This window comes from Rattus norvegicus, chromosome 2 (assembly GCF_036323735.1).
Source record: "Rattus norvegicus strain BN/NHsdMcwi chromosome 2, GRCr8, whole genome shotgun sequence".
NCBI classification, from domain to species: domain Eukaryota; kingdom Metazoa; phylum Chordata; class Mammalia; order Rodentia; family Muridae; genus Rattus; species Rattus norvegicus.
In genome coordinates this window covers 211,904,542-211,976,457 of record NC_086020.1, presented here as the reverse complement: position 1 = coordinate 211,976,457, position 71,916 = coordinate 211,904,542, and the positions used below count along the sequence as shown (strand labels likewise).

Sequence of the window (71,916 nt, the reverse complement as noted above, 5' to 3'; positions counted from 1 at the left end):
GGAGCATCTGTAATGGCGTGTTTGTGATCCTTTCACCCGTTATGAATGGGTTGTTCCCATATTGTTGAGTTTTAAGTATTTTATTTTTTAAAGATCTGTGTTAAAGATTGTTTTATATAAGTGCACTGTCACTGTCTTCAGACACACCAGAAGAGAGTATCAGATTCTTCTATTCAACTATGTGGTTGCTAAGAGTTGAACTCAGGACCTCTGGAAGAGCAGTCTGTGCTCTTAACCACTGAGCCATCTCTGCAGCCCTCCAGTATTATTTTAGATATAGTGTTTTGGCACACATTAATGTTGTATTTTCTGTGCAGTTGTCTTTTTTATTCTCTTTCAATGTGAAAATTTTATTTGTTTGTTGTCTGTTTTTGACACATGGTTTCTTGTGAAGCTCTGGCTGTCCTGGCATTTGCTAAGTTGACCAGACTGGCCTGGAACTCGAGATCTGCCTACCTTTGCCTCCTGTGTGCTGGGATTGAAAGTTCATGCCACCATGCCTGGCCTCAAAGTACAAAATTTTAATTCTAGCAAAGTCCAGATTACCAATTTACTAGTCATGTCCACCTCCCACAACCCCCATGGCTTGCACTTCAGTGTTATAGCTAAAAACTTTCATCAAACTTTTCCTGGATTTTTTATACTTTTGCATTTTACATATAGGTTTTTAATCTACTTTGAGATAATTTCTCTGCCAACAACCCATGGATCTTTGCACAGTGGGGAAAAGGCATACTTTTTCTATTGAGCTGTCCAATGTCAGAGTCAGAAGTCACTTGAGTCTATTTGTATTATCTATCTCTGAGGTTTCTGTGACACTGGTTTCTCTCACTGCCATGTGTCTTGAGTGTAGCTTTACTGTGATTTCCCAGAAGTAGGTATCATGGCTCCTCCAGCTGTTCTTTTATAGTGTGCTGACTTCAAGGCACTTTGCCTCTTCATTTAACTCATCCAGTGGGTGTGGTCATGCACACACATGGATATAAATTGTCTTATGGGTGTGGTCAGGAGCACACATTGACACAGTTGACATCCAGATGTTTTCATCAGCTGCTTCTCCATCTTATCTTTTTAGACAGTTCCTCACTGAACATGGTGTTTGCCATTTCAGCGAGTTGAGCTGGCCAGGAAGTTCCCAGGATCTGCCTGCTTTGAGCTCCCCTCTCCCAGCACTAGTGTTACTAGGGTGTTTTCACACCAACATTTTTTTTTTGAGTGCCAGGGATCAGAATTCAAGTTTCCATGCTTGCATAGAAAACACTTCATCCACAGAGTCATCTCCGCAGCCCTCCATATAAGTTGTTATATGGTCCTTGAATAATTCTTCCTTCGGTCTAAAGCATGAGAGTAGGGGCAGATTCTCAAGCTGTGGAATGAGTGTGATGATGTCTTTACTTCTCTTATCAGATGGTTCTTTGAAGTCCTGAAGTACCCCAAGTTTTCCAAAGTCAATGTCATCAATGGAATTCTTATGACCGTGGTCTTTTTCATCGTGCGGATCATCGCGATACCTCCAATGTACTTCTACGTTTACTCCGTGTACGGAACAGAACCCTACATAAGGCTTGGATCTGTAGTCCATTTTGTCTGGATCTCTTCTTGTATTGTTTTAGATGTGATGAACATCATGTGGATGATCAAAATCACAAAAGGATGCATGAAAGTCATCTCTCTCATCAGACAAGAGAAAGCCAAGGACAGCCTTCAGAATGGAAAACTCGATTAAAGGCGGCTTCATCAGACAGCTGTGTCCACAGACCATCTTCATTCCGCTGTCTTGTCTGATAGGACGAGTTCTGTGCCGGCCGCTGTCAGGCAGTGTTGTTACTGTGGCGCTCTCAGTGTTTTCGTTTCTCCTTTCTTTCCTCTTTAGACAGGAGAAAATGCAATTTAGTTCTCATTTCAGGATTTCTTCTTTGCTTCTATATTTTTAGGCATGGATGGAAATCGAAAGGTTTAAATAAAAGTTGTAAGTAGAGTGGTAAAACTTTTCTGAACTCTCAGTGTACGTGAAGGGTAGAAATGGTTTGGTGATTTGGTGGCCTCTGTCCACCACCCATTTTGCTGAAGGAATGAGACCGTGTGTGAGCAGCTGTCCGTTGTGTTCTTTGCTAATGTCAGTGCCTGTGCAAGGCCTCATGTCTAAGTTGCCAAGATGCCCAGGCCACCGGAAATGACACAGTGTCATTGGAATATGCAGTCATCTGTTATGATGGAGTATTTCTCATGTTGATAATATCCTATTTGAAAATACTTTATGCATTTTAAGATTTCAGATGCTGCTTTATTTCTGTCTTTAGTGCTTTATCCAATTATATTTTTAAAATGTTATAGTGAGGCAAGGTTTAAGACCCATCTTGTGGCCCATTTGGTCGAATGTCTTCTGAAAGTGAATACCAGTAGATGACTACTACTTGGGCTGATAGGAGGACCCCTAAGAACAGGTCCTGAACACTGCGGCCCTCCCCTCTGGTGCCTTGTACTTTCTCCAATGAGGATTATATTCTTGCAGAATCTTCCCAACTTCCAAGTCTGACACCAGAACATCTGGAACGCTTCTGAAATCAGCCTTGTGTTGTTGCTGAGACTAAAACTGCAGATAAGGCAGAGTTTGTGCTTTACTCATAGATTTTACTCAGGCTTGCTCAGTTTATCTTTGCTGTTTTTTTTTTTTTTTTCTTAAAGGGAAGGAAGGAAGGAAGGAAGGAAGGTGACTTAACCCAAGTATTCTGATTATCAAAACTGTCATTCTATGAGAAAAAAGTAAATGTGTGCGTGCGTGTGTGTGGGGGTGTTTTTCTTTTTACTTTGATTCTTGTAATCCAAATATAGAATTATAGCTATTATTGCTATTACTTAGCTATTATTGCCTTTATTTATTTTGTCTTCTGAAGCACTTGACTTTAATGATTGTTCTTAAGAAACAGACTTAATCCAATTAGTGGTGAATACTTGAATTTAACTGAACCTAAACCAAAAGATCTAATCCATTTAGAGTCTCAGACTGAAGGAGAGCGTTTGACTCTCTCATTATTCATCTTATGACGACGAAAGGAGACTAGTGGAATGTAATCAAAACATTTAATGTAATGTAGTGTAATTTAATTGTCCAGTACAGATAGAGTCTGGCAAGTTCTGGTATGTTTAAAGATGGGAATTGAAATTCCAGTCAATCAAATGATAAAAATCAAGTTGATTGTCTTGTGCTTGGTGTGTTTACTTTGAAAGATAAAGTCACATAAAAGACAGGCCTTTGTCTTCAAAGCAGCTGATGTCGCACTGGTAATGGCTGGCTAAGTTTATTGCTGTCTCCATCCTAGACTTGCAAGTGTGTATTGGTTGTGTAGGAATGCAAATGAGTTTATCGCTTGTGGCTCTTTTACAAGAAAATGGGCTTTTTTTTTTTTAAAGAGAGAAGACACTTAAAAAACTATTTTGGAAATTCACTAAGAAAGGGATAAACCTCGAGGTAAATATTTTTGGCTTTTTGGATATTGCTACAATTCTGAACACAGATTTTAAACTTGCCATCAAAATGATGGTAGCATGTAGTTCTGAGTCTTCATGGAGGCAATGAGTGTTTCCTGCTTAAAAGGTCATATGTATCATTGATCATTGCTGTTATCATCGATTGATTATCATTGATCAATAGAACCGGTTAGTCTGTTCAGAATACCAAACATTGAACCAAGATTTGCCATTGCCTTTGTTAGCAATCCTTATTAGCTGCAGCATCTGGAGTTCCAACTCTCCACATCCTTTATAGAAGGACAAGCATTGGAAATATCCTGCATACTGCCACTGCAGGCAGCGCCCACCGGGGCTATATCTTGCTGTTCTGTGATCGTATTTATTAAAACAATGACATTTTCATTTATTGAATGACAAATTTTTGCTAGATATTTTAGATATAAGTATTTTGGCTACGTGGATTAATTTAAATGAGTCTATTAGGCATTCTGATATTTAACAAGTCTTAAAATATTTATAGAAAATAAAAGCAAATTGGTATAAATTTTTAAGCAACTCTATTTTTCTAGAGAAGATTAGTGACAATCTGAATATGTAGTATTCTAGAAAACAAACTTTAAAAAAGGAGCAAAAATAAACTGATAACATGCAAGATCGGGGATCCTGCATTCGATATTTTATGTGTGAGACTTAAAATTTTTCGAGCTTGGGTTCATAGAATTCGCATTCTGTGTCTAAAATCACTTGAGGGATTGTTTGCATTTATTTGAAATTCAAAATGGAGTTATGCATGCATGCAAAGAAATTAACTCAAAGTACTCTAGTACGTTGGCTTTTTAAAATAGAAGTGGGTTTTTTTCTGTTTTGTTTCGCTTGTTTTCTGTTATTTCATGGACCCGTCATGTGTTAAGAGGAATAATGGTAGATTTTACCATCTCTGAGAGTTGCCCTGCTGTACTTTGGATAAACTGGGTCCTTAAGGTTTGGAAAATTGCCTCTTTACAGGTATTTGGATGGAATTCTATCATAAATTTTAATAATTTGCTTAACACAAAGTTTTGTTCAAGTGTTGGATTTTTTTAATTGCTTCCTCTCAGGCCTTGGGCATTTGGAGACAAGTTCTTTGTGAGGTTTCAGCTTAACTCCTGGTGGCATTTCTCAGGCACTTGCAAATGCCTTTGTCACGAATGCACAAAGGGAAAAGTCTCATCCTAACACGTTTCCTTCCTTTCATTTTTAAGAAAAACCAACATGTCCCACAGGACCCCATTAACATACCTGCGTATGTTTATTCCTGCACTGCTGTTAGCTCCAATCTGCAAACAAGCGCTTAACGATTGGTTCCTATGCGTTGCCTGGCTTCCAGTGCTTCCGCCGTCTGTGCGGTGGAAAAGCCCACTCGGTTACGGGCACCGGTAATGTTTCCTGGAAGGTTATGCATCTTGCGCTTTGGATTTCATCAAAAGGAAACATTTTACTCGGTTAGAGTAAACATTTTACTCGGGCAGAGTGTTTCTCAGCAGGTGTGACCCAGCGCACCAGCGGCAATCTTCCGGTGTGAACAGTCTGGTGTGAATGCGCGCGCACATTTCCCAGCCCTACCCGCAGCTGGCTCACCGTAAAGCTACTGAAAGCTAACTCTGGTGCAAAACTCGGATGATGTGTGCGGAAATGAGCAAATCCCACAGGGCCCGGAGTGGGGGGGAGACAGCAAGACTGGTTTTCCTTCCAGAGATGTTAGCTCTTCCTCTATTGGTGGTTTCCTGGCTGAGCTCTCCGGCTCGCTCATCTCCAATGCCCCGCAGACCTCAGCATCCCCTTTCCATATGCCAGGGCCTCCCCATGTCTCCTCCTGAGACACCCCACTCATCTGGATGCTTCTCAGTCTCTTGTGGCGGGTTTCAGAGTTTACAAACAGGTTTCCTCATGGACACAAGCATTGTAGGAGGTGTAAATAAAGATCTGACAAACCACACTTTATTAAGAGGCGACAGGAAGCCAGTCAGCGTATAATAATACCTGTTTACAACATGAAACAAAGGCGATTATGGTTTTATTAAGAAACATCTGTAAGCTCTTTCTTAAACTGGTTTAGCAATAAGAGTTTTATAAAGTGTTTCAGCTGGGGATTTATTGTAGGTGTGTTTAATTATATAAATGTTCTTTATAGACCCCATGGCAGTACTGAGGTTGCAAAACAGAGCTGTTCTGATGAAGGTAAGGTCTGGCATTGTTATAGAGTTTTCTTCAACATAAAAGACTTCTGTGGTACTGTTTATTTAAGACTTCCCAGCTAATGAGTTATTTAGTGTTTTCTCGAGTACAACACCCAGGGACTTGAACCCTGGTACCTTTGTGATCCGAACTTCAACTCCCACCTACTGGATAGTGTGTCACACTTTGTTTTTTTATTGCAGTAGACAGCCTCGAAAGACGGGTTTGTTTGCATGGAAAGCATTCACATGTATCCATTCTGAACAGCAGTCTTGATATTTATTAGGTCCTACACATAAGACCAAACCCAGTTAAAACCGTTTCTGAATCTCAGTTTATTTGCTCCATACCTCTCGCTGGAAATTTCAGTTTTTTTCTTTGCATTTTTATGTAATTCTGCCATTGGTGTGTGTTAGAATCATTTGCTCCTTTTTTGGTTAATGGAACCTTAAAAATATGGCTGTAAATAAAAATGTGCCCTGTAGTTTTGTTTGTTGCCTGAATAGTTTCTGCGGATTGTGTCTGCTTTTTCCTTAAGGAATTTTTTGTGTAGATTATACTCTTACAAGTAGGATAAATTATGAAGTTTTTGAGTTGTTTGGGTTTGTAATAACATTTCAACGTAGATCTTATTTGCCGACGCTACTTTCGAACCGCAGGACATGCACTCGCTATAGTGATATGTACGTTTTTTTCTGATGCTATAATATATGATATTGTCAAGATATGCTTAATAATTTCCATAAGACTGAGTTTTATTTACAAAACATAAGACCAGATAATTTGTAAACCAGTGTTACTAAGATGTATCAGTAATTAAAATACAACCTAGGAGCTTTGGTTTGGTGTCTGGTTGTGCTTTGTTTGAAGGGATAGAAAGTGTCTTTTCGGTACTTTCATTAAACTTTTGAAATGTTTGTATACTTCGTGTGTGAGCCATTTTGAAGTTTATGCAAGTTCTAAGCAATAACCTGCATGTTCTACCTGGACAGCACCCTTCGTCAGTCTCCTTCAGTATTCAGAGTGACACAAATGACTATTGTGTAACTCCCCTCTCCCAGTGGACACCTTGGGAGTCTCCCTGTTAAAACACTACTGTAATGTGGTGCAAAACTTTGTATTTTGTGAAAGAAAAATAAAGCCACACTTATTTAGTGCAAATGTCTGTCTACACGGTGTATGCTTCCATAGTATTTAGTGAGCTGAGACCAAATTCTTCCAATTTCGTAATCCTACGACCTGCATCCCGAAGGTGGGTTTTCATACCTCAGAGTGCCCTCCCTGCCCCCTCTTTCCCATGTGAGATTCCGGCCTCAGAGAAAACCTGAAGCTGCAGACATTTAGTTTATGCTTAACAGGACGGAGCTATCCAGCCATTAGGCTCTGGTGGATTAAGTGAAGCTTTGACAGATCCCTCCCTCCCTCTCTCCCTCCTTCCTTCCTTCCTTCCTTCTTCCTTCCTCCCTCCCTCCCTCCCTCCCTCCCTCCCTCCCTCCCTTCCTTCCTTCCTTCTTCCCTCCCTCCCTCCCTCCCTCCCTTCCTTCCTTCCTTCCTTGCCCCGCTGGCCTCTCCTGAGCTTCAGTGCTTTTTGCCTAGTGTCTTGGCTGAAATTCTGGGCCTCTCAAATTGCAAGTGGTCTGAGCCTTGCATCTGGGTCTGGAGTATCAGCAGATCAGGAAGCCGAGCACTGAGTGAATAGAGGCTGAAGTGGTTTTGCCTTCAGAGAGGACCATGAGTCATGCTCCTGAATGTGCCTAAAATGTGGAGTCAAAACCGCAGTAGGAGCCCTGAGCCTCTAAACGGGGACAGCAACCCCAGCTGAGAGATCTGAGGCGGAGCTGACAGGATCAAAACCACTCGCAGGAAATAAAATGTCTCCCACACCCTGGACTGTCTCGGATGTAATTCATTAGTTCCCCTAATGGCCAGTCTTAACCAAAGTTTATTTACATTTTCTTCCCCTGGATGGTCCCTAAGCATCCCTAGAAGAATGCTGTCCCAAATGTGTCACTTTCCCTCATGCAAGTGACTAAAATCCCTCCATACTTATGGAGGTTCTTCATGGAGCGCAGCTCGAGGGACTGGTGTATATTGCCTTTAGGGCACAGTGCTCCCAACTCCTTGCCCATCGCAGGCAGCCCCTCCCCTTGTCCCCTACCTCCAGCTAACCACCCTGGCCACATCTCTTGTCATTTTACCACATCTCTGATTATACCTAGGAGTAGTGAAACGTACCATGGACGGTGGACATTTCTATTGTGGCTAAAGGTCAAAGTTAAATGGGAATTTGGAAGAAAACCCAAAAGGAAATGATGTCAAGAACTAGGACAACTTGAATGTAATGCTTATATTAAATTTTAATTAACAGAAATCTGTCAGTGTTCTGAGTCCCACAGGATGGTCAAAGAAAGAGGGTCACTCAGGGATGAATTAAGGCCTTGCTGGCAGCAGGGAGACCCAGCCTTAGTGGACTGAATGTCCAAGAGCTACACAAAAGCATATGTATTGATTGATACACAAAAGTTGTTTGGGGGGTAAAACAAGTTCCTCACACCCAAGTCCCTAATCTAATCTCTACGTTTCCTGAAGGAAAACATCACAGCCCTGCGACGTTGGTCCTTCCTGTGTACTGTTCTCAGTACTCAATGATGCAACACATTCCAGGTGTGCCGGGACTGTCCTGTGACCAAAGTCATGCAAAGGCTGTACGGCTCCTAATGAAAAACAACTCTGGAGATAAGAGAAAATGGTCACTGTTTCCTACAATGGTTTCTTCAAGGTCAAAGTACTTCTAGAAAACAACTATTTCCTTCTCACGTTTACCTTAGAGAGAATGACTCTAGATTTCCTGCTACAGAAATTAAGGTAAATAAAGTTCTTATGGTTATTATAGTATAAGGGGCTTCGTGGCTTCAATATTAAAATGCAATATATATAGCTATGTACTTCTACCTAGGGCATGATCTTACCTGAAGTTTCAAAATCATTTATCCTAAGAGCAAATATTTTCAATATTCCCACCTACTGCCAATGAGCAAAGGTCTCCAAGCAGAGGGATCATCTCAGTGAGCCATGCGCCTGGTGGATTGCCCTATCAAAGACCCTAAGTCTGGATCTGTCCCTGTAGGTAGCAAAATGCCCAACAATTAAATTTCCTGGCTAGGTCTGTGCTGCCAGGCAGGCTCGCCATGGCAGGATCTGGACGGTGAAGTGAGCAGTGTTTTAAAGCTGTGTTTTGGGCAGAAAGGATATATAAATGGATGCCACACCTTGGGGAAGGACTGAGTTGAGAATTGGAGATGAGGGATTTGGCAAATGTAAGGTGTCTGAATTGTAGTAATCATGGCTCAGAGTCTTGGGTTTATCAACATTAGAATAATGTTTGAAGTGTCTCTGACAGCCTTTCTAGCTCCCCTGTGCTCTTAGGAAGAGCTTTAATTTGCAACAAGGCAATTAGGAAGGAGAAAGCAAAGCTTTGAGAGTCGCTTTAGGAAATCTGACTTAAATGGTATCTGAGGGATATTCTCAGCATCAGATTAGATGAGTGAAGAACAGAGATAGGTTGAGTGACAGAAACGGCTAAACAAATTGCTAAACAACAGCCGGACCGTGGTGGTGCACGCCTTTGATCCCGGCACTCTGGAGGCAGCGGCAGCAGCAGCGGCAGGCAGATCTCTGAGTTAGAGGCCAGCTTAGTCCACAGAGTGTGCACCTAGACAAGCACGACTAGAGGGGGCAGAAGAGAGGAGACGGGGTAAATTCATGACTAAGGCTGTGGAACTGAGTTGAGACAGCCATTGAGCTACTGAGCCACAGACTCCAGGGTGTGTGTTGGGGGGGCGGGGAGCTGGGTCTCGTGCTGGCAGCAGCTCTTCAGGAGACCCTCTACCCACCTCAAAGGGAAAGGAACAAAGTCAATCTTTTGCTTCGAACACGGTGAAGGTGGTGGAACAGAGTGATTTCCACAGAGCAGCAAGGAGAAGCAAATTTGGAGGAAGTTCCTTCTGTGAGCCCTCCAAGTTCCACTTGATGTTTGGACGGCCTTTCTGACCAGTCACTATCTTCTCCTCAGACGTCTTGAGTACGTCATGTTCTTGGCCAGCCATTCACACCATTTGCTCACAACCCTCAGAAGTTCCTTGCTGTGCTGGCTCCCGGTGGGGTCAGCCCCGCCCATCAAGCCTTAGCTCTTTAGAAAAGGCTGGTCAGGCTCCGGAGTTTAAACAGAAGGTCTTTTAGATGGGACAGCAGTGGCTCAAGGAGACCCTAGCCTTGCTGTGATTAAGTCCCAAAGGTGTCCTGAGCAGGCATTTGTGACCTTGGTAGATCACCACTTCAGTTTGTGAGTTGATCAGAGGTGAGACAGGAGGCACTTTCCTCCTGTCTATGTTTCCTCATGGGACACCGCCAGTCCCTACCCCTGAGTTCCCCAAATCCATCTGCTTAATCTTATCTACCTGTAAATTCTACCGCAGGGTGGGGTGGGGGGGACCCACTGCTTACCTGTTCTGACTCTTTAGCCTGCAGCCCCTTCCTCCCTTCCTGGTCTGTGTCCTTCTTTTTTTTTGGTTCTTTTTTTCGGAGCTGGGGACCGAACCCAGGGCCTTGCGCTTCCTAGGCAAGCGCTCTACCACTGAGCTAAATCCCCAGCCCCGGTCTGTGTCCTTCTTAACACCACATACGAGGGGGTTTGGTTCTCTTTCCCCTACTATAAAAATAAAACAGAAATGTAAGTTTATCAGACTGGCAGGATGGTCCTGATCCTCCTCTATGTCCTCTATTCACCATGTGCTTGTCATGGTGTGCGTGCCCTCTCCCAGTAACTACATCTTGTGTGTGTTCAAATGGAACTGTTAGGAACAGCTCATTTGTTTTAACCTCTGTGCGGTACATGCTGGCCATCGAGTGAGTCACTAGAACAACCAGAGAACTCCATCACCCGCTTGGAGTGTGGGATGGTGCGGGTCAGCTGTGGGAGCACAGACGAAGATCGGAAGGGACAGATGAGAAGCTGCTTCATCTGGGGATCTAGATACTAGTGCTCCTTTCTGCCTCTCCAGCACACAGCTGTCCTTAGACTGGTGACAGGTGACCTTTGTTAGACAGAGGACCTGATGACCTTAGACAGGTGACAGATGACCTTTGTTAGGTGATCTTAGGCAGGTGACAGGTGACCTTAGACATGTGACCTGATGACCTTAGACAGGTGACAGGTGACCTTTGTTAGGTGTCCTTAGGCAGGTGACAGGTGACCTTAGACAGGTGACCTGATGACCTTAGACAGGTGTTTCTGCCTCTTAGCAGATGCTTTTACCTTGCTGGTGTTTGCCTTTTCATCTGTAAACTGGGAGTTTGAACTGTCCACTTTCTCTCTCTCTCTCTCTCTCTCTCTCTCTCTCTCTCTCTCTCTCTTAATAAAGCGCGGTGCTTCAGTGTAATAACACCTGTGTACTGCAGACCTGCCGCCATCACTGGGTCAAACGGGGTACGGAAGCATTTCCTTTTTCTTTTTAAGATTTATTTATTTATTTATTTATTGTATATGACTACACTGTAGCTGTCCTCAGACCACCAGAAGAGGGCACCGGATCACATTACAGATGGTTGTGAGCCACCATGTGGTTGCTGGGATTTGAACTCAGGACCTCTGGAAGAGCAGTCAGTGCTCTTCACCGCTGAGCCATCTCTCCAGCCCACTTTCTCTTTCAAAGTCTATTACTTGCACACTACAGTAATTAGAATTGAGGTGAAGTGTTACTCAAGGCACGGCAGACTCTGAGTATGAATCCTGTCAGAGATTTCACAGTACTGTTTTTACTCATATACGTTTCTGGAGTTAGCCTAAATTCTATTTTAAAAAAATTGTATGTGTGCATGTGTACACAGCACTTTGTGTGTGTGAATGAGGGTGTGCATGTGTGGAGCTCAGAAGACTACCTTATGCCTCCGTCATTGTCTTCTGCCTTGACTGTGATGGAGTCTCCTGGTTGCTGCTGCTGTGGGTAGAAGATTACCGACCCTTAAACTTTCATGGCTCCTCCTGTCTGTGCCTCTGATCTTGCTGTAGGAACACTGGGATTATAGAGGTGTGCTACTATAGTTGTCTACAAGGGCTCTCGGGATTTGAACTTCAGTCCTCATGCCTGCTTTGCAAGCTCTTTATTCGCTGAGCTGTAATCTCTCCAGCCCTACATTCTAATTTTGATTGTGACTCTATGTCCTTGAGTGAAGCTACTTGTGAGGGTTGGGGATTTAGCCCAGTGGTAGAGCGCTTGCCTACAAGCGCAAGGCCCTGGGTTCGGTCCCCAGCTCCGGGGGAAAAAAAAAAAAAAGAAGCTACTTGTGATGATTCTATGTCCAGCCCTAGTAGGAAGAGATGATATGACTTGTAATTGGTGAACTGAGCCAAAAAAAAGCCTAAATGCTTCAACATTCTTAGAAGCAGATAAAGTTTTAATGGTGTGCTTTTCCTGTATGCTTAAAAACCACTTGATTTAAAAAAAAATGAATCTTAGTGTTAACCTTTGGAAAATATAAACATCTTTTTCCGTGTTATCCAAATACAGCACCCATTTTCTTTGTTTACAGTAGTAAAATGTCATCAAGATGGAGAACGGATGACTAATAAGAACATAAATACTTAGTTATTTATTCTTCTCTCATTAAAACAATCTGGAACTTCTGTCATTCTGAAAGGTCAATCCGTCATTAATGGGTTAGTTATCTTGACTGACCCACTTTTGGGTAATCAGGGCTGTTGATAAGACTTCCTTGTTCTTTTTGGTGTGTGCTTGTGAGAAAGGTAGAGGTAGGGAGAGGGAGACAGAGACAGAGATGCAGACAGACAGACAGACAGACAGACAGAGGCTCTGTAGGATGCTAAAACCACTTGGTGGACTTTGTAGAGAGTCAAAGCCTGGACAAATTGGTTGGGGAAGTAATTTGATCAGAGTTTATCATTGCTTATAGTAGATTTATGTGTTTGCTCCTTGCAATATTCTTTGTATGCTTGGCGATGGCATCCTCTGCAGTGCACTCCTCATTCTAACCTTCTACAGTCAGTAGATAGACTGTCTAACAGAGACGTTTCATAAAGAAGGAAAGTAACAAATGGAAAACATTGGTACTATTTTAGAAAAATAAAAATAATACTGTATTGAGTATAAATGGGCTGGGCTGAAGGACTGACTAGCCCCAGAAATCCACTGATCTCTTTTTCCCTGGCACTGCAATTACAAGCATGTGCCACCAAGCCCAGTCTTTTACATTGGTGCTGGGGATCAAACTCAGGTCCTATGCTTGTGCAGCAAGAACTCTAACGACTGAGTTATCTCTGCAGTCCTGGCATAGGATTTGCACTGAGTAAACCAGTAAATCAAAAATATCTATCCACTATATGTTATATAGTGTATGTATGCATTTTAGGTTCTGCAACACATCAGCAAAGGAGGCAGACAAGGCTCTGTTCTCTTGGGACTCGATTCGAGCAAACACAGATGTGGTAAACAAGTCTGAAAACAGAAATGAACCGAGTAGTTTCAGAGAGGAGTCAGCACAGGAGACAGACAAGGCTCTGTCCTCTTGGGACTCCATTCCGGCAAACACAGAGATGATAAACAAGCCTGAAGACCAGAAATAAATCAGGTAGTTTCAGAGAGGTGTACGTGCTATGGGAGAAACAGATAAACACAGAGATGAGGGGGACATTAGAAAGGGTTTGTGGAAGTGACGTTTGCCTTAAGATCAGGAGGAAGCTGGTACAGAGTCCCTAAGGTGAGGATACTCGGGTGTATGTTCAGTGGCAGGAAGACTGGAGCGTGGGATGTGCTAGCCATGAGAGATACAGAATGTAATAAGAGAGATGTGATAAGACAGCTACCACATTCTAAGCTCTGTGAATTATTATTATTATTATTGTTATTGTTATTATTATTATTATTATTATTATTATTATTATTAGCTGCAAGTGATATATTTCATGAGTGACCCAATACATAAATACATACTCATAAAGAAAAATTCCACGGCATGGTACCCTAAGCATGAGGGATTCACCCTAAGGTTTTGTATGCCCTTTCTCTGCAGAAGAAGATGTGCGGGTTGTCAGCTACTAGACTGAGTCCATCATTCACCACTGGGCTGCAGTAACAACTCTGTAAAACGTGGGTTCAGACAAAAGTGTTGGCAATAGAGGTGAAGAGAAATGGAGATGCTCGGATTGGATTGTGGAGGGAAAGCTGACAGGGGCTCTCGGCAGACTGCTTGTGGGGCTAGGTGAGGGGAAAGCCAGACAAATGATGGCTTCTATGATTTGGTTTGAACAAATGGGAGGAAGGTGCTCCTATAGCCTTAGAAGAGGGAGACAGGAAGGAATGGTACAGGGGGAGCAGTGGGGACAAGATTTTAACTCTAAATATTTAGAGGTTCTGATTAAAATATGTCAGGGTGCTTAGATTTGTGATGCTCATTATTAAATTATAGACCAATTATAAAATATATTGGGGACGGAGTGCTGGAGTGGTGGCTTAATGATTAAGAGTGTACATGGCCCTAAGAGATTTGGTTCCAAGAATCCATGTCTAGTGCTTCATAACGGGCTGTAACTCCAGATTCATGGAATCCAGCTCCCCCCTTTGGCTTCTGAACGGACTGACCATACACACACACACACAAACACACACACACACACACACACACACACACACACGCACACACACACACACACACACTTAAAAATAATTTATAAAACATTATGTGGACTCTAGAACTACTTTTTTGGTTGGGGGAGGACAAACTTTCAAAGGATCTTGTGTAGCCTCAGTTGACCTGGTATTTACTTGCTGAGGATGACCTTGAACACCTGATCCCGCCTTCCCCTGCAGATGCTAGGATTATAGCTGTGCCCAGTTTATGTAGTTCTAGGAATCAAATGCAGGCCTTTCTCATGCTATGCAAGTGCTCCCCCAACTGGGCTACATCCTCAGACCCAAAACTACTTAAAAAAAAAAAAGTTACTCTTATTGTGTGGAGTAGGGAGAGGGAAAGAGGGGGAGACAGGAAGAAGGGAGGGAAGAGGGAAACAGAGAGAAGGAAAAGAGGGGGTTAGGGTAGGGGAGGAAGGAGGGAGGAGGGACAGAGACAGACACAGAGAACGTGTGTTTGTGACTGGGTTCTGGGTGTCAAACTCAGGATATCAGACTTTCATAGCAAGCAGTTTTACCCACGGAGCCATCTTGCTGTCCCCTGAAGCTATTTTTTGCAGGTTACTTTAATTCTAATCATAGAAATAAAACCTGCTTGCCAAAATAAAACGAGGAAAATTGGCCTGTAATCCAGTTATACAGAAATGCCATTTAGGACTGGAATTATGTAAGCAGCGACTCAGTCTGGTCAGAGCACTTTAGATCAGACAGTTGATAAACAACACAAATTTCTCAAGAAATTTCTAGAGATTAGAAAGCCCAAGACAACAACACTGGCAGATTTGGTGTTTGGCGAAGGCTTCTGATTTCCACTTCCTGGTTCATAAGCATCTTCTCATTGTATCCTCATGCGGCGGAAGGGACCAGTGAGCTCTTTTGCACTTATAGGGTTCTAACCGTCTTCTTCAGGACTCCTCAATCGACCAAGGACCCTGTCTTCTAACACCATCACTCTGAGAGCTAGCAATTCCATATGTAGATTTACAGGGGACATAAACAGAACATTGCAAGCAGTTTAGAGATGACCACTGGATCTGCAGGTGGTGTGCACTGATCACTGATCAGTTCCATTTTCCTAATGACAAAGTAGAAACCCAATAATTTAGCTCAAAGGTTCTAGAAAGTTAAAAATTCATATACATATCACCCTATAGTTTCCAGCCAGTTTGGATACATCACTTATTTGGATATAAATACTAGAGAGTACTTACTTTAAACCTAACCTTACTGCAATCGCTATATAGATGTTTTTCTTCCATTTTTCAAATATAAAATCATAAATACAGTTTCTCAAGGTTGTAGCCCTGTGGTAAAATACATGCCTGCCCTATGCAAGACCCTGGTTTGAACCTCAGCATTGTGAAAACAAATAAGCTTGTCCTTCTGATGCTGTTTTAAAGGGCTGCACAACTACCAGCCTTTTCCATGATCCCCTCCCCAGATTAGCTCTTTTTTTTTTTAAAGATTTATTTATTTATATAAGTACATTGTAGCTGTCTTCAGACACACCAGAAGAGGGCATCAGATCTCATTATAGATGGTTGTGAGCCACCATGTGGTTGCTGGGATTCGAACTCAGGACCTCCGGAAGAGCAGTCAGTGCTCTTAACCACTGAGCCATCTCTCCAGCCCCCCCCAGATTAGCTCTTATTTCAAGCCCAGTTGGTGTTACATTAGCCAAAGCTTAGCTCACAGTGCTAATAGAATCATTAGATGTTAAACTAACACGACGTTTCTCAACAGGCTGAATCAGGAGGACCAGGGCTTTGAGGCTGACTTGGACTACACAGTGAGGCTGTTTCTAACACACACACACACACACACACACACACATACACACACACACACACACACACCACAAAATAAATAAGCAAACAAATAAATAAACAATAAAAGTTATATATATATATATATATATATGTATGTATGTCTCAACCTGTCTATAGCAATCTGAAGTCTCTCTCATCTTGTAGTTCAACACTTATCAGGCACTCTGTGAGAGCTATTTTTCAAGGCTCCGTGTAAATAAGTATGAGGAAACATGTTATTTTCTTATAATCTGGCCTTGTCAAGCAACTTTCAAAAAGCAAGCTCTTTCATTAAATGTGCTTTCCCCTTCAAAAATCAAACAACAAAAATGTGACAGTTATGCAGGATGCTGCACATGCCTGACTCAGTTTCCCCTTTAATTAGCATCTTATACTGACAGGGTACGTGGCTTCCTATTAATTTAAATCATGCTATCTAAAGACCAGAGTCTTGAATACATATTATTTCCACTTGAAACGAGTATTGCTGTCCGGATTGCCTTTCTCCATGCTCAGCTTTTTAGATGAGGAAACAAATGCAGGAAGATCTTAAGTGTTTTGGCTAAGATTGGAATTCAGAACAGAAACATCCATGCCAGCCATAACTGAGGGCACTGAGTGGCACAAGACAACTTTTCATCTCCCAGAATGCTTTGGGGTGCAGAAAATGATGATAGCTTCATTAAGCAACCACGAATGCCCATGGAGTAGGGCTCACTGCCAGACTCCACCTCAGATTTACTCTGTTGATATTGGTGAAAGGTGGAGGTCATAGGATAAAAAGACACTGAGCTCTGTCTTACTCTGCTGAGAGTAAGTGTACTGGAAAACAGGAGACAAATCATTTCTGAGGATTGGTGTGCTCAATTTACTGATGACCCTACAAGAATGTCTGTCTGCTAATCTCCAAAACCTATAAGTATGTTGTCTCACATGGCAAGGAGACTTTGCCCACAAGGCTGAGGAACATGATCATCTTGGATTAACTAGCTCCATAGCTCCATGGAGTCATGAGAACCCTTATAAGGGTCAGATGGGGTTCCCTGGAGTTCACTAGCCAGTCATTTTAGCCTGCTTGGTAGGCTTCAGACGAATAAAAGACCCTTCCTCATCTCTAAAAACAGTGTGGTTGGAGACTGTGGAATGCGCCCCCCCCATGCACATGAGCACATATGTGTGCACACACATGTGCGTCTGCACACACAGGAACATGTATGCACACACACACATGTGCACCTGCACACAAAGGAACATACACACACACACACACACACACACACACACACACAGAATAAAATCTAAAAGAGGTGAGATAAGTTTATGCTGAAGCTTCCAGAAGCCTCGCTGACACTGAGTTTAGACCTTACAGACCTGTTCTGGGCCTTTGATTTCTAGAACCCTCTGAGAACAAAATTGTCTTGTAGGAGTCACTGAATGTGTGGTGATTTGGTTGAGCAATGATTGCACACAGGAGAGTTGTCTGTGTAGACTACTTTTTTTTTTTTTTTTTTTTGAGACAGGATCTCTCTCTGTAACCCTGGCTTGCCTGGAACTCACTAGGTAGACCAGGCTGGCTTTGAACTCACAAATGCAGGGATTAAAGAAGTATACCACATGCCAGACTCAGGCACGGGATCACGCAAGTCTCTCTGCAGCAGCTTCATGTTTTTAACAGGAAAAACTTCTCTGCCAACCATTTCTCGTTAAACCCTTCCCCTCACCCCCTTCAGGTCATGTGTATGCATGGACATGATTCATCCTAGGAGATGGAAACAACTCAGGTGTTCCCAGCTGTAGAACAGAAAAGTGAAGGGTCGAACGAACACAGCTTGAAATCATTCTGTTTTCTTTTTGTTATTGTTTGGTTTTTGACATAAGGTTTCTCTGTGTAGCTCTGTCTGCCCTAGAACTTGTTCTATAAACCATGCTGGCCTGGAAATCAGAGATCGGAGTGCCTCAGTCTCCTGAGTGCTGGTACTAAGGGCATGCGCCACTATTGCCTGGCTAAACTCATCCTGCTGCTGAAAAACCAGATGCAAAAGCATAGTCACTATGTGATCTATTTACATGAAGCTACGTCCTGGGCTCGAATCGTCTGTGATGCTATAGGTCGCCTAGGATTTATGGGAGGATGGAGTGGGGTTCCGGAAGTGTCTGATCCCTTCATTTCTCTGTTGGTTCTATGGATGAAGTCACTTTGTAAAAGCCTACCTGGTTTGAATTAACATTTACAATTTAAACATTAAAAAAGACTTTGCTTGTTACTATAGGAACGTGTGTGGTCTCAGCCATCATTCTCATAGTACTTCGCCTAAAAGAACATAAGCTTAAAACAGAATCAATAAACATACATTTCTCATGGGCTCTTCCCAAGAGGGACCAAACACACCCTTTCCTGACTTTTGAAACTAGGTAGACAATTTAGAATGACGTTTGAACCACTTACATATATTCTACCCATATCCTCTTTTCTCCCAGGACAGGTTCTTTTTGAGCGGGTGCTTTAAACATAATATTTAATTGGGTAAGTCATATTGGCCAGAAAGAGAGTCTTAAGCAAATTAAGATAAATAACCATTACTGTACAGGCTGGTTCTGCGTGTCAACTTGACACAAGCTGGAGTTATCACAGAGAAAGGAGCCTCCCTTGAGGAAATGCCTCCATGAGATCCAGCTATAAGGCATTTTCTCAACTTGAGATCAAGGGTGGGAGGGCCAATTGTGTGTGGTGCCATCCCTGGGCTGGTGGGCTTGGGTTCTATAAGAGAGCAAACCGAACAAGCCAGGGGAAGCAAGCCAGTGAGTAACATTCCTCCATGGCCTCTGCATCAGCTCCTGCTTCCTGACCTGCTTGAGTTCCAGTCCTGACTTCCTTTGGTGATGAACAGCAATGTGGAAGTGTAAGCTGAATAAATCCTTTTCTCCTCAACTTGCTTCTTGGTCATAATGTTTTGTGCAAAAATAGGAACCCCGACTAAGGCAATTAATTATGTTTCTCAGAAGAGAAGCCAGGTATGTTTGCAACCCTGTCTGGCTTCTCCCTTTCCCTTGAGCAAGCCTCAGATTCAAAGCCAAAGTCAATACCTGACTAATGAAATCCTTCAGGTTGGATGTGGTGACCGTAGTTTGCTGATGAATGTATTTAAAGAATGCTGAATAATTCCTGTGTTAAGCAGCCTCTAGGTTAGATAAACATCTACACAACAAATGTCTTTAATAAATCAGTATTTATTTGTGGATAGTAGTTAAATTTCCTGGCAGAACTTCTTGTGCTTCGGCAAATGTTAACTTTTCAATTAAAATTGAAACCCACTCTTTCTCCATCCACAGAAGTGCTAGTTCTTTGTTTGTTGTGTTTTTGAGGTCACTGGAGTGTGCTTCCAGTATTTGCTTATCTCCAGAAAGAGGGCTAAGAGCCAATTCAGTACTTAGAATTCTCAAAATACTTAGAGCAACGAGATTACTTCTGCAATGAGGTTCTTGGCAAGTATCATTGTGACCTTTAGTTTTTCCTTTCTTTTTTATTTTCCAGTTTACCTGAGACTGAAAACACTTAAAAGGGTGAATGGAAGTTTATTTCACAATCTTAAGGAGGCCAAATTACAAAGTTAATTATTGCTAGTACAGTTTGATTTTCTCCTTTTATTGAAGATAGTTTTTTTTCTCTCCCATAATATATACTATTGCAGTTTCTCCTACCTCTCCTTCCAGTTCCTCCCCACTTCTCCATCCAGATCCATTTCCTTTCTGTCTCTCATTAGAAAACAAGTAGGCTTCCAAAGGATAATAATAAAATAAAATAGTGTCCTAATTAGAGTTTTACTGCTGTGAACAGACACCATGACCAAGGCAACTCTTATAGGGATATTTAATTGGGGCTGGCTTACAGGTTCAGAGGTTCAGCCCATTATTATCAAGGCAGGAACATGGCAGCATCCAGGCAGGCATGGTGCAGAAGGAGCTGAGAGTTCTACATCTTCATCTGAAGGCCGCTTGCAGAATACTGACTTTCAGACAGCTAGGATGAGGGTTCTAAAGCCCACATCCACAGTGACACACTTACTCCAACAAGACCACACCTACTCCCACAGGGCCACACCTTCTAATAGTGCTATTCCCTGGGCTGAACATATACAAACTATCACAAATAAGATAAAACAAAAATAAACACATCAGCATGGGACAAAACAATCAGAAGGAAAAGAAGCCAAGAGAAGACACACAAGCTCACGTGCTCATATATTTAGGAATCCCATAAACACATTAAACTAGAAGCCATAATGTATATGTATACACACACACACACACACACACACACACACACACACACACACACACACACACACGTACTGTAGAATAAAAGGAGGAAAGGAAAATATATAAAATAAAAACAAAAATAAAAATAAGACAAAAATTTTAAAGGTCTTGCCTCAATATTATGAGACAAGGAAACATGAACAATGCACTGAGTTTGTCATCATTAGCCTGATTTAACATTTTTTCATTGCTTGCTCTCTCCCTATCTTATCTATCTATCTATCTATCTATCTATCTATCTATCTATCTATCTATCATCTATCTAGTGTGTATGTATGAGGGTGGGCGTGCACCTGCCAGGGTGCATGGATAGAGGTTAAAGGACAACTTATAGGAATCAGTTATCTTCTGCAACCACATTGGACTCCCCAGAGAATGAACTTAGGTAGTCTAGCCTGGAGACAAATACTTTAACTCACAGAGACATTTCACTGGCTCTCTAGCTTAACTTAGTTTTCCTTCTCAGAGTTGTATAAAGCGAAAACCTATTTGAGAAATGAGCCTGGGAAAAAATCGGAAGACAAATGTTGAGCTTTGTCTTCAGGTCACATAAGGAGAATGGAGCATGATGGACAGGCTGGAGGAAGAGAGACTGACAGGGAGGATTCAGTGATTGTCACTGGATACACACTGTGTTATCTGTGGGACTAGACTGCAGAGCCACATGGGCAATGAGGCAGCATTCTCTCACTGGGCATGTGACACCATATCTAGTGGTGACCCGGCACTGGAGAGCAGATGTTTAAGGCAGATTTTAGGAGCAAAAGATGCCATATGGGACACTGGGAGCATTTTCAAGAGGAAATCTAATGATGGGGTACTACAAGTTATTAGGAGTGATTTGCTAAGTCTCAACTAGGACTGCCAAGGCTCTGAATCGTGAAAGACAGTCACCTATGAGAATAGATTTGATATGTTTAGTTGATGAAATTTGGCAACCCAAGGGGGCCCAAAGGTTTACCTAGATTAATTATACTATTTAGATTAGGTGACACTAATTTTCTTTGGATATGTAGTGTACTTTGGAAAGTACAACCATTTTCAGAGAGGCTAAGTATGAGGTCATCTGGAAAAGACAACTGAAGTTAAGACATCAAGTAGAGACAATGGAAAAGAGTTCAGAATTTGGGGCAGTTGTATGGGAGAGAGTGGATTATAGATGATAAAGCCACAGGTTGGAGGGAGTCATCTAGGGGGAACAAAGTCTTCAAATATAACAACATGAGGGAAGGTCAGAAGAACCCTTGTAACTGCTGTGGTCACCACAAGGAGGAAACATTAATACCTGCTGTTTCACAGTCTTTATGCCATTTCCTTAGAACTCTGACATGGTTCTGGAATTGTTTATTTATCCCAGGTCCTTCAAACCCACATGTTCCTTCCCTCTGTTTAGTGATCATCACTTATTCTCTGTCATGGAAAGTTTTAGTTTACCTTAACTTTTTTAAAAAAATTTTTACTTTATGTGTGAATATTTTGTCTGCATGTATGTCTGTGCACCAGCACATACCTAGTCCTCAAAGGGGATCGGTAAGGGCATCCCTGAAAGTGGAATAACAGTCAGTGAGTTTCCATGTGGATGCTGGGAATCAGACCCAGGTCCGCTGTAGCTAGTGCATGTTAACAGCAGAGCTATCTCTTCAACCTTGCCCTTGATTTTTAATAGTTTTACTGAGTATAATAGTCAGGCTTCACAACTGTGATTTTCCACAATTGCAGAATACATCTTTCCAGGTCTTTCTGGTGCTAAAAGTTTCTGTCAAATAATCAGGTGTTGTCTTGATGGGCCTGGCTTTTTCTTCTGCAGCTTTTAATGCCTGTTATTTCCCTATATTTTTAATGTTTTAACATACTATGTTGTTGGGAGTTTCATTTCTGGTCCTATCTATTGGTATATCATTTGTTCCCATATGATTAATATTCTTGCTGAGGCCATTTCAGGTTTAACTAGAATTTTATCTCCTTCATGGAGAATCCCATGGAAAATTACCAAACTCTATTTTGGGAACCTGAGGTCAGATCCACTTAGCTAGCCTATCTTAGCTTATGGTAACTGCCTGCTTGTGTGGAATGCCCTCCAGTTAACTGCTTATCTTTGCTTCTGTTAAACTGCTTGCTTCTGCAAAACCTTATGGCACTGCGGAGTGAGATGCTACAATGTGGTTTCTGCCTTTAAAAACCCATGCTTTGGACCCTTGGGTCTATGCTTAGATCCTAAGTACCTGAGTTTAGTTGCAGTCAGCTGAAATAAAGAATCGCAATATATAAACTCAGGCTATAAACTGTGTCTAGATGGTCACCACTAGTGCTCTCCCCATAACATAATCACCTCTTTTTGTTTGGTTTGGGAAATGTATTTCTATGCTTCTACGTCTTCTATGCCTCTAATTGAAAGATGAGGTCTTTGCATGGTGTCCAGATTTGTTCTATGTTCTACATGCATGTATATACACACACTTACACATACATGCATTTATTACTGACTGTTTCTGAGTGACCTTTACCTTGTCTTCCAGCTTTGTGTTTGTTTTCTCCATGGTCTGCTCTTCTGGAAAGGCTTTTTAGTGAGACTTTTATTTGTCTTCTTGAATTTTTCATCTCCAGCATCCATTTCCATTTGAGTTCTCTTCAGCAGCTCTCTTTACTGAATTCTGTTTTCATATATTGGATTGACTCTTTTACTTCATTCTTATCTGTTTTTGTCTGCATCTATTCATGTCTTCTTTGAGTTGTTTGAGCATACTTATACTTGTTCTTTTAAGTCCTTTGTCTGGAAGTTCTTTCAGGGCATTTCATTAGGTGCCATTATTGTAGGATGGTGATTTGTGAAGGAGGTATGCTATGTTGGATTTTCACATTGTTTCTGTTGTACCCTGGGAGTTGATATCAGAAGTTTGTGGGTTAACTTTCTTTTCCTTCCTCCCTTCCCCACCCTATGCTGTACAAATACTCTACCATTATGTTTTCTCTCCAGCCATAAGGACATTTTCATAAATATTTAATGTGCTATGAGTATATGCCCTCTCTTCTGTTTCCCACACATCCATTAGTTTCCCCTAGATTATTTCTGCATCATTTTACATTCTACTTCTACATTATTTTACTTCTACATTCCTGTACCTACATGGTTATATTTTTTCTAGGAATCATAAAGGAGAAAAAGCATGATATTTGCCTTTCTCTAAGGTAGTGAATTTTTAACACTTAAAAAGACCCTACAACTTTCTACTTTGCTTACTACGACTAATCTCAGATGAATTTCATCCAGGAAGTCAGTGATTTGGGTCCATACTTCTCAGTTCATATTACTTGCTGATGGTTGCAGAAGCTGGGAGCAGCTGAGGAGAGGTTATTAAAGATAATGTTGAAAGTGTGGTGTGCACATATTTCTGTCCTCTAATCGTTAGCATTTCTTGAGTGTGTGTGTGTGTGTGTGTGTGTGTGTGTGTGTGTGTGTTTGTGTGTGTGTGTAGGGGAGGTTTGGAGCCTTTTTCTTTTTTTTCTTTAATTTTTATTAAATTGGGTATTTCTTATTTACATTTCAAATGTTATTCCTTTTCCCAGATTCCTGTCCGTCAGCCCCCTAATCCCTCCCTCTCCCATTCTATATGGGTGTTCCCCTCCCCATCCTTCCCCCATTACCGCCCTCCCCCAAACAATCCCCTACACTGTGTGTCCAACCTTGGCAGGACCAAGGACTTCCCCTTCCACTGGTGCCCCAACAAGGCTATTCTCTGCTACCTATGAGGTCAGAGTCCAGGGTCAGTCCATGTATAGTCTTTGGGTAGTGGTTTAGTCCCTAGAAGCTCTGGTTGGTTGGCATTGTTGTTCATATGGGGTCTCAAGCCCCTTCAGCTCCTTCAGATCTTTCTCTAATTCCTCCAACAGGGGTCCTGTTCTCAGTTCAGTAGTTTGCTGCTGGCATTCGCCTCTGTATTTGACATATTCTGGCTCTGTCTCTGAGGAGAGATCTACATCCGGTTCCTGTCTGCCTGCACTTCTTAGCTTCATCCATCTTGTCTAGTTTGGTGGCTGTATATGTATGGGCCACATGTGGGGCAGGCTGTGAATGGCTGTTCCCTCAGTCTCTGCTCCAAACTTTGCCTCCCTATCCCCTCCTATGGGTATTTTGGTCCCCCTTTTAAAGAAGGAGTGAAGCATTCACATTTTGGTCATCCTTCTTTAATTTCATGTGGTCTGTGCATCTTGGGTAATTTGAGCATTTGGGCTAATATCAACTTGTCAATGAGTGCATACCATGTGCATTTTACATTTCAATAGGCCAAGTAAGCCACTTGGTGGAAACTTCTGGGAGTAGTGGTTCTAATGGTACAGAGCTTAAGTCCTGGCTCAACACTTCCATTTGTTGCTTTTCCTTTTCTGATGCCTGTTTAGACAACACAGTGTCAAAAAGTTAGACAGCTTCTTATCCTGTTAATTAGTGTTGGGCACTGACTGAGAAAGAATAGGACAGGCTGGTTGTGTGAGGCAGTCATATTCCTAGGTTCCTATTATTTGACGCATGATTTAATGCTTTAAGTTCTGTAAACCTCTGTTTTCTCGACCAGGAACTAAGAAATGTTCATGCATATATAACAAAATTTGAGGATTAAGTAAGACAACATGCTTTTAAATGTACTTGCAAACTCTGGTTGTACCAGTTGTGTTTAACTACTGATTCTTAGGGTGCCCATCAGAGAGCATTGCTGTAGCCAGATTAGAGGCTTGGTCAGGATGGTGGTTTTTAAGCTAGTCAGGGCCCATACTCCATCAGCAGGTAAATATTCTAATATCACTACTAGATGCTGGTGAGTCACAGAGTGCTTCCTCTTTGCTCTCCCAGCCATTTGAGTACAGTTGGAAAGAGCAGGGTGTCTGTCTCTCACTTCCAGAGAATGACTGAGGTGCCCCAAGGTCTGTGAGTATGAGCTAGAGATCTCCTTTGATGGACTTGGAAAGACAAAGTTTCCTTTCGAAAGGGATGTCCTGGATACCTGTTGAGTCAATAAGGAGTGTCAGATAGACCTTCAGAGATACCCATAGACAAACAGACAGAGAATCTTCTAGATTCACATTGGTTCTATGAATGCCCACCTGCCAATAGGAACTTTACAGGTAGGTGTGGCTAGTATGCAGGTACATGTCCCTCCCCTTTTCTTGCTTTCCGTTTATTAAAGTGTTGTTCAAAGTAATAAAGTTACAAGAAAAATCATGTCCCCTTGAATAGTTTCTTGAATCGCTAAGTTAGGCCACAGTCCAAAGCTATTGAAAATTCAGGCTGGAGAGCTGACTCCAATCTTAGGAGCTCTGTTTCTCTTGCAGAGGACCCAGGTTCAGTTACCACAGTGGCATGGTGGCTTACAACCATCTGTAACTTTAGCTCTAGGTGATCTGATGTCCCCCTTCTGACTTCCATGGACACTAGGCACACACTTCAGAGGACAAACATGCAGACAAAATATTCATACACAAAATGAGTAAAATATTTTAAAAAATCATTTAAAAAGCTAACAAAAAATTTAAACCATATTTAGTTTTGAATTTAGCACAGCAAACGCCTGTACTAGAAAATTATATATCATCATATTAAAAATCGAGTAGCTGTTCCTCAAATGTGAGTGTGAAATGTGGGTTTTGGCACCAGATATGTAGCTAAGGACATGACAGCTCTGAGGTATGGTTGAGGGGAAGGATTTTACTGTAAATACGAAGGGGAGCAGAGCCAGAGGCGTCTGGAAAAGATCAGAGCAAGAAAAGAATGTAGTAGATAAAACATGGTCGGTAGCCTGGTCCAGGGCAGGAGGGAGGAGGGAAAGAAGCAAGAGAGGAAGACAGAGAGTGTGAGGGCAAAGGAGTCCATGAGAGAGTGGACCACGAGAGAAAGACAAAAAGAGAGAGGCTAGTGCAGGACCCACAGAGCAGGGTTATACGGAATGAGAAGCTGGGGCGAGGGAAGCCTGTGAGCTGTAGAAGTTTAGGATAGGATAAGGTAATGGAAGGAACCAGGGTACTGAGTGAGCCTGGAGGCCACATGCGCTTTGCTGTGCTAACCACAAATCGCTCTTCGCTCCTTCTGAGGGTGACGAAGAATGGCTCCTTCCATAGAGGGGCATGGGCACCAGAATTTGGAGGAGTATTTGGACCTGACAATATATTATAACTTGAAAGCAGATTATTGAATTAACATCACTTTTAGGGGTCGGGGGTGCTTAGTATTTTTTGGAAGAAAAAATTTGTAATTTTCCAGTTACATTTCACATTTGGTTTTCCCAGGTTCACGTTTTCAGATGAAAAAATTTTATTTTGATTTGTAAAATTGTATTGATTGGCTGAGTTTAAGTGCCAGATTATTTTTTGTATAATTGCAAATCTTTTATTAATGTGAGGTTTTTTAGATCCTTATTTTTTTTTGGGAAGAAGAAATCTATACTTTATTTTGGTATTAAAATTTGAAATCGATAGTCCATTAGAAAAACAGAAACAAAACAAAGCCCAGGAGTATCGTAGCTTCCTTCTGCCTTTCCATGCTCTGATTTAAAGGTCTGATTTCAACCACAAGGTCAAATACTCATATTCTAGGGGAAAAGTGGTGATTCACTGCACCATTCTAGAAATTCTTTCTCTGTGTATGAGTCTGTGCACATGCATGTGCCTATGTGTGATGTATACATGTGTGTACAGCACACCAGCCCTCTGTTTCAGAACTTTGTAGCAATTTTCTTTCCTTTCTCCACTCCTTGTTCCAGAAATGGCTGCATCTTTTTATGTAGTACCAGCCACATCCCATAGGCAAGATGGTGAAGGGCAGTGTGAACGGATTTGGCCATATTGGGTGCCTGGTTACCAGAACTCCTTTCTGCTCTACAATTGGCAAAGTGGAAATTGTTGCCATCAATGACCCCTTCATTGACCTCAACTACAATGGACTACATGTTCCAGTATCATTCTACCCATGGCAAGTTCAATGGCACAGTCAAGGCTGAGAATGGCAAGCTCGTCATTAACAGGAAGCCCATCACCATCTTCCAGGAGCGAGATCCCACCAACATCAAGTGGGGTGACGCTGGTGCTGAGTATGTCATGGAGTCTACTGGCAGCTTCACCACCATGGAGAAGACTGGGGCCCATTTGAAAGGCGTCATCATTTCTGCCCCTTCTGCTGATGCCCCCTTGTTTGTGTTGGGTGTGAACCACGAGAAATATGACAACTCCCTCAAGATTGTCAGCAATGCATCCTGAACCACCAACTGCTTAGCCCCTTCCACCCCCACCCCCCCGGCCAAGGTCATCCATGACAACTTTGTCATCGTGGAAGGGCTCATGACCACAGTTCATGCCATCACTGCCACTCAGAGAAACTGTGGATAGGACCTCTGGAAAGCTATGTCATGAGAACATCATCCCTGAATCCACTGGTGCTGCCAAGGCTGTGGGCAAGGTTATCCCAGAACTGAATGGAAACTTACTAGCATGGCCCTCCATGTTCCTACCCTCAGGGTAGCCATTGTGGATCTGACATGCTGCCTGAAGAAACCTGCCAAGCATGATGACATCTAGAAGGTGGTGAAGCAGGCATCCAAGGGTTCACTAAAGGGCATCTGGGACACATGGAGGACCAGGTTGTCTCCTGCGACTTAAACAGTGACTCCCACTCTTCCACTTTTGATGCCAGGACTGGCATTGCTCTCAATGACAAGTTTGTAAAGCTCATTTCCTGGTATGACAATGAATATGGCTACAGCAACAGGGTGGTGGACCTCATGGCCTACATGGCCTCCAAGGAAGAAGAAACCCTGGACCACCCACCCCAGCAATGGTACTGAGAGCAAAACAGAGGCTCTTGGCTGCTGTGGAGTCTCTGTCCTAACTCGGCTCCCAATATTGAGTATCTCCCTCACAGTTTCAATCCCAGACCCCCATAATAATGGGGGGAGGTTAGGGAGGTCATTCCTAATCTCTTGAATATCACCAATAAAGTTCACTGTACACACACACACACACACACACACACACACACACACACACACACACCACAGAATACATAGATTCACCCAGAAAGTGACTTCTAGACTAGGCCCAAAGATGCCTTGTTGAGTTTTTTCTCTATGAATTGTAATGCCAAATCCTGCCCCCAGATATGAGAGAATCATCATGTCACCACGTGATTCTCTATAACCTTGACCCTTAATTTAAAACTATTGGTTGAATAAAGATGCCTTCAGCCTATACCTGGGCAGAGAGAGATAGGTGAGGTTTCAGTTCCTGGGCTTGAGGTCTGAGGCAGGAGACCAGGAGGAGAGAGAGGAAAAGGTGGAGAGAGAAGACACTATGGTGTTGTTGAATCATGAAACATGGCTATGAGGACTGGCCAATTAGAATAAGACTGGCTCAGGAGGAATTGGAATATGACAATGGCTATCATATCTCAGGATTAATGGCAGGAAAGTAGACATAATAGTACAGAGGGTAGATACCTGCCCAGCTCCAGTGCATACGGCTTATCGTAATATAAGAGTTGTTTGTCTTTTATCTGGGAACTGAGTGATCAAGGTGGACTAGAGACCACTGAATGAGATTAAAAAAATTACTGCAACATGGGCTGGAGAGATGGCTCAGTGGCTAAGAGTACTGACTGCTCTTCCAGAGGTCCCGAGTTCAAATCTCAGTAACCACATGGTAGCTCATAACCATCTATAATGAGATCTGATGCTCTCTTCTGGTGTGTCTGAAGACAGCTACAGTGTACTTATATATAATAAATACGTAAATCTTTTAAAAAATTAGAATAATGCCCAAATTCCATATTATGTATAAGTTCTAATAATCACCTTAAAGTCATTTATGCAAATATATATGGAAAATGACACAGTAACTGTGAACAACAACTCAAGTGTAAAATGTGAGAAGTCTGCCCTTTCTACCAGCCCTGTACGTTACTGCAAGGCTTTGGCAGAGAAAAATCACCGAATCCTTTGCTCACTGTATATCTGAATTCACTCCGAATGTGAATCAAGTAAAGTTTGGATAGCAATCTGCTTGTTTAACATTGCTGAGTGTCAGTATGTCGATACATTCAAAAGATAAGGAAATGGAGTAAAAATCACTGTGGAGGTGGTAAGAAGCATACACATTAACCTGTTTGATTATATGCTGTATTAAAGCACTCATTCTGTTCTCTGTTCGTGTGTGCACAGGCTTGTGCATGTGGAAACCTGAGATTGATACAGGGTGCCTTCTTTAATCTCTCCTCATCTTAATTTTTAATACAGGGTCTCTCATAGAACCTAGAAATTGCTGCTGGAGTTTGGCTGTGCAGTACACAGGAATCCTCTTGTTTCTGCCTGCACAAAGCTGGGATTATAGGTGGGTGCTGACATTCTGCTCATCCTGCCCAGCTCTTTAGATGAGACCTACAAGCACTGTATTGACAGATCCATCTCCCCAGTTACCATCATTCATTCATTCATTCATTCATTCATTCATTCTTCATTCAGCTTACATTTGAAAACCTTTTGTAAGCCAGGTACTGTTTTAAAAGTTGAACATACAGCTTTCCGGTTTCCATCTGCACCAGGAGCTGAAGCTGTGTCATAGCTCTCTGTACCCAGATCCTGCTGGGAGAAAGCTGATCTTCCAAGAGTGCTGACACACCTGAGAACTCAGGTAAGAGCACCACTTCTACTCAGAGAGACCTGCCCAGAGCTCTCAGAACACAGGAACTGAGGAGCAGTCTGGGACACAATTCTTCTGGTTTCTGTCTGCTCCCGGAGCTGACCCTGTGATACAGCTCCCTGTATCCAGACCCCTCCAGGAGAGAGCTGGTCTCCCAGGAGTGCTGACACACAGACTTAGAGGAGGGTCAAGCCACTGTCAGAGACAGCAAGACCAGCTAACACCAAGAAAACCCAATGGTGAGACGCAAGTGCAAGAACCTAAGCAACAGAAACCAAGGCCACTTGGCATCATCAGAACCCACTTCTCCCACCACAGCAAGTCCCCAACACACCAGAGAAGCAAGATTCTGATTTAAAATTACATCTCATGATGTTGTTAGAGGACTTTAAGAAGGACATAAACAACTCCCCTAAAGAAATACAGGACAACACAGGTAAACAGGTAAAAGCCTTTAAAGAGGGAACACAAAAATCCCTTAAAGAATTACAGGAAAACACAATCAAAAAGGTGAAGGAATTGAATAAAACCATACAGCATCTAAAAATGGAAATAGAAACAATAAAGAAAGCACAAATGGAGACAACCCTGGAGATAGAGAACCTAGGAAAGAGATCAGGAGTCACAAACTCAAGCATCACTAACAGAATACAAGAGATAGAGGACATTATCTCAGGGGCAGAAGATACCATGGAAACATTGACACTAACATCAAAGAAAATGCAAAACACAAAAAGCTCCTAACCCAAAACATCCAGAAAATCCAGGACACAATGAGAAGATCAAACCTAAGGATAGTAGGTATAGAAGAGAGTGAAGATTCCCAACATAAAAGGCCAGGAAATATCTTCAACAAAATTATAGAAGAAAACTTCCCTAACCTAAGGAAAGAGATGCCAATAAGCATACAAGAAGCCTACAGAACTCTAAATAGATTGGACCAGAAGAGAAATTCCTCCTGTCACATAATAGTCAAAACACCAAATGCAGGAAACAAGGAAAGAATATTAAAAACAGTAAGGGGAAAAGGTCAAGTAACATAAAAAGGCAGACCCATCAGAATTACACCAGACTTCCTAACAGAGACTATGAAAGCTAGAAGATCCTGGGCAGATGTCATACAGACCCTAACAGAACACAAATGCCAGCCCAGGCTACTGTATCCAGCAAAACTCTCAATCACCATGGAGAATCAATATGGAGAAACTAAGATTTCCATGACAAAACCAAATTTACACAATGTATTTCCACAAATCCAGCCCTACAAAGGATAATAGATGGAAAACTTTAACACAAGGAGGGAAACTACACTCTAGAAAAAACAAGAAAGTAATCTTTCAACTAACCAAAGAAGATAGCCACTCAACATCAATGGACACAATTTCCCAATAGAAATACATAGACTAACAGACTGGGTATGTAAAGAAGACCCAGCATTTTGCTACATATAGGAAATGCACCTCAGTGACAAAGACAGACACTTCCTCAGAGTAAAAGGTGTGGGGCGGGGGGGAGAAGTTTCCAAGCAAATGGTCCCAAGAAACAAGCTGAAGTAGACATTCTAATATAGAATAAAATAGACTTTCAACCAAAAGTTATCAAAACAAAACAAAACAAACAAACAAACAAAAAAAAAACAAGACAGGACACTAAATACTTGTCAAAGGAAAAATGCACCAAGATGAACTCTCAATTCTGAATATCTATATACTCCAAATGCCAGGATACCTGCATTCATAAAAGAAACTTTCCTAAAGCTCAGAGCATACACTGCACCTCACACAATAATAGTAGGAGACTTCAACACCCCACTCTCATCAATGGACAGATCATGGAAACAGAAACTAAACAGAGACACAGTGAAACTAACAGAACTTATGACCAAATGGATTTAACAGATATTTATATAACATTTCATCCTAAAACAAAAGAATATATCTTCTTCTCAGCACTTCATGGTACCCTCTCCAAAACTGACCATATAATCGGACACAAAATAGGCCTCAACAGTTACAAGAAGATAGAAATAATCTCATGCATCCTATCAGATCACCACAGACTAAGGCTGGTCTTCAATAATAACAAAAATGACAGAAAGTCTCCATACACATGGAAACTACACAATGTTCTACTCAATGATAACTTGATCAAGGAAGAAATTAAAAAAGAAATTAAAGACTTTTTCGAATTTAATGAAAATGAAGGCACAACATACCCAAACTTATGGGACACAATGAAAGCAGTGCTAAGAGGAAAACTCATAGCTCTGAGTGACTCCCAAAAGAAATTGGAGAGAGCACACACTACCAGCTTGACAGCACACCTGAAAGCTCTGGAACAGAAAGAAGCAAATACACCCAAGAGGAGTAGAAGGCAGGAAATAATCAAACTCAGGGCTGAAATCAACCAAGTACAAACAAAGAAACTATACAGAGTATCAACAAAACCAGGAGCTGGTTCTTTGAGAAAATCAAAAAGATAGATAAACTTTTAGCTAGACTAACCAGAGGGCACAGAGACAATATCCAAATTAACAAAATCAGAAATGAAAAGGGAGACATAACAACAGAATCTGAGGAAACTAAAAAAAAAAAAAAAACATCAGATCCTACTACAAAGGCCTATATTCAACAAAACTGGAAAATCTGGATGAAATGGACAATTTTCTAGACAGATAACAGCTACCAAAGTTAAATCAGGATCAGATAAAGCATCTAAACAACCCCATAACTCCTAAAGAAATAAAAGCAACAGAAATAAAGGAATAGAATTAAAAGTCTCCCAAACTTAAAAAGACCAGGACCAGATAGGTTTAGTGCTGGATTCTATCAGACCTTCATAGAAAACATAATACCAACACTCTCCAAACTATTCCACAAAGTAGAAGCAGAAGGAACACTACCCAATTCCTTCTTTCAAGTTACAATTATGCTTACACCTTAACTACACAAAGACCCAACAAAGAAAGAGAAGTTCAGACCAATTTCCCTTAAGAATATCAATGCAAAAATATTCAATAAAATTCTCATAAACCGAATTCAAGAACACATCAAAACAATCATCTATCATGATCAAAAAGGCTTCATCCCAGGGATGCAGGAATGGTTCAATATATGGAAATCTATCAACATAATTCACTATATAAACAAACTCAAGGGAAAAAAGCACATGATCCTCTCACTAGATGCTGAGAAAGCATTTGAAGAAATTCAATACCCCTTCATGTTAAAAGTCTAAGAAAGATCAGGAATTCAAAGCCCATACCTAAACATAGTAAAAGCAATATACAGCAAACCAGTAGCCAACATCAAACTAAATGGAGAGAAACTTGAAGCAATCCCACTAAAATCAGGAACTAGACAGCTGCCCCCTCTCTTCCTACTTATTCAAAATAGTCCTCAAAGTCTTAGCCAGAGCAATCAGACAACAAAAGGAGGTCAAAGGGAAACAAATTGGAAAAGAAGTCAAAATATCACTATTTGCAGATGATATGATAGTATACTTAAATGACCCCAAAAATTCCACCAGAGAACTCTTCGAGCTGATAAACAACTTCAACAAAATGGCTGGATATAAAATTAACTAAAAAAAAAAATCAGTATCCTTCCTCTACTCAAAGGATAAACAGGCTGAGAAGGAAATTACAGAAATGACACCCTTCACAATAGTCACAAATAATATAAAATACCTTGGTGTGACTCTAGCCAAGCAAGTGAAAGATCTATATGACAAGAACTTCAAGTCTCTGAAGAATGAGATTGAAGAAGATCTCAGAAGATGGAATGATCTCCCATGCTCACAGATTGGCAGGATTAATATAGTAAAAACTGCCATCTTGCTGAAAGCAATCTACAGATTCAATGCAATCCCTATCAAAATTCCAACTCAATTCTTCACAGTCTTAGAAAGGGCAATTTGCAAATTCATTTGGAATAACAAAAAACCCAAGATAGTTAAAACTATCCTCAAGAATAAAAGATCTTCTTGGAGAATCACCATCCCTAACCTCCAGTTATATAACAAAACAGTAACGAAAAAAATTGTATGGTATTGGTACAGAGACAGGCAGGTAGAACTGTAATAGAACAGATGACCCAGAAATGAACCCACACACCTATGGTCACTTGATTTTTGACAAAGGAGCTAAAACCATGCAGTAGAAAAAAGACAGCATTTTCAACAACTGGTGCTGGTTCAACTGGAGGTCAGCATGTAGAAGAATGCAAGTCAATCCATTCTTATCCCCTTGTACAAAGATCAAGTCCAAGTAGATTGAGGACCTCCACACAATACAGATACACTGAAACTAATAGAAGAGAAAGTGGGGAAGAACCTCAAACACATGGGCATAGGGGAAATTTTTCTGAAGAGAATACCAATGGCTTATGCTCTAAGATCAAGAATTGACAAGTGGGACCTCATAAAATTGCAAAGCTTCTTTAAGGCCTGTCATTGAGGCAAAATGGCAACCAACAGATTAGGAAAAGATATTTATCAATTCTATATCTGATAGAGGGCTAATATCCAATATATACAAAGAATTCAAGAAGTTAGACTCCAGAGAACCAAATAACCCTATTAAAAATGGGGTACAGAGCTAAACAAAGAATTCTCAACTGAGGAATATTGAATGGCTGAGAAGCACCTAGAGAAATGTTGAACATCTTTAGTCATCAGGGAAATGCAAATCAAAACAACCCTGAGAATCCACCTCACACCAGTCATAATGTCTAAGATCAAAAACTCAAGTGACAGCAGATACTAGCAAGGATGTGAGAAAGAGGGCACTCTTCCATTGTTAGTGGGATTGCAAGCTGGTACAACCACTCTGGAAATCAATCTGGCAGTTCCTTAGAAAATTTGACACAGTACTACCTGATGACCCAGCCATACCACTCCTGGTCATATACCCAAAAGATGCCCCAACATACAACCAAGACACATGCTCCACTACTTTCATAGCAACCTTATTTATAATAGCCAGAACCTGGAAAGAACCTAGATGTCCTTTAACAGAGAAATGGATAAAGGAAATGTGGTACATTTACACAATGAACTATTACTCAGCTATTAAAAACAATGACTTCATGAAATTTTAAACAAATGGATGGAATTAGAAAATATCATCCTAAGTGAGGTAAACCAATCATAAAAGCACACACATAGTATGTACTCACTGATAAGTGGATATTAGCCCAAGTATTCAGAATCGCCAAGATACAACTCACAAACCACGTGAAACTCAGGAAGGAAGACCAAAGAATGGATGCTTCAGACCTTAAAAGGGGAAGCGAAAATACTCACCAGGGAAATATGGAGACAAAGTGTGGAGCAGAGACTGAAGCAAAGGCCATGTAGAGACTGCCCCACCTTGGAATCCATGCCATATACAGTCACCAAGACCAGACACTATTGCGAATGCCAAGATGTTCATGCTGACAGGAGCCTGATATAGCTGTCTCCTGAGAGGCTCTGACAGAGTCTGACAAATACAGAGGCAGATGTTCATAGTCAACCATTGGACTGAGAATGGGTCCCCAATGGAGGAGTTAGAGAAAGGATTGAAGGAGCTGAAGGGGTTTGCAACCCCGTAGGAAGAGCAACAATACCAACCAACCAGACCTCCCAGAGCTTCCAGGGACTAAACCACCGACCAAAGAGTACACAGGGATGGATCCATGACTCCAGGGGCATATATAGTAGCGGATGGCCTTGTCAGGCATCAATGGGAGGAGAAGCCCTTGTTCCTGCCAACCTTAGGTGACTCAGTGTAGGGGAATGTTAGGTCAGGGAGGTAGGAGGAAGTGGGTAGGTGAGGGAGCACCCTCATAGAAGCAGGGGGACGGAGGATGGGATAGCAGGTTTCTGGAGGGGAAACTGGGAAAGGGGATAACATTTAAAATGTAAATTTAAAAAATCCAATAAAAGAAAAAAACGTAAAAAAAAAGATGCAAAAGAAAGTTGCCTGTAAATATGTTAAAAGTATTTTTAGGTGTTTCTATCCATTAAAGCAGAACTAATTAAAAGTTCTTGGAGATTCTACCTCAAAAAATAAAGAAGAGTTGGACATACAGTTATGCAGCCATAGAAACAACTCCTACAACTTGCACAATTTCTCTGTTGTGAGTGTAGATACACGTGAACAATCACAGTGTGGCCTGGCAAGTTACAAATATGCAGGATGGAGATGTGGGAGAGGGGTCCCAAGCTCAGATTCAGAGGGAGTATGGGATTCATACTTAAGAATGAAGGGCTGGGGCTGGAGAGTTGGCTCAGTGGTTCAGAGCACTCATTGCTCTTGCAGAGAACCAAGGCTCTCTTCCAACACCCACACGAAAGCTCATACCCATCTGTAACTCCAATCCCAGGAATCTAACACTCTCCTGGGAGATCTGACACCATTTTCTGGCCTTGTCAGACACCAGGCATGTTGGTAGTACGCATACACAAAGGAGGCAAAACCCTCATACACATAAAATGAAATGTCATTAAAGGAAAAAAACCCCTTAAATTTAGAGAAATGCATTAGATTTTAATATTTAATTAAAAAATTAAGTGGGGAGTGGGAGCCAGGTGTGGTGGTACACGCCTTTAATCCTGGCACTCATGAGGCAGAGACAGGTGGATCTCCGTGAGGCCAGCCTGGTCTACAGAGCAAGTTCCAGGCCTGCCAGGGCTATACAGAGAAACTCTGTCTTAAATATATAGATATATTTAATTCATTATTATTATGTATGGACAAGTCGAGATTAAATCATAACCTTTGGATTAAACCCAGGTCACTAAGTCTGTGCAGAAAGATGTGTTCATCTTTGGTCAGAATTAAGAAAGATTTGTTTCATGGAGGCAGAAGCAGGTGGAGAGGGAGCAGACACAATGTTAGATGTTAGTAGGCGATAAGAAAGTCTGAAGGGAGGTTTTCTTCCTCTTCTTTTTTTCTTCACTTCTTCCCACTAAAAAATGAGAACAATGTAAACAAGTGAAAACCAACAGGGAAAGACAGAAACACTCTCACCATAGGACTATTATTTTGACTCAGATTGAGATTTTAAAAAGAAGACCAAGAAAACAATTACATCTTTGTTCCACTGCTGGGAAATACACAGTCCCTGGGAAGCATGGTCCCTGGGAAATAGATGGTCTCTGAGAAACTCCTGAAGCAGGAAGGGAAATGCCTCTCGTTCTGTGGTCTCCTGCTGCTGATCAAATGTATCATCTTCCAAGTCTGCTCTGACGCCACACTATAATCACTAATCACCAAGAAGCTGTGCCACAGACTATATGACTATGCGACCCTCTTCCTACGAACCCTAAGAAAGCCATTCCACACAGGCTTATTGAAGAATGCTGACAGAGGTCTAACACCCAGATCCCACCATTGTGGAATTGGCGACATGAATCTTGGCAGACAAAAACAAAAACAAAAGACAAAAACATGTGACAACTTAATCTCATGACCAGCATCCTTTTCTCTGGGATGGAAAAGCCTGTACCATAACATCTAAAACAGGTTTTCCTGGGTCCTCTCCAGTGGACCTCCACACACTTCTGTTGCTCCATTACAGAGGGCTCGTGGCCCAGATAGATTAGAAGCCCAACTCCTAGAGGGTAGGGAAGACTGTACTTTATTTACTCATTGTGGCACCCAAAAGCCCACAGGAAGTGACACTATTAGGAGGTGTGGCCTCCTGGGAGGAAGTGTGTCACTGGAGGTGGGCTTTATGACTTCTGATCGTCAAGCCAGGCCCAGTGCCACCTTCTCTTACTGCTCCTGACAATTCAGTTGTAGGACTCTCAGCTATGTTTCTATTATCGTGTCTGCTTGCCTGCCACCATACTTCCTACCATGATGACAGTGGAGAAAACCTCTTAAACTGTAAGCCAGCCCCAATTAAATGTTTTCCTTTATAAGAGTTACCATGGTCATGTCATCCCTTTACAGCAATAAAACCCTAACTGAGACAGGTTGCTCACAGGTTGGCTTGCTTTCTTTGTCCCTATTTGGTTGAAAGGGCAAGAAGCTCACTCAATCTCTCTGGTAAGAACATTAATCCCATTTGTGAGGGCTCTACACTGATAGCATAGTCACCTCCCAAATGCCACCACATTCAGGTCATGGACCTTGAAGAGGACACAGACATTGAGACCAGAGCATGGGAAGCCACAAGACACAAATAAACAGAGTGACTTCAGATAGTGGTGAACGTTGTGAGAAAATGAAGGCAGGCCAGTATGATAGGGCTCCGGGTGGTGGGGGTCAAGGGAAGGAAAAATGCTGGGTCTATAGAATTGTGTGACAACTTAATCTCATGGCCAGCATTGAACTTGATGTGGCAGGGACAGCCCGTTGCTTCCTCGTGGCATTGCCCTTTTTCCATAATAAATGATAAGAATAATGACACTTAATTTCTTCTTCGATATTTAGCTGAGTCCATGGTCTCTCTGATTAAACATGGTATACTGATGTTCATATCTCCTTTAACTACAACATTCATGGACTGAGATCCAGCCAACAGCGTCCGACAGGACTGTGTTCTTCTGGATGGGTGAAGACATGGCTGGCGGTTGGAACATTTCAGGTCACCATGATCCACACAACACTGAGGATCAAGCTAGAATAGAGTCACAAAACCGAAGTGTGGTCTAGACACCATCTCCAGACCAGAACACGTGAGAGAGGAGCACATGTGTGCTACTGAGGCCACGAAGCTTTAGGTTCTGTGTGTTTCCCATCTGAGCCATTCCTCAGCCGTTCGTCCTTTCAGCTAGACTCTCTTAACTGTGGACTTAGCATCCTTACTCATCTCTGTCCTCCTCAGCTTGCTCTGCTGCGCCTTCTTTCTTTCCCCTCTGCTTTCCTCACTGCGCTTCCTCTTAAACCACCCATCTTTCAAAACTTAAAGACTCGGAAGAAACGAGCTGTTGAGTCCATTTAGAAAACAATGTTGAATCTAGAGACCACAAGCCCCACAGCTGAGAGAATAAGCTATGGTTCCCCACTTGCTCATGGCACACCCAACCCTCTTTGCTCCCAACCTGTTACTGAGTAAAATTTCAGACTGTCATTGTTTAAGATGAACCCGCATTCTTTAAGCCTTCTCTCCTTTGTGGGTCTTTTTCCTCACTACTTCCCCTTCTCTACTCTTTCCCCTTCCCGTCATACCATCTTCCCCCAGTGTTTCTGTTTGTTTGCCTTTAAGAACCCCAGACTCCACTTTTGCCACCCCACTCTGGGGCCTCCTTTTATGTCCCTCCATTTCAATCACTGTCTCTCTGAAACAGCCGCATTTGCATATTTATAGTTCCTTCAGATAATAAACACTGGCTCTCCTAGTCGTAGACTGTGAGAAAATATAGTTAATGAAGAGAACATATTGATAGTCGCAACCAGAAGTAAGCATTAGGTATTAATTTAATTAGACAGACTTTAAAACTCTAATGATAACCACGAGTTGTTTGGATAACATTGATAAGTATTGAACTGTCAGTGGACATTGCCCCGGGGACAGTTTCCCACAAAGCAAATTGGAGCTGTTTTGGTACCATTTGTATTTAGGAGACAAGCACAAGCAGACAGCAATGGATGTGCTTGAGCAAATACAGATTATCTGGACATGGTGCTGGCGTATCTTGACCCAACACAGAAATCTGGGCCAAATTCTCATGCAATTGAGCTGTTTCTATTTTGACATCATGGCGAAAGATAATTTTGAAACTTTGACTCTGTAACAGAAAAGAAAGCTGTGGGTGCGGTCAGTTAATAGTGCCCACTTCTACCCTTTCGGAAGCTTGCAACATTCCTGAACATTACAAAATAATTTTTCCTCCGGGCAACTTGTGGGCAATAATGTCATTGATACTATGCTCCAACCCCACTGCCTTCAACCCTGTGAGGACATTGAACTTCACCTTGGTTAACAAAATGTGGCAATTCTCGTACCTACAACATGGTGAGAGAGTTGGCGACTACAGCAGACTGTATCTCCTTATCTAGCTGGAAGACCAGACTGAGTGAAAGCAAGGACATCTGTCTCAACAATAGTCAGAGTCCAAGGACATAGAGACCTGAGTGAGCACAGGAACTCTTTACACACACAGGGCGGCACAGCGTCTCCCAGTTAGCTCTCCATAGGAAGCTGGCCTTTAACATTCCTTAGTTTAATGTTAGCTTAGGGGCTGACCCTGAGCAGCCCAGGCAGGTGCTCCACCACTGAGCTACACCCTCAGACCAGCAGTTTTTGAAAGTATTCTTTTAACGTTCTCAGATCATAATTTTTCTTATTAAACCCACTCAGCTCTTCTCGGGATACTAACATTTCACCTATCCTAACTGCTTGTGCAAGTGGGTTTTGACTTACAGTTTTAGACTCAAGTATTTAAGTTTACATAGCACTCCTGAGGCAGTCAGTAGAGCTGTTCTGGGAAAATTAAAAGAACTACTTGTTTATACTGACTTCCTGGATTAGTGGCTTTAACCTGAGGTGAGAGGGTACAAGTCCTTTCCCATCCGAGTCTTGGGGATACTACTCTTTAGAAATACGTCGGAGGGTAATATTGTTTTGGCAAATTACACATTGGTGTGTGTATTTGTGGGAGGTGGGGATAGAGGCTGATAATATTCTCACAGCCGACGTGCACTCCACATTTAAATATTTAGAATTTCAGTAGCCGCCGACTAGAAGAAATTTTATTACAAGAAAAATGATTATGGTGCGGTAGCTTCAGAGATCTGCCACGTACCTGCCACTTTCCTAGTGTGAGAAATGCCAAGCAGACATTACACTGCCTCTGTGATGATTACTTCTAAATGTCAGAGTGCAAGAAACACATTCAGGGGACTTCAGTGTCTCAGGGTAGTGTCAATTTAAAAGACACTCACATCGACTTTTTATTTAAACATGCTAAATGAAGTATGAAAAACAGGTTAAGGAATCAGGAGGAAGGAAAGCAAAAGAGAAACCCACTGACCAGAAAATTTTAAGTACGGTAATAGATGGCTGTATTTTTACATCAATTTTCACGGACCCCTTGCTGACAGCAGGCTCTGGTGAGCGCCTCCTAATCCTGCTGACAACTGGAATCACACTGTTCCTGTTATTTCGTTCTTATCACACATTGAATATGAAAAATTAAAAGCAGGATGAGAGCTATTCAATTATTGTGTGGACCACCTTAACAAATATGACAAATAACCACATTAATATCTTTTCCATTACTTTTAACAGTAACACTGGACTTTAAACTAAAATTGAATAACAGAGTGATATTGTAAATCAAAAGTGTAATCTGTTCCCCAAATCTCTCTAACAGTTAATTACGAACCCACTGAACTTGATTGAACTGCTATTTTGGAAATAACTCAAAGGAATTATTTTTTTCTTTCTTCTAATACAAATTGGCCACATTATAGATAATTATGTGTTTAAATAAACCTTTATCTTTCTAATTATGTGCACAGCATGGTCCCTAATTGCTTGGGGTCACTGAAATCTCAGGGCATCCCTGGGAAAGCTTCTCTGGTCTATCTTGTCAGATTTCCTTTCTCTGCTTGGAAGCCAATTTCTCTTCCTTTTTCTAATTCCCCTTTAGCAACAGAAATGGTGATTGGGATCAGGGCCAGGTAAAATTATTCTGACTTGTAGAAGTCAGTGAAATGAGCTACTGTAGACCTACTTAAGTTCTTTGATGTACACAGAATGTTATTTCTGATACAAACTAGAGGTAGGGAACCTCCCCGAGTGAGTCAGGGCTTCTGGGAGCTGCAGAATTTAAAATTTTTATTTGTAAAACAAAAACAAAAAACAAGTTAAACACACCTAGAAAGAACTATTTACCACAAATTAATTTTGCTCACCAAAGTCGAGGTTGGAACACGATGCATTGACCGTTCTGTTATCCCATTGTTACTGCATGTGTTTTAAAGTTTAGGTCAAGATTCAATGATGGTGATTTCACCATTAAGCTTCAGGGGCCACAGTGGAAATAGACACATTATATTGTATGCATCGAATATCACCTGAACCAAACCGAACTAAATCGAACCAAACCGAACCGAACTGAACCGAATCGAACCGAACCAAACCAAACCAAACCAATTGTCAAAGCTAGTTTATGGTTTTGGACCCTATCCCACTAGTTAGGGAGTCTCCTCTCAATCTTCCCTCCTCTTTTCTGCACCTTTGACAGAAAAGAGGCCCGGGAATCTAGACCTTGTCTGTAAGCCTGGGGCTAGTGACCAGTTCAGTATCTTGGAGGTTATTATCAAAGTCTTTTCTGAAATATCCCGACTGCGAGGATCACTGACAGCAACATCTCGGGACCTAAGGTTCAAAAGACCAAGGGCTCGCCTTGTTTGGCTTTTCTTGTTTGTTTAGGTTTCTTTTACTCTCTCCATCTCTTCCCAGCCTAGTGTAGGTCAAGCACAGGGGTTCACGCTTGGGTGTTCTTGTAGGGTCTTTGGGGCTTTACAGGTCTCTCTCAGCTCTAGAAAACAACGGGGGCAAAAACTCTGGGAATGAAGGAACTTCGAATTGGAATTAGAGAGCAAAAGGGCCTGGGCGGAGCTTTCAGACATTCGCCACGCCCATAGACACGCCCACCCCAGCCTGCCGGGCTGTGAGGTTCGGGCGCCCCCCAGTGGCCGTGTGCGCGCTCTGCTCCGGGAGGCGGCGGAAGCGGCTTCGGATTCTGGTCACGCGGAAATGGCGGAGGAGATGAGGCAGGAACTCTCGGCGCTGGCCGCGATCTTCTGCGGGCCCCACGAGTGGGAGATGTTGAGCTGTTCAGGTGAATACCCTGCCTCTCACCCTGCGGCCACTGCGGGGACCCGGGAGACCCGGTGTCCTGTGGCCTTGCGTAGGAGTGGGAGGGGAGTTGTCGGGGTTGGGGGTGGCCTGCGCTGGCAGTGCCTTCCCTGAGCTCGCTCTCCTTCTCCCCTGTGCTCTCTGGCCACTAAACAGTGCGCACTGCCCTCCTCATGGAATCCAGCCCCTCCAAATAGTCAGTACCCCCATAAGCATTTGTGCATTACGTCCTTGACAACAGTACGCAGTATTTGGTTGTCAGCCACGGGGAAGGCAGTCAGGAAAAGGTTGTTGTAGGTTGGGTGAAGCTTTGAATTCTCCAGAGTTGATTGGCTTTGATTTTATTTTATTTTTCGTTTTGTTTTTCTTAAAAAAATTTTTTTATTTTTATCTTTTTAGGCTGCTGAAAAGTGGCAGCCAGTTCCAGACTCCTGCTAGATGTGTAATCATGCAGCGCGCATTCATGAATGCCTTCTCTTCTAACATAGGCATGACACCGAGCCCCTTCTCTGAGAGTTTATAATCTGTAAAGCAATTATTGTTGTTGTTGTTTTTATTTTAAAAAGCTGAAATTTCATTCTTGCCTTGGTTTCCCTCTTCCACTCACACACATTTAAGTTTTAAAGTTTTTTCTGAATGTGTTTGTGTGTTTTACCTGCCAGTATATACCTGTACGATGTGTGCCCACTGCACAAGGAGACCAGAAGAGGGCGTTCAGGGGATAGGAGTTACTGAGGTTTGGGAGCCGTGTGCCCTATAGGTGCTGAGAACTGAACCCAGGACCTCCAGAAGTACAGTCAATTCTCTTGACCACTAAGTGCCCCCGACTCCCCCCTTTTGGGAAAGTGTGCTGATGCAGATCATCCTCCCTTCTCCCCCGAGCTGTCATAAGTCATGTACATTCTGACGTCAATAGGAGCCATCACTCTACTGTTACTTTGTAACTGCTATTGAAATCGCCTCTCTGACCATACATTGGCTTACCTCTAAGAACAAAGTGTGAAAAGTGCTAGACCTAAGGAAGCTACATTAAGAGGGCTTTGGGTTTCCATATGGTAAGTCAGAGACTCTGGGAGTTCACCCTTTCTTTTTATCCCTTCTTGCACGCACCCATCTGCAGACCCTTGTGGTGCTCTGTGATATTTCAGGCAATGTGAACTTTCTAGAAAAATGGAGCTGCTCTCTTTTTAAGTGCCTAGACCTGTCTTATCTTTTTGAAACTTCCTTAAGATCCCCCTATGAAAGGATTTATTGTAGGGATTTGTCACCCTCTTCTGATTGGGTAGCATCCTAATTGGTTAGCATCTCCTCTGTCTCCACAAATCTCTTTATTGATAATTGTTTCTGCCTGAGGCAGATATTTAAAGGGATCACTTGTGTCTTTGAGTTCTTGTATCATGGCTTACTTGCAATAGCTGGGAGGAACGAACCTGTGTTGTCTGGTGACACTGCTTTATAAATTCATGGTTGACCATTAGATACTGTTGATAGGCCAGAGAAAGACCCCCAAAAAGAAGTGGGGAGAGAAAGAGAGAGAGAGAGGGAGAGAGAGAGAGAGAGAGAGAGAGAGAGAGAGAGAGGTGTCTTAATACCAAGAGAGAGAGAGAGAGAGAGAGAGAGAGAGAGAGGTGTCTTAATACCGAGAACACTGCAGCCCTCTATCTGCTCTTAAATTGAGCATGACTTCAAGTCATGCCTCCTAATTAATTTAATTCAGTGTTCTGGCATCAATAAGTAATTGAATTATAAAGGAATTCAGTGTAACAACTTCGGACATTTTGTTTCTAGAAGGTTCATTGGAGAGTAGAACAGTTCAGCAATTGAAACAGGAATGTTTGACACTCACAGTGGGAGCTGTTATCCGAGCAGACTAAGGGTAGCAGGCTGCGTGGCTACCACCCTCACTGTTAGTGGCAGTCAGGGTATCACCCTGTACCCCATCATTTCACTCCTAGCCTTTGCCAAATAAGTCTCTCCTGTCTTCAGTGGGATTAGAAGAATATTGCAGTGGGCCTGTGTTTCTCTGTAAGACAGGAAGGCCCAGGCTGACCCTAAGGGCCAACTCTTTGGGTCCTGAGCTGAAAAGGCTTGAATAAATGGGTTCAGTTTAGTGGGGAGTAATTTATGTTAAGAATTTGAGGGAATCTACATCCTGGCCACTCAGATGTTAGAGGAAGTTCCAAGGAAGAGGTGCTGTGTGTGACAATCTCTTAGGGTTGCAAATAATGTAAACACCGTATATTTAACTGTGGAAAGCAGTGGGGATAAAAAATCAGGCGTTTCCCGTCCCCATCCCGTGAGTCAAGGCAGGTGCCAGGTTTGCTGTGGCTTCACGTGGCTCTTGAAGAGAGGCTTTCTTAGCTTTATTTCACATTGAAGATCACAAATGATCACATAGATTAAATAACCACCGAGCTCACAGGGCTGGGCTTGGCCCTCTGTCCCCTTCCTCTGTAGCAGAGGGATTGGTGCAGGAAAAGTTCTTAGTAAAACAATCCAGGCGTTGAGAATGAAACAATTTGAGCATCCGGAACAATAGTGTGGGTGGGCTCTGGCTTATAGTCAGAACGGTCTGGTGGTGGTGGTGGTGGTGGTGGTGGTGGTGGTGGTGGTGGTGGTGGTGGTGGCGGCATTGGTGCAGGGCACATTCCCCTTCAACCATACATGTGTGCGGTCCCTTCTGAATATATCCATTTTCCTGGTGGGGTCATGGAGAGTATATCACTGTGGCCGGCGCTCATTATTAATGGAGTTGCACTTTGGAAACTGTCTTACGGGATTAAAAGTTGCAGAAGAGAGGAATCACACAAGTGCATCACATAGTAGGCTGGCGAGAGCTTCCCAGAGGGTTTTGTGTTGTTCGGATTGGATTCCACCCTCTTGCAAAACCATTATGGGTGCACATTGACATTGTTTGCCGACTGTCCTGGCTGAATGCACCTCTCTACAATCCGCATAGTCTTAGACATCATTTTCGCCACCTTTACCTTCCATTCTCTTTAGTTGTCTTGTTTCCTTCTCCGGGGACAATGAAAGCGTGAGAAAACCCAGAGACACTGTGTGTAACAATCTCGGAGGATTACAAACAATGTAAGCGTAAAGCAACATTTCTGTATGCGTATTTGTGGCGAGTGGCCTGGGAGTGGGAGTAAAGAAAATCTTGCTCTCATGAAGCACGAGGAGTGTGCGGGAGGCTTTTGAGTGCTTTTCTGTGCAAAGGCTTTGAGGACGTGTTAAAAACCGGGCAAAATAAAGCAAGTGCAGAGAACGTGAGTTACATATGTTATGCAAATGGTTTCTGGATGCACACTAAACAAATCCTAAAGACCTCCTTCTCATAGATTTTGTTTACTTTCCCAGCATCACTGTGATGGGATTGTGTATTTATCGTGTGTTGTAGGGATGAGGTAGGGAGAAACCTTTGAAACAGAATCAGAATGGGACCTGGGGTCTAATTCAGTTTCTTTATTTGAACTTCTGTTGTCTGCCATGTTAGGAATATGAATTCTTTTTCGTGTCTTCGGGAAAGGTTAAGGTTTGATTGTTTCAAGACAGGATCTACCCATGTAACCAGGAACTCTAGATCCCCCTGCCTCATCTTCCAAAGTTCTGTGTGTGCCTGGGCTAGGAAGAGTAGGATTCGGGTCTCTTTCAGTTTGAGTTGTGGTTGTAACATCAATGCTGTTCCAAGCAAATAGTTGATGTGCGTCTGAGCTTGAGCTAGAAAGCAAGCCCTGCATCTTTGTTAGAAGGCTTAGGCTGGGTGGAAATGCCTCGTCTTGGACCCAGATAAGCCTTGGGTCTTTGGGAGTTTCACTTTGGTAGGGTGGGCACGAGCTCTTAGGATGGAGGTGTGTGGAGAATGGTGTTTGTGAGGTACTAGCTGTCCTGGTTTGGGAGGAGTGGGGGCAAAGAGTAACCCTGGATGAACGATTTCTGATACCCATTCTCTTGCTAAGCCGTTAGTAACTTTAAATAACCTCAAAGCAGATAATAACTTTAGAGCAGAACGATTTTCTTTTTTGTTAGGAAAAAAACAAAACAAAAAAACAGAAGTAGACTTTGAGAGAACGAGACACACAAGGATTCTGGAGCAAGGGGAGCTGGTTATTGCCATGGAGGCCAGGGCAAATCAAACATGAAAGGGTAAGAGAGACACTTCTAGGTTTGGGGATTTAGCTCAGTGGTAGAGCTCTTGCCTAGCAAGCCAAGGCCCTGGGTTCGGTCCCCAGCTCCGGAAAAAAAAGAAGAAAAGGAAAAAAGAAAAGAAAAAAAAAAAGAGAGAGACACTTCTAAAGAGGTCTTAGGGAGAAGATGAATTTTTAAAGAGATCCTGAGATTGATTGATTGATTGGTTGGTCTCCCACCACATTTGACGTCAGAACTGGGCCTGTTCAGGTCTTCTCATTTGCTTATGCAGATAGCGCCTTAGTTTGCTGCTCTGGTGTGTGTTTGTGGCACTCACTGGCCGGGGAGATCAACTAGGAAGACTGTGACTCTGCCAGTGTTAAGAACCAAAGCAGTTTTCCTTCTGAATATGTAAGGAGTGCTTTCCTTCCCAGTTTTCTAAAGTGAGAGTTCTGTGCTGACCAGAAAATAACAGAAGGACAAAGGAAATGGGTGCGGTGGCACACCTTTAATCCCAGCATTTGGGACTCAGAGGCAGGTGGACCTGTGAGTCTGAGGCCAGTCTGGTCTACAGAGTGAGTTTCAGGACAGCCAGAGCTACACAGAGAAACCCTGTCTTGATAAATTAGAAGGAAGGAGAAGAGGAGGAGGAGGGGAAGGAAGAGGAGGAAGAAGGGAGAGGAGGAGGAAGGGGAGGAAGACAAGAATGAAGGTAAAAACTTGCCTGGCCTCCTGCAGCTTTCTCTGGACTGTCCTCGTTCATGTACTGCACTGGGCTGGAACATGCTGGCTTTTTATGTAGCAGAGTAACAGGCTACCACAGGGGCTACCAGTGGTGCACAGTGGCTGCTGCATCCAGTCCTCGCCTGTGGGTGGCTTAAACACAGCACATCTTCAATGTACTGAATGAAGTTGTGAAGGCCAGAAGTCCAAAGTCAGTTTCCACCCAGATGAAATCAGACTGATGGAAGTGATGCTCCCCCCCAGCCCCGCCCCCAGCCCCTGGGAGTCCATTTGCCTGCCTCTCTTGCTGTATACCTGCACCCCATCCCTGAGGGGCCTCTTCCTCCATCATCAGATTAAAGCAGAGCTTCATGAGTCAGTGGGTAAAATCTGCATCTCCACCTGTCCCCTAAAGAGTTCTTGGGGAGAAGATGAATTTTTAAAGAGATCCTGTGATTGATTAATTGATTGGTCTCCCACCACATTTGACATCAGAATGGGGCCTGTTCAGTTCTTCTCATTTGCTTAGCAGATAGCGCCTTAGTTTGCTGCTCTGGTGTGTGTTTGTGGCACGCACTGGCCAGTGACATCCCCTCACTCAGGTCTGCAAAGGCCCTTCGCATGCGGGTAAGTCTACTCAGGGTCAGAGGAACAGGGTGCATACATTCGTAGGTCTGTTACTTAGCACAGCACAGGTCTCAAGGACTCCTATAGTTACGACATCCATGGTTATGGCCAGTAACGAAAACTTAAGCTATAAGCTATAAAATCTATATAGCTATAAAACATGTTTCTTATTAAATCCTTCTCCATTTGGGGAGGGTGATATTACTCTTTAAAGACAAAATTGGGATGCTTCAGAGGTAGAGAAAAAGTTAGTTTGGGTTAAGTATAATTTTGGGGAGCCTGCCCATGGCTGGGTCTGCTCTGCTCTGGGAGAGTGAGCAGATCATCAGCAGGGGTGGGTGAGGGGGTGAGGTGGGTGAGGGTGTGGTAGTTAAGGGGGTTGGGGGTGAGGTGGGTGAGGGGGTGAGGTGGGTGAGGGGGTGAGGTGGGTGAGGGGGTGGTAGTTAAGGGGGTTGGGGGTGAGGAGCTTGGTTTTGCTTTTTGTGTAAAGGTTGCTTAGTATTGATAATATTTACTCTCTTCAATTCTTAGTTATATGGGGCCAGAAGCCCCAGAGGAATTACCACCTTTTGCCTGACAGTGGGGGATTAGGTAACGGATTTATTGCCAGCACTCTGGCCAGGCAGTCAGAAGTCATCCATTAACCTGGCTGGTTAACTCTTTGTAAGCCAGAGAGGAAGGAAAGGAAAAGAATTAAGATCCTTTACACAGGCATATTTGCACAGACACATATACATTTATACATCCACACTTGGGCCAGGCCTGACCACCTGTCTCAATTAACTCCACACGTATTCATGCGTGCTGACATACATGCACATGTACCTATATATGTACATATAAACAAACAGACATATACATTTGGATAGAAGGATGGATGGATGGATGGATGGATGGATGGATGGGACAGACCTTTCCAAGCCACCACACAACACCACACCACACCACACCGTCTTTATTTTTTTCGGGCCCTTTTGTAGACAAAAGTTCTTAGAAAATTACCTCACAGATAAAATGGTACACAAAATGGGAGTTACAAAAGGCTGTTGATATTAAGTCCAAAGCAACAGTTTTCCATGGCCTTGTTTTATCGTGGTACACACCTGTGGCTTCATCCTTGGACCTGAATGCTTTTCCTTGAACACAAATTTGTCCCAAGCCTATTTCTCTTTTTAGTGTCATTATGAAAGCTCATTGTATTTCTTATATGCAGACTTTACTTACTGTTCTGAGGAGTGGACTCATTCCATCCTCGATTCTACTTTATTACACCTCTCCAGCAAAACAACTAACACCATCTCTTAAAACTTTTCCTCCTAAGATTATTAGAATCAAATCAGGCGTTCTATAAAACCATTGATTCATCCAAACAGCATTAATTCATGAAAGTTCATCTTTAAGTTGATCTGCAGGAGATCTGCCCAATACGCTAGTGCCCAGGGACTATTATGTTAATTTAAAATGTCAGGAAAGTCAAGTCAGCTGCAAGAAGCAATCCTGAGGTGAAGTTCCAGGGAAAACTCAGGGATTGCCTACAAGGATTTATAAGACACAGAAAATCTGTTAAACTCAGAAGTGCCTTTTGTTACACTAGCAGGGGAGAGCAAATCGTCAAGGAAAGGCACAGGAGAATCCACGAGCAAGCGACGGGACATGGTCCTCTGGCGGACTTGTGCAAGCATTGCCGGATCCTTACAGAAGCATCCGATGCCTGGGAGAAGTGTGGCCAACCGGAAAGTGCACTTTTCCCACACAGTAGCAGTCAGGAGGTGATAGCTTCATTTGAGACTGAAGCTTCAGAGAGCAGGTGTTTCAGTACAATTTAAAATGTCTGCCTCCATCAGGCCTCACGTAGGAATGCACACCTGCATGGCTGACTTCAACCTCAGAGCAAGAAGATTCTCCACAGTACCACGGTTAAGTGTAAATCATTCAGCTTCTCTCGGGCCATGGGTTCCAAACCCTTAAGCATACCAAACACACTTCTATCAGACTGAATATTCTAAGGACTCAGGCTCATCTAAGCAACCCAGGCCTGTTAACTTCTCCCCATTCTTCAGAGTAGCATTGTAGAGGTCATGTGTCATGTTTGAGAATGACGCTTCAGAGAGAAATGGCATTAGAAGTTACCGTTTAAGCAGTTATGGGGAGGCTGGTTTCTGCGAAAATGGGAATAGGTGGCTAAAGTTATATCTTGTGGAGATTGACAAATGGTAGAGAGAGAGGTCTGACGCTTGTTGGGGAATTAGCAGCATTGGGTTTTTGTGGTATTTTATAAGCAAACATTTTCTAAGTAAGAGAAAGAAGCAGAAAGGGTGAGAAAATGGACAGGAAGTTATAATGGTTAGAATAAGACACTACGGTGGGAGGATTTGCTGTGGGAGAAAGACACTTCTTTCTCTGAGAGAAGAAAGAGCAGGAGAGAGAGAGAAAAAAATGTATATATTGCCAAGTGATCCAGCAGTTGCCACTTTCTGGGCCAGGGGCAGCTTTCCTGACTTCAGCAAGAAGGAGGCAGCACCCCCAAGTGGTGATGGATGGTACTGTTCCCTGAACGCCCAGCATGTTGTGTGTGTTGGGTAAATTCTCTTAGTTTCACATCTCATGGTGTACTGTGAGCAAACACCACACAAGAAAACGGGAGAGAACAGGGTTTATTCTGTCTCATAGTTAAGAGTACAGTTCATCATGGTGGGAAAAGAGTGGCTTCCAGAAGGGCTTTCAGCTGTGGCCGCAGGAGAATGAGGCTGTTTTTCTCATGTCTAAGTGACCAGCCAGGCATCCAGGTAGACTGAGGCAGGCAGTGATGGGTGGCATCAGTCCTTGTAGGGGTCAAAAGTTGCTTACTCTTTGTAAAGTTTCTCTTCCTTTAACTCTTTGCTATTCTAAGCCCAAAAGCTTCTGGTAATTAACTCCTGCTGTTAGCAGGAGGGGATTAAGAAAAAACAAAACAAAAGAACAACAACAAAAACAACTTAGTTTCTCTTTGGCTTAAGGATTCCTTGGTGGCCAGGAGAGTGGCTTGGAGCTTGTTAACTCTTTGTTAGCCAGAGAGAAGAGGAAAAGGGAGAATTCAAGCTCACACATAGACACACACAGATATACACACACTTTGACCAGGCCTGATCACTTGTCTCAACAATTCCACAAGTGTTCATGCATATTTACATACATACACATAAACCTTCATATGTATGTATGTATGTATGTATGTATGTATGTATGTTTGTATAGACAGTCAGGCATATACATTTGATGAATGAGGCTGAGTCCCAAATGGCACATTTATACATTTGGTGGATGGAGCAGAGCTTCAAATGCCAAACTTTATTCCTTCTCTCTGGCCACTTATATCTTCTTAGAGAGAAGTTCTTTATAAAATTACCTCATAGATGAAATGTTGCACGAAAGGGAGATACAGAAGGATGTTGATAGTAAGTTCAAAGTAGTGTTTCCTTCTATAAGCTCATAAGTTCAAAGCAACAGTTTCACATGGGCGTGTTTTTATCATAGTGTACACATGTGACTTCATCCTTGGACCTGACCAAGAATAAATGTTTTTCCTCGATCACAAATTTCTTCCAAGCCTGCTTTCTTATCCTTGTTCAACTAGGCTGTGATATGTCAAGGTTTGCAGAGCTCCAGTTGCAGCTTTATTCTATAGGAGGCTTGAGATTACTTGTATCAGTTTAAGAGTTCTATAGAATCATTATCAGAAAATCATGAAACCATCGATTTGTCTATACAGCATTACTGTATGAGAGTAGATCTTCATGTTGATCTGCAGGAAATCTGCCCAATAGGGCAGCTGATACCCAGGGATCATTAGGTTATGTCATAGTGACAGGAAAGGCATAGCAGCAGCAAGAAGCAGTTCTGGGATGATCCTCTAAGGACCAGCATCTCAGAGGTCACCCACTGAAGGGCATGCAAAATGGTGGGCCATCTCTAGAAAACTCACTTTCATGCCTCAGCCTTTCCTAGATGGCTTCTGACAGATTAGGGCAGAAACCACACACCAGTATGGCCAGAGGATAAACTTGAAGGTCCACTCCACAGAGACCCATTTCTTCCAGCAGGGCCCCATATTTCTAAAGTTCTACAACCTTCCAGAACAGCACCACCCACCAGAGACCAAGTGTGCAAACAGATGAGCTTGTGGCATGCAATTTACATCCAGACTGTCATGCACAAGGTAGTGCATGGGTTAAGTGGGTGTAGATGCATAGTTACTGTACACTAAGGGTCTTTGTCACACTGAGGGACACTGAGCTTAAGAACCCCACAGTCTTCAGGAGATCAGTAAGTTTACCTTGATTTACAAGGTATCAAAATATCATGATAAACACTACATAAATCTGTATAATTTTAATGTTTCTGTATATCTGGTAAATACATTTAATAAAAGATAGACCTTCCTTTCTTATGAAAGTTGTTGAAATTTTTCTCAACTTTTGATCTTAGAAGAATATGCTATGCGTATTGTGCTGGTCAGAAAGCATCTGCTTTCAGACCCAGAGGAAAGCTCCACAGACACTGAGAGAGGCCACAGGGAACTCTCTCCCTCCCACCCCCTGCCGTACACACATACACACACTTACACACACTTAAAACTGGATGCCAAAGCACACCATTAATTTCAGCATTTGGGAAGCAGTTTGACCTATACAGTAAGCCCCAGGCCAACCAGGACTATGTAAGTCTCTCTCTCTTTGTCTCTTTGTCTCTCTGTCTCTGTCTCTGTCTCTCTGTGCTTCTTTCTGTCTCTGTCTCTCTTTCACACACAAACACACACAAAACCCTTAAAGAAAGAAACCGTATGCTCACATATCTCTAATGGCAGACTTTGCAGGTGTAGCCTAGACATTCAGGAAGATCTGTGTCCACCCTGGACTGAGCCATGGTGACAGATCTGTGTCTTACCCATTCTTTTCTGAACAGCACAGTGCATGGTGTTGACAGGTACTCAATGTATGCTTGTGGAATGACGAATGATCAAAGAGTAAAGATTCTACCCCCTCATTGAGAGAGAATGTAGGCTCACTGCACGTTTGCTGACAAGTTTATTCTGCCTGTTGATCCTGTGTTGTTTACAGGCCCATTAAAGCCCTACACAGCAAAATATAGTAACTGAACTGATACTATGGGAGCCCACTTTGACAGTAAAATACACCATTAAAAAGATGAATGCAGCGAGAGAAAGGGGAGCCTTGAGATGTTTCAGTGGGTGGAGATGCTTGCACAAGGGTCTGACAATGCCAGACTCCTCCAAGATGATGAGGCAGAACTGTTTGACCCTCCCCCAAACCCTCACCACACCCCAATAATAATAATAGTGATGATGATAGTATGCTAGGAGAAGGAAGGAGGAACAAAGAGACTTGAAGCATGTGATAGCATTTAGAAAAGTTTTGTTTTTTTCTTTTCTTTTTTTTTTTTTTCAGAGCTGGAGACCGAACCCAGGGCCTTGCGCTTGCTATGCAAGCGCTCTACCACTGAGCTAAATCCCCAACCCCAAAAGTTTTGTTTTTATATAGCATATACTTTACATACGTAAAAGAAAAGACTATATGGTCTTTGGAATGGCTACTGCCTGTGATTGTGAATGGTGTCTGAATATAGTTCCTGGCAGCTGGTATTGACATCTATTAAAGAAACACTCTGTAACAGATGTGCTTGGTCCTATATGGTCACAACCCAACAGCTTTCATATACCGTTGGGATCAGATGGCTGAGAAGATTTCCGTGTTCTGTGAGGTTCTTTACAGAGGGTGTGCTCAGGTGTCCTTTGTTGAGGCAGCCATCCAGGTGTAGGATCTGGCTGCTCCTGTGTTGAGAAATAGAGCAGGGGCACAGAGAAAGAGCGTAGAGAGGCAGGCTCGCCCCACAGCCCTGTGTCTGGACCTGGCTCCCTTCTCCACTCTCTGATCAGGGCACTTTTGCCCCCCGCAGAATGAATTAGCCTGACATTTTATCAACTTTTTGGAAAGTGGGGTGAAGTGATGTGGAACACATCAGAGTCGGGAAGCCAAGCACGTCTGAAAGAGAGCAGAATATTTCATCTCGTCTCCTAGGCGAGCTCTGCCCCTTCTCAGGGAGCCAGTGGAGGCTGAAGGCTGTGTGGTCCGGTTCAGGTCATCCTGCTGCCTTCAGGTTACTCTGACGTGAGCGTATTTGAATCAGAAGACTGGGTCCCGTCACTTTCAGCCTCCCAGCCAGTCAGCTGCGTTGCATGGCCCCGCCACCACCCAGGTTCCACACTGCTCCTCCATTGAACTTAAGAGCTGATTCATGATTTTCATAATTATCAGAGAAATGTGGAAGGAAATTAATGAATCAAAACTGCTCTTTTTGATAATTCCGTGAAGATGGGTGATAGAGAGTGAATAGCATGTGCACTTGTGTGGTGCTGTTCATATGTATTTTATGACTGGGGGGGAAATGACCTGTAAATCATGCCTTTCTTTGCATTGTGTGTCTCTTCATAAAATAAACTCGGAGTTTTCCTCTGAGAAATAAATTGGGGTTTAAAAGGGAAAATTTTAACTGATTAGTATTCCATTGAGATTGAATTATGTAGAGCTAATGATTATTTTTGGATGTCTTCCAGAGACAGATGGGGCTGTCTTTAGAATTCACACAACAGCTGAAGGACTTGCGGGTGAGGATGTGCCCTTAGAGTTGGCGTTCCACTTACCAGCCGGTTACCCATCGTGTCTACCCGGCATTTCGGTTAACTCGGAACGTCTGACCAGGGCCCAGTGTGTTACCGTGAAGGAGAAACTACTCGGAGAAGCCAGGAGGCTTCTGTCAGAACCGATGGTTCACGAGCTGGTTCTTTGGACTCAGCAGAATCTCAGACACATCCTCAGCCAGACAGAGACAGAGAGCAGCAATGGGACGTGTACTCTGCCAGAAAGCTCGACTGTGGACGGCGGACTGTGGATGACTCTTTTGCGTTTAGATCACATGAGAGCGAGGACTAAATATGTGAAAGTTGTGGAGAAGTGGGCTTCAGAGTTAAGGCTGACAGGAAGACTGATGTTCATGGGTAAAATGATACTGATTTTACTACAAGGAGACAGAAGCAACATCAAGGTGCCGGAAAACTTCATTTTGAATATGAATCTGCTTGCTTTCTGTTGAACATGGTGTATTTTTAAGTGTGTTTTATAAAAGTGGGATACTCGAAGCATGGTGTTTCTGATTTGCCTACTGTCATGTAAAATGGTACTTTGGTTTTTTTTTCTCTCTATTTAATATTTGTTTATCTTATGTGTGTGGATATTTTCTCTGTATATGTCTGTGCACCTTGTGAGTTTAGAAAAGTTTCTGGTGCTCATGGGCTAGAGGAGGGTGCCAGATCTCCCGGGACTGAAGTTACAGGTGACTGTGAGATCAGGGTATCAAACACGTCCTTTGGAAGAGCAACCATGTTCTCAACCACTGGGCCATCATCTCTCTAGGCACCTCCCCCACCTCCCATCTTTCCCCAGTTCTTAAAAAAAAAAAGTGGTGTCTTGTCCGTAACAACAGTTATAAACTTGCAAGATTCAGGGTTAGCATAAGTTTATAATGTAAAAATTATGCCACTTAATGAATTGATAGTTTCATTTTTATTTTTTATTTTTTTATGTGTATGGTGTTTTGCTCGCATGCATGTCTGTGCACCATGTATGAGCAGTGCCGAAGGAAGCCAGAAGAGGGTGTTGGATCCTTAGAACTGGAGTCACAGGCAGCTATTCACTGCCATTTGGGCATTGGGAATCAAACCTAGGTCCTCTGAGAGAGCACAGAGTGCTCTTAACTGCTGAGTTACCTCTCCAGCACCAGCAGCAGTTTTTGAGAAAGTCCGAGGACATGTATTTGTTTTGTATTAATGAGAAGCTGCTTCTGTATAAACGAGAATGAAAAGCTTGTACATCTTAATGTTTCCCATAGCTCAGCACAACAAGGAGTATGTTTGTAAGTAGGCTGCAAAATTCCCAACATGCAGGCACTTAAACGTGCACCCCGGCACTCAGTGCTGTGCTTGTGGTACCTGAGAGGAAGGCTTGTCCTTTGCAGCTGAGAGCCAGCCTCAGAAGAAGCAGGGTCGGCAATACTGTCAGCATGTCACCCCTCCCGACTGACTTCTTCTTTCCACCTGACTTGTCCCAGCGGCAGCTTTCAAAGCCGTCATCCTCAGACTTTTGCGCTTTCATCCGGAAGCCCCCTAGCCTGTTTTATGAGGAGCCGGACAAGGAAACCTGCTTATTATGTCTTAAATTTTAACAGCGCTACAGCTCACTTAATAAGTTTTACACTGGCAGAGTGTATACATATATACACACATATACATATACATATATACATATATATACATATATACACACATATACATATACATACATATATATATATATGAATGATTGTATACTAGGACAGGAGCCGGCAGGTACATTTACAGGTGGGCAGTAGGTGGTGTACCTGATGGCCCCATTTGCAGCCAGCTTGGTGACAGCAGTGGTTGTTGTAAAGCAGTGTTCTGTGCCCTGGAAGGCTGTCGTTCTAGAGGTGCTTTGCGTGTCTGACTTCTCTCAGCTGTCCCAGATTCACCAGGAGGTGGATCCTCTCACCAGTCCAGGTGTGTGGCGTGGACAGAGACTTTGAGGAACCAGCCTAAGTAACTAGTTTAAATAATTGGTTTAAACAACAGAGGGTTTAAATAACTCACCCTAGTAGTGGTCCAGTCCAGACTTAAAGGTGAACGCTTGGTTCTTATTGATCTTAACACCTGCATTCACCGGAGCAGTGTTCTGCCAGCCATGTAAAGACACCGTGTCACTCACCGCTACATTCTGAGAATGCTCTTTAAGCAGGAAAACGTCTGTGGGTTACGGTTCCTTTAGAACAGGACTTGTGCCGTTTAACACACGCTCTGCACTTAACCTACCGATGATTATCGTTTAGGAGTACCTGATTCTTCAGAAAACCTCCAAAGTAGATGTGGACTCAAGTGGAAAGAAATGCAAAGAGAAAATGATTAGTGTACTGTCTGAAACAAAAGTACAAACGGAACACAAAAGGTATAATTTAGTACTATTGCAGATGCAAAAGCAACTGAATGGGTAATTATCCTCTGACAAATCCCCGCATATTCATGAGCTTCTCTTGTATAATACAGGTTTCTGGCGTTTGAAGTCAAAGAGTATTCAACACTGGAGGAGTTACAAAAGGAATTTGAAACTGCAGGACTTCAGGAGCTCTTCTCAGAGTGTGTACTTGGGCTGGTGAAATGAGGTGAATGAATGACAGGAACCAATGCTAAAACAGCCTCTGTGCTTTCCCGCTGCCTTTGGGGATGGGCTCACTGAAGTAGTCAGAAGAGAGCAATCTGAAACCTCTCTGAAGCAAAATCATTCTCATTTCAGGAAGAAAAGTGAGTCCTGTTTTATGGAATATTAAACATGAAAAGATCCCATATATTCTAACGTTTGCCAGAAGAGACTAGGTTCAATCGACGGGATTGTCTGGAGGAGAAATAAAAACCCATGACTGTAAAGGAGCTGTTGTCTTTATGTAGACAATTTGTTTGGGAGTCTGCAATTTCCAGGCTAATTTTCTCGTAATTAAATGATTTCTTAAAGTGATTTGTTTTCATGTTTACTTTTCTCATGTTTACGTCTTGGCTCTTAATCATGCCTCCTCCCCATTCGGCTTATTATGTTTTAAGTTGAATGTTGCAAAAAATGGAACACCCCTTTCTTGGTGCAGTCGCATAAATTGTTGGACTGAATACAAAACCAAGAAGTTTTACAGAACACGGTTGCTTTCTGGTGTCCCAAGAGGACACGGTATTGCTAGCTGTAAGACTACATATTAAGTTCAAATCGAAATTCATATTTGAAAAAAATAATTCCTGGTTTTACAAGAGAAATGTGTCCAACAAAGTGAACCTTGTTTTCTGGATGGAAAACAAAACAAAACAAAACAAAACTACAGCTCTACAATTTTCATTGCAAAATCTTTCAAATAGTGTTAAAATGTACTTACCATGTCCAAGGGGAGATAAACTCACTGACTAATTATTTGTATTAAAATTTATAATGAAAAATATGAGGACCCTCGTGACCGGGAGTTATATTTATGTCCATAAAGCTACCTAGGCTTCTAAAATAAGAGGCTGAGATGTGAAAGAAAGGTCAGGAGAGTTCACTCCCTGTACCTTTGAAGACAGGTGCACCCTAACAGTGTAGTTGATGTTGGGGTGATCTGAGTACAACAAGCCCACGCATGCATGAGTGTGTGTGTGTGTGTGTGTGTGTGTGTATGTATGTGTGCACGCACGCGTGCGTGCACGCTTGCCCCTGTATAGAGGGCAGAGGTCAACACTGGATGTCTTCATCAGTTGCTCTCTATTTATTTCCTTTTGGTTTTTTTGAGACACGGTTTCTCTGTGCAGCCCTGGCTATCCTTGAACTCACTCTGTAGACCAGGCTGGCCTCAAACTTAAAGATCCACCTGCTTCTGCCTCCCAAGTGCTGAGATTAAATGTCACTATCCCTACCTGGCTGCTCTTTTATTCTTTTTATTAAAAAATTATGCACTTTTACTTTTTGTGTATGGATGTTTTACCTGTGCACCACATATGTGTACTGCCTAAGGAGGCCAGAAGAGGGAGTTGGAGCCTCTGGAACTGAAGTTACAGATGGTTGTGAACAGCATGTAAGTGCTAGGAACAGAACCCAGGACCTCTGGAAGAGCAATCAGTGCCCTTAACCACAGCCATCTCTCCAGCCCTTCTTTCTTTTTGAATCAGCGTGGAGCTCGATGGTTGCCTCAGCTGGCTGACCAACAAGCCCTTGGGATCCGCCTGTCCCACATGCAGTCCTGGAGTTACAGATGTGTACCACTGGGCTAGGCTTTTGCACGAATGTTAGGGATTTGAATTCAGGCTGTTGTATTTACACAGCAAGCCCGTGACTCACTTGGTCCCCTTCATAGCACCATGAGGAATGTTTCTGGGCAGTGCTGTGCTATGATCATGGTGGCTCCATGCGACAGCCTTACTTTCTTTCCCACTATTACCTTTTGGTGAGCCAGTAATCATCTTAGGGAGCTCTTTTAACCAGAGGTGAGTTTCAGTCTCTTAACGCACATGCCAAGGTGTTTACTTCTTTCTTGAAGAACTGACAAATGCAGCTAAAGAATACATATGGCAAACTGAAGGGACCCTACGTGGTTATCAAACCAAGAACGGACTCTTAAGGTTCAGGACTAGCCATTGTTAGCCTTTTATTTGATTTACCGTGGTTTTAGTGAAAATTAAAATGGGGCAGAAACCAGGACTGTGAATTGTGTGTGGTGATTGAGCCAGACTGAAAGGGATTATAGTATCATGACATTAAAGTCCGCTGTCACCAGGACTATAGCCCCAGCAGCAGGTCAGGACTGGGTTTTATCACCTCCAGCTTCTGGTCCTCTGCCTCATAGTGGCTGCTCTGCTGATGTGCTGCATGCCCGTCCCATGTTCTACAGCACATTGTCAAGTTGTGTCTTCCCCGTCCACTCCACCCCTGAAAAGGAACTTGGGCAGAAGTGACTCTTCCCACTTCACTACGTTCTGCCTATTAGTATTATTCAAACGGTGCCACTACAGTACAGTTACTGCTTTCTTGTATATTTGCAAGTACATTCATATCCAGAGTGGAACACGAGATTCTGACAGTGTTTGAGAAATTAAACTTGACCCTTGGATAAAAGGAAGTTTTAAATTACATACCAAGGAGCTGTAATAGTCTCTTTGATTTTATTTTTCTTAATTATATTTATCTCTCTGTGTGTGCGTTGGTGGGTGTGCACATGCTACGGTGTACAGGTAGAGTCAGGGCTGCATGCAGACATCTGCTGTCTGCCTCCACTCCAGGGCTCATGGGAAGGAAACTCGGGAAGTTAGGATTGATGGCCAGGGCCTTTACCTGTGGCCTCATCTCCACGGCTCTGCTGTTTGCTTTAGGGGAAGAGACTCTTACTTGTTTCCATGATATTTCTTCTCAAAGTCTGCAGCTGGCCTTTCAGTTTGCTGTGCATAAACTGATTTCTGATTCATTCATTCATTTACTCATTCATTCAGCCTTTTCCCTCCCTCCCTCCCTCCCTCCCTCCCTCCCTCCCTCCCTCTTTCTTTCTTTCTTTGATCCAAGGTCTCTGTTATGTTGTTGTGCTGTCCTGGAGCTTGACATGTAGATTGGACTGTACTCCAGTTTACAGAGATCCACCAGTTTCTGCCTTGTGAATGCTGGGATTAAAGGCTTGCACCACCATGCCTGGCACCTTATTTCTTAAGAGCAAACTGGCTTCTCAGAGAAGAAAATGAAAAGCCCTATCAAACATTTTCAAATGATCAAGTCAGGAAGATAGAACTGCTGGGAGGAGAGGAGCTCATGGGTAGTGAACCTGGACACCTTAGCTAGTTTGGGAGAGGTAGCAGAAGGGTTGACTTAATTTTTGTAAGTTTGAAGAACTAAGAAGGAAAAATTTGGGCTCTGGAGGAAGGGAGGAGGCAGGGGCCTGAGACTAGGCCCCCTGAAGGGCTGTACTGTAGGAGGAAGGGTAAGCACAATGAACCAGTCAACCCAGGTGACAGCTATGCATTGAGGATTCTCATTAGAACTAGGAAATCTTAGACCTTGAACTTGGATTTAAGGAGATCTGTGATTCTAAGGTTCTCAAATGCCCTGAATCTTCTTTGGGAGAAAATATCCTCCTTATAAACCACAAACTTTATCTATGAATTATTTTAAAATTCAACATCCAACAAATAATGAGAAGTAATTGGGTCTACCAAGAAACCAGCAATATAAACAGGCTTGCAGTTGGAACTGGAAAACAAGACAAACAATCACAACAAGAAAACATTGAGAGTTTGTAGGATGACGTGTTAATATTTGTTTGCTTAACACAAACTTAGACATGCCAAGGAAGAGAGAATCTCAATTAAGTCATTTCCTCCATCACATTGGCCTGTGACCATGTCTGTGGGAGCATTTTATTGGTTGATACTTGTTGTGGCAGGGCCAACCTGGTGTGAGAGGCATTGTCCCTAGGTCTGGGCTGTATAGGAAAGGTAGCTGAGAAGGCCACAGGAAGCAAGCCAGTGAGCAGAGTTCCACTGTGGTCTCTGACTCAGTTCCTGCCTTGAGTTCCTGCTGCGTTTCCCAGGCATTGAAATCTCTTGGTGCCTCAGCTTTTTATCCCTCACAGGTAAGGCACTTAGAAGTGATGGCAGCAAGTTCAAATTGGTGAGAGGAATTCAATGTTGTTGAATCCATGTATGACCTCCGTTTCCACTCACCCGTGTGCTTTGTACATGGGTCAATGGAGCAAACTGGCTGCTAGGGAAACAGCCTGGCTGACCTCACAGGACAAGTCATCCTATCAGCGGGTTAGTCAGGGCCTTCTCTGCCACGGTTGATATTTGACAGACATCTCATGAGACACAAATGTCCTCCCATTTTGCACTCAGTCTGAGAGGCATATTTATATACTTCTCATATCTCCTGTCACCAGCTTTCTGACTGTGGCCTTTCATTGTCTCTGACAATCAGGCTAACTTGTCAGCCACTGTCCGTGGAACACTGGAGTCCCATCCCTTGGCTTTACCTATGGAAAGTATAAACTCTGAAGCACTGGTCCAAGGAGGTCTACTCTCCGAGATTTGTTTTATCTTGTCTTTCAAAGGCATTTCACATTTGTCATTTGATCCTTACTGAAGCACCTTGTGGAGAGCCATATGCACCACAGGTCTGGACTCAGGCTTGCTTGGTTAAGAAGGGATTGGATCCTCCATGTGATGGCGAGTGTAGACTGAGGAAGAGGAAGCAGCTCAAGAGGAGCCACTAAAGATAATGAAGCCACACTTGCTCTTGTGGCTTCCATGCCTCCAAGACCTGCTGTTACAGATCCTGAACATGCCATTTCTTCTCTGCATGCCCAGAGGATGAAATAATATTCAGTTCATGCTGTGTAATTAAGGCTTCCTGGGTGCAATCCCCAAATTGTGAATTAATACCATGTGGCTCCCAGTAGCACATTCATATTTCTTTTTAAAATTTAATACTTAGTTATTTTATAAAGATTAAAATTTATTTATTTACTTTTTGTTTATTTTATATATGCGGGTCCTAGGTCACAGGGCAGCATGCACTGCAGTCTGGATCTGAGGTTCTTTCTCACTCAAAATAGCTTCAAGGGCTAACCAGGAAATGGGTCAAAGATGGGGTCTATTGTTTCCAAACTGAGGGTTCCTAGGAACATACCTTAATGGTAAGAGTACCGTGTGAGGTACCACTTACCCATCACACAGACACTTTGAAATACACCTCAAAACACTGGGCCCCTAAACAGCCACCAACTGGCTGCCTTCTGAATATTGATTTTACCTCCTTCATGGTTATAAATATGAGTTCTCTCACATGAACAAAATGTTTACTATTTCCTGTCCACCAGGTTTTCTAGGGTCCCTGGTGGTATGTTAAAATGAATGATACAGCCAGAATGTTGATACAATCTTAAAGGAAGATAGATTCCTGGAAAGAGAGTGTAGCTACATTTGCTTCTAGTGCTCTTTGCAAACTGATATAAAGAAAAACATGCCATCTTTCACATCAGGAGCTAGACACCAAGTGTTCAGAGGTCTGCTGCCGTGCTGTAATATAAGGTTGCCTTGGAGACTTCATGGTACGATGCTGTCCCTAGAACTGAACCAAACCAAGCAACCAAGCAACCAAAAGACTTCAAAGGCTAATGCTTGAAAAACACCAGTGCTCCACAAAACTTACCAAAAAGTAAAGAAGACTTCATTTTAAGTAATGCCATTTATGTAGCACATTGCTGGGGATAGAACCCAGGGTGTCACACATGCTACGCAAGACCAGCTTTACCGCGGAGCTGGAACCCTAACCACCATCATTTCAAGTAGTTTGATGCCTTAGTCTGCTATCCACCATTAAACTTTTAAAAACAACCTCCTCCTCCTCCTCCTCCTCCTCCTCCTCCTCCTCCTCCTCTTCCTCCTCTTCCTTCTCCTCCTCCTCCTCTTCCTCTTCCTCCTCCTCCTCCTCTTCCTTCTTCCTTCTTCTTTCTCTTCCTCTTCCTCCTCCTTCCTCTCTCTCTCTCTCTCTCTCTCTCTCTCTCTCTCTCTCTCTCTCGATTCAGTTCCACCTTGTGGGTCCTGGAGATTGAACTTAGATCATCAGGCTTAGCAAACAAGCATCTTTCCTCTCTGAACCATCATATCTTGTCACCACCACCACCACCACCCCCAACACCACCACTACCACCAATTGGGTTTTGACTACATTGCTTTTTCTACAAATAATCTGGATTATAGGTATTAATTCTGTACACTATGTGAAATCATTCTGCCCCATGTCTTCCTTTTATTTAGAATTCTCAAGCGAGATGGAACCAATAGGTTTTAAACATAAATATGTTAATAATTTCTGTATGTACATATATGCCTATCACTGGAGAGAAATCTTTGTGTGTAGTTTAAGGAACAGGCTTATGTAATCACAGAGCCTGACACATCTAAAATGTAGAATGGCTTTGTGGGCTGGAAACTTGAAAGAGCCAATGTTGGAGTTTGTAGTCCCAGGTCTGCCTCTATTGCCATTGCAGTCTGAGGGTGTGTTGGTGTCGGCACTCACCCTCCCTTGGGACAAGATCAATCCTAAGGCTTATGTGGGTCTTCCACTGATTGGATGAGACCCAGCCTTAATATGAAGAACAGTCTATTTGATCACAGCCCACTGGTCTTTCCAGAAACATCCAGAAAAGTGCGTGGACAAATACCTGGCCTCTTCAAGTTAAAACCTGAAATGAACTACTTTACTTCCTAAGGAATTACCCACAAATGACCCTGCTTTTAGAGGGACAAATGTGGCTTTAGCCTCATTCTCACCTAACCTCTTCCTCACCATGTACTTCACTGCTATAAAATGTCAAATACCTGTGGGGAACTTACAGAAACCGCTGAGGACTACCTGGTCTGGCCTCAGTGAGAGAAGATGCACCTAACCCTCAAGAGACTTCAGACCCCAGGGAGTTCAGAGGCCTGGCAGGGTAGGGTGGGATGTGGGGAACATCCTCTTGGGGATGGGGGAGGAGGAATAGGATGAGGAACTGTTGGAGGGTAGACCGGGAGGGGGATAATGACTGGAGTATAAAAAAAGAAATAAAGATAATTAGAAATGTAGTTTTGTGTAATCCATTCTTATATACAGCTCTGATCAAGAGAAGCCATTCTGACCAAAGAGTGTCAAGATGTTAACCTACCCATAATGGACTCCTCCTCCTCCTCCTCCTCCTCCTCCTCCTCCTCCTCCTCCTCCTCCTCCTCCTCCTCCTCCTCCTCCTCCTCCTTCTCCTCTTCTCCTCTTCCTCTGCCTCTTCCTTCTCCTCCTCTTCTGCACATGTCCAGGTCTGTGCTTTGTCTCAAAATGCTCTTTTCTCACCCAGTCTTCTCCCACTGGTCTTTTGACACTTGTCCTATGTTTCTATGTAAACTGCTTGCCCCTTTCTGGAATCTATAATTGTCCTCTTATCTGGATTCTTGTAGCAAGCTTGAGCCTTTCCATATGGACAACCAGAATAACAGCACTTTACCTCTTAGGCTTGTTTTAGTTTAAACAATCTAAACCCACCAAGTCACAGCCACAGCTAACAGACGTTTCCTGTTTCCTCTCTTCTTCCCTCCTTCCTCTCCTTACTGTACACTGTAGCTGTGTCCCCTCCATCCTCTTTCATCACCCCTTCCTCTTCTAGTTTGTGATGCTGGGGTTGGAACACAAAGCCAAGTGTGTATCCCACCACTGAGATAGACCTCTAGATCTGCGCTTTACGTTGTAGTTTTCGTTACAGTTTGAAATGTTTTTGTTTCGGCTGTATGCATGTAAGTACAGTTTAAAGGCATCGGATCTGTTGGAGTTGCAGATGGTTGTGAGATACAGAGTGGGAGCTGAGAATTAATCCCAGGTCCTTTGCAAGAATAGCAAATGCTCGTAACTGCTGAGCTGTCTCTCTCGTCCCTGTTGGAGTTTTAAAGGTATATTCTCCCATTATAAATGCAAGAGTAGAATAGGGCTTATTAGAAGCCTAGAGTAAACTGAGTTACAGGCAGTGACTATAGACGATGTTATTACAGGAACTGCAATTGTCCCTCCCCTCCCCTAGATTTGGTTTGTGGAAATTCGTAAAAACCCAGTAGAAACAAAACCCATGGTCATAATTGCGTCTCCAAAAGTTCCACTGATAGCATCCTAGCTGCCTGTCACTCAGTCTGACTCCGTGTAGTTCCTCTGGTGAAGTATTCTCTGTGCTCTTATTCTCTTTCCTTTTCTTATTTTGAGAGAGAACTTTAAATTTTACCAAGTAAGACCTCTTTCTTGCATTACTCTTGATTCTGCCCTGTTTTATGTGTGTGTGGCGTTTATGACATGAACTGTCTTCTGTTGTCAGTCTTAAGTTGTGCTATATAGGGTTCTCTAGAACTACACAGATAGAACATACACATACCATAAAAGAGGACTTACTCTACCGACTTACATTGTCAGTCCTGGATTGTCCAATAGTAGCTGGGTGCATGCTGGTGAGACCAAGCAGGTGACGGGCGCTCAGTGTCCAAAGATGGCTGCCTCAGTAGCTCCAGTGTGGCATTGAAGGCCTGAAGACTTCTAGACTGTTGCTGCTCAGTCCATGTTGGACAGCTCAAGAACCTAGGGTCTGATCTTCGCGGAGGATGGCAGCTACACCAACAGCAAGCAGCTTCATGGATGGAACCATCTAGAACGGAAGGCAGGCAGACAAGACTGTTTCCCCCCAACCCCGTCCTCTTTGTACCTGGATCACCCATCCATCATAAGATGCTGCCCACTCTGGGTGGGGGTGTCTTCTCCCCTCAGGTAATCCCTTCTGGAAATGCTCTCATGGGGCCCCTTTCTCTAGAGGGATGTCTCTTAGTTGATTCCAGAGCCAATCCAGTTGTCAATCAGAATTACCCATCACCTGTGAGGCAAATGCTTCAATCTTCCTTTATAAACAGCATTGTCTCTTAGCTTTGAGTTCCACTTTGCTCTACTCACTGAGACAAAATCTATGATGCTATAGGATCATCCTCTGACGTTGAGTGTGCTGTGAAATGCAGCACCTGCATGAAACGGACAAAGTATAACTGCAGACATACATGGCACTCCTTCATGTATGACACATGCAAACGATGGTCCCATAAGATGTCACTTGCGGCATCATAGCCATCTTGGTTTATATAAGTACACTTTGTACAGTGATGGAATTGCCTATTGATGCCATCTCGGAATGCGTCTCCCTAGTTAAGTCATGCATCAACATTTCTTTGATATTTGGATGAAAGCATTTTTCACATGTAAAACTGATGCTACAAGAAATATTATTGTGCGTGTTTCCTGATACAGGTCATATATATATATATATATATTTATTTATTTAAAATTATGTGCATGGGTGCTTTGACTATATGTGAATTTGGTCCATATGTATACCTGGTTTTGCAGAACCTAGAGAGTGTCCCCTAGAACTGGAGTTATGGATGGTTAAGAGCCATTATTTGGGTGCCGGAACTGGGTCTTCTGGAAGAGCAGCCAGTGCTCTTAACTGCTGAGCCATCTTTCCAGGCCCCACATTCGTTCTTATGGACTGCATGACTAGCAGTCGTTTTTGTATCTCCAGCTGTACTTCAGAGTGCTATGCTGCTTTCCCAAGTAGATATAGTACAATGTACATGTTCGCCAGCGTGACACTGAACCCTCATTGGATTCATGTCTGAGTTTGGTAGTCTGGTTTTAGTTATTCTGGGGGTGTGTCCAGTGGCTGTTAATAAGGCTGAACATTTTCTAATCTGCTTTAGGCCCCTTGGATATTCTTTGTGTGTGTGTGTGTGTGTGTGTGTGTGTGTGTGTGTGTGTGTGTGTGTGTGTGTGTGAGAGAGAGAGAGAGAGAGAGAGAGAGAGAGAGAGAGAGAGAGAATTGTATCTTAAAATCACTGTTCTTTATGCAACTGGATAGTTTGCTATTTTCTTACCAACTGTAGAATTCATCATATACTCTAACTGTGAGTCTTCTGTTGTGAACACGTATGTCTCAGGCAGTTTCTCTCATTCTGAGGTTTGTCTTTCCATTGTCTTTTGGTGAGCAAAAGTTTTAAATTTTATTTATTCATATGAATGAAACCACCAAGTTTAAGGCTGGATATTGTTGACTTTTGAGTAATGCACACATCTTTAGCCACCACCCAGTTGTAGGATCTTACTGTATACTCTGGGCTCCTCTACTGTTTTCCCATGTCCCAAGTGGGAAACATAGGGTGCTTTGCCCTCTCTGTGACTAACTGCTGCTTTCTTCAGTGAAGCCAAGTCAGGATCACGAACATTCCAGGTCCTGGCAAAGCTTGTTAGGTCGTTGATGGCCATGTACACTTCTTAAACCTTCGTACAAATCCCCAAATATGACCCCCCTTTGTTGGGACACTACTAAATAGCCTCTGTCCTGTCAGTACTGTTCCCAAAAAGGGGCTGCAGCCCCCCTCCACATGACTGTCCCTGATCATCCATTGCCTTGGCACTCAGTACTTCTGTCTTTGGAACTACTGATGCTCCGTGTCTGGAAGTCACTCTCCTACTGCCACCTTGGAGGAGGGCTTTAAGCAGATGGAAACCCAACCTAGATGTCCACCCTTCCTGTCTCTCCAGTAAGTTCCCTTTGGGTCTCTTAGCAGTCAGTTTTTCATGCTCTTCTCCTCAGGTAACCCCTGTTCCGATTTCTATCACTGGAGATTAGCTTTGTCTGTGATGGAACAAAAGACTTATTGAATCGCATGTGCTCTTTGTGTCCGGCTTCCTTCTCTCTCTGTCGGTCTTGCACCTCATGGTGTGTATTCACGGTTTGTTCTTTTCGTTGCTGTCAGCAGTTCACTGTGAGAATCAATTTATTCACAGATTGAAGGATGTTATGGGTAAAGCTGTCTAAAATATTTAGGTACAAATCTTCTTTCTAGATACCAATTTTCACCTCTAAGTACAGTGGGATTTCTCTAAGTACATATTTAAGAAACAAACAGACAAGACACGTGTGAAAGGGTGGGGCCATTTCGTAGCCACCCGACACATGCTTTGGTTTTCATCCTTTAGGAATGGCTGGGATTACTACTCCTTTTCTTCTATTTTTACTTTAATCACTCTAGTGGGTGGGGTGTCACAATGAGATTTATTGTCAGTACCTATATGTTTTCTTTTTTTTTTTTTTTTACTCTTGTGGTACCTGGCACCATTTTTTTTTAATTAGCTTCTCAATCATCATCTGGAAAGAAAACATTCTGAGCAACATCATTAAAAACAGCTCTGATAAAGCACGGTCACTACTACGTATCATAAAGCAAGTACAAGCTATTTTACATCCACAGAGGTATGATACAGTACTGTCCTACATCTATAATACTAGAGGATACAATTTAAAAGGCATTATTTGAGACTTGATTCTACTTTTCCAACAGAGGGCCCAAAGGATGGTGTGACACAGCTTTGAAAAGAAACATACTCTAGACAGGATTTCCTTTCACTAGTGGCACAGTTCTAAGGATTCATTCTCTCCATGAATGTCAGCTAAAACCGTTATTAAAAAAATAAAATATCCCTAAAACAAAACCGTATAACCACCGGATTCACATGAAGATGACCTAGTGGAGACAAGCTGGACCTCACCTTACCAACAAGCTATCAAATCTATTATGTTTAAACAGTGAGACCTCCAAGGAAGGAGATGCCAAGTAGTGCTTCAAAGCTTCGGACCACAATCAAACACAGCATCATTTTCAACAGAAGCAGAAGCTCATCTGAATATGCTCAAGGATGCTGACATCAACATTTAATCATCTCCTCACTCATCCAGGAAGAAGGGGAGATCAGTTACTACTGTACTTTATTGTGTTCAACCAAATCACCATGTTACAAAAATAGCAAGCTGCCATAATAAAAAATAAGGCTCCTCTATCCAGCACTGGATAGCATCATTTTACTTTCAAGCCTAGAAATTGCACACTTGTATATAAACCAACCGAAGATGAGGATTGAGAGTTCATCTTGGTGGATTTTTCCTTTGATGAATATGAAGTGTCCTTCCTTATCTTTTTTGATGACTTTTAATTGAAAATTGATTTTATTTGATATTAGAATGGCTACTCCAGCTTGCTTCTTCTGACCATTTGCTTGGAAAGTTGTTTTCCAGCCTTTCACTCTGAGGTAGTGTCTGTCTTTGTCTCTGAGGTGTGTTTCCTGTAGGCCGCAGAATGCAGGGTCCTCATTGCGTATCCAGTTTGTTAATCTATGTCTTTTTATTGGGGAGTTGAGGCCATTGATGTTGAGAGATATTAAGGAATAGTGATTATTGCTTCCTGTTATATTCATATTTGGATGTGAGGTTATGTTTGTGTGCTTTTCTTCTCTTTGTTTTGTTGCCAAGATGATTAGTTTCTTGCTTCTTCTAGGGTATAGCTTGCCTCCTTATGTTGGGCTTTACCCTTTATTATCCTTTGTAGTGCTGGATTTGTAGAGAGATATTGTGTAAATTTGGTTTTGTCATGGAATATCTTGGTTTCTCCATCTATGTTAATTGAGAGTTTTGCAGGATACAGTAACCTGGGCTGGCATTTGTGTTCTCTTAGGGTCTGTATGACATCAGTCCAGGATCTTCTGGCCTTCATAGTTTCTGGCGAAAAGTCTGGTGTGATTCTGATATGTCTGCCTTTATATGTTACTTGACCTTTTTCCCTTACTGCTTTTAATATTCTTTCTTTATTTTGTGCGTTTGGGGTTTTGACTATTATGTGACGGGAGGTGTTTCTTTTCTGGTCCAATCTATTTGGAGTTCTGTAGGCTTCTTGTATGCCTATGGGTATCTCTTTTTTTAGGTTAGGGAAGTTTTCTTCTATGATTTTGTTGAAGATATTTACTGGTCCTTTGAGCTGGGAGTCTTCACTCTCTTCTATACCTATTATCCTTAGGTTTGATCTTCTCATTGAGTCCTGGATTTCCTGTATGTTTTGGACCAGTAGCTTTTTCTGCTTTACATTATCTTTGACAGTTGAGTCAATGATTTCTATGGAATCTTCTGCTCCCGAGATTCTCTCTTCCATCTCTTGTATTCTGTTGGTGAAGCTTGTATCTACAGCTCCTTGTCTTTTCTTTTGATTTTCTATGTCCAGGGTTGTTTCCATGTGTTCTTTCTTGATTGCTTCTATTTCCATTTTTAATTCCTTCAACTGTTTGATTGTGTTTTCCTGGAATTCTTTCAGGGATTTTTGTGTCTCCTCTCTATGGGTTTCTACTTGTTTATTTATGTTTTCCTGGAATTCTTTCAGGCATTTTTGCGATTCCTCTCTGTAGGCTTCTACTTGTTCTCTAAGGGAGTTCTCCACGTCTTTCTTGAAGTCCTCCAGCATCATGATCAAATATGATTTTGAAACTAGATCTTGCTTTTCTGGTGTGTTTGGATATTCCATGTTTGTTTTGATGGGAGAATTGGGCTCCGATGGTGCCATGTAGTCTTGGTTTCTGTTGCTTGGGTTCCTGCGCTTGCCTCTCGCCATCAGATTATCTCTAGTGTTACTTTGTTCTGCTATTTCTGACAGTGGCTAGACTGTCCTATAAGCCTGTGTGTCAGGAGTGCTGTAGACCTGTTTTCCTGTTTTCTTTCAGCCAGTTATGGGGACAGAGTGTTCTGCTTTCGGGCGTGTAGTTTTTCCCCTCTACAGGTCTTCAGCTGTTCCTGTGGGCCTGTGTCTTGAGTTCACCAGGCAGGACTCCCGCAGGGGAAAAGTCCGTCCCACCCTCGGCTCCAAGGCTCAAGCCCGCTCGTGGGGCACTGCCCAAGTCCTCTCCGCGGCGGCAGCAACCGGGAAGATCTGCGCTGCTCCCTCCGGGAGCCTCTGTGCACCAGGGCTCCAGATGGAGTCCGGTGTCCTCCTCTGGCGTCTGGACGCGCGCAGAGTGCCGTCTCCTCTGGCCTCCCAGGCGCACCCGCCTCTCCGAAGGTTCAGCTCTCCCTCCCACGGGACCTGGGTGCAGAGAACTGTTTATCCGGTCTGCCTCCTTCAGGTTCCGGCGGTGTCCCAGGCGCAGGGGTCCTGCCGCTCCTGGGCCCTCCCCTACGGGAACCCAGAGGCCTTATACAGTTGCCTCTTGGGCCAGGGATGTGGGCAGGGGTGGGCAGTGTTGGTGGTCTCCTCCGCTCTGCAGCCTCAGTAGTGCCCAGCTGACCAGGCGGTGAGGTCTCTCTCCCACGGGGCTTGGGAGCAGAGAGCTGCCGCGGGCCGGGATCCTGTATGTTTTCTTAAGTAGCCCAAGACAAGCAACCGTCAAGGAATAAAAGATTTGGGATACA

At 42.8% G+C, this 71,916-nt stretch overlaps 2 protein-coding genes and 1 pseudogene across 15 annotated transcripts in view; all 3 read left to right on the top strand.

Moving 5' to 3' along the window:
- Positions 1-6,846, top strand: part of Tlcd4 (TLC domain containing 4) — a 75,272-nt gene extending 68,426 nt beyond the window's left edge. For 10 of the 11 annotated variants that reach the window (XM_006233252.5, XM_039102803.2, XM_006233251.5 and 7 more), the window contains one exon: positions 1,408-6,846. In XM_006233252.5, the coding sequence (XP_006233314.1) occupies positions 1,408-1,726 (319 nt within the window). In that variant the 3' untranslated portion in view covers positions 1,727-6,846. The remainder of the gene's footprint in view (positions 1-1,407) is intronic. The other variant, NM_001135879.1, reaches the window with a different exon arrangement.
- A 20,031-nt stretch (positions 6,847-26,877) lies between these two features.
- Positions 26,878-31,824, top strand: LOC134485680 (glyceraldehyde-3-phosphate dehydrogenase-like; annotated as a pseudogene).
- A 10,989-nt stretch (positions 31,825-42,813) lies between these two features.
- On the top strand, positions 42,814-58,097 carry Rwdd3 (RWD domain containing 3). Of its 4 annotated transcripts, NM_001128152.1 has the most exons (5): positions 42,866-42,970; positions 55,076-55,563; positions 57,418-57,533; positions 57,632-57,747; positions 57,879-58,097. In NM_001128152.1, exons 1-4 carry the CDS (start codon positions 42,886-42,888, stop codon positions 57,744-57,746), a joined length of 804 nt encoding a protein of 267 aa, NP_001121624.1. In that variant the 5' UTR covers positions 42,866-42,885; the 3' UTR covers position 57,747; positions 57,879-58,097. The 4 variants fall into 4 exon arrangements, with proteins under 4 accessions (XP_038959010.1, XP_063138572.1, NP_001121624.1 ...); XM_039103084.2 differs by lacking the exon at positions 42,866-42,970 and adding an exon at positions 43,463-44,042 and having other exon boundaries at positions 57,632-58,097; XM_039103082.2 differs by lacking the exon at positions 57,418-57,533 and having other exon boundaries at positions 42,814-42,970; positions 57,632-58,097.
- The last annotated feature ends 13,819 nt before the right edge of the window (positions 58,098-71,916 follow it).

Coding starts and splice junctions, on each gene's coding strand:
- Rwdd3 (NM_001128152.1), top strand. CDS start 42,886: ATGGCGGAGGAGATGAGGCAGGAACTCTCGGCGCTGGCCGCGATCTTC. Junction 42,971..55,075: donor GGAGATGTTGAGCTGTTCAG/GTGAATACCCTG, acceptor GATGTCTTCCAG/AGACAGATGGGGCTGTCTTT. Junction 57,534..57,631: donor GTACAAACGGAACACAAAAG/GTATAATTTAGT, acceptor TGTATAATACAG/GTTTCTGGCGTTTGAAGTCA.